The 72,089-nt window shown below is 32.8% G+C and overlaps 2 protein-coding genes across 9 annotated transcripts in view; both read right to left on the bottom strand.

The window, feature by feature from the left end:
• Positions 1-1,441, bottom strand: part of LOC143245418 (methionine adenosyltransferase 2 subunit beta-like) — an 11,067-nt gene extending 9,626 nt beyond the window's left edge. The window contains exon 1 of one of the 3 annotated variants that reach the window (XM_076491751.1): positions 1,276-1,441. The gene's annotated coding sequence lies outside the window, so the exon portion shown is untranslated. Of the gene's footprint in view, positions 1-507; positions 661-1,090; positions 1,240-1,275 lie in introns of those variants that run through there. The other 2 variants (XM_076491752.1, XM_076491754.1) reach the window with 2 other exon arrangements.
• An 11,123-nt stretch (positions 1,442-12,564) lies between these two features.
• Positions 12,565-64,910, bottom strand: LOC143245414 (electron transfer flavoprotein-ubiquinone oxidoreductase, mitochondrial-like). Of its 6 annotated transcripts, none has more exons than XM_076491741.1 (14): positions 64,824-64,910; positions 59,136-59,246; positions 58,029-58,181; positions 56,323-56,399; positions 50,963-51,044; positions 50,671-50,789; positions 43,848-43,925; positions 37,978-38,190; positions 35,179-35,397; positions 30,580-30,748; positions 28,628-28,810; positions 28,278-28,496; positions 18,043-18,224; positions 12,565-15,194 (listed from the first exon to the last, which is right to left on the bottom strand). In XM_076491741.1, the coding sequence occupies exons 1-13, from the start codon at positions 64,849-64,851 to the stop codon at positions 18,061-18,063; spliced, it is 1,815 nt and encodes a 604-aa protein (XP_076347856.1). In that variant the 5' UTR covers positions 64,852-64,910; the 3' UTR covers positions 12,565-15,194; positions 18,043-18,060. The 6 variants fall into 6 exon arrangements, with proteins under 6 accessions (XP_076347856.1, XP_076347857.1, XP_076347859.1 ...); XM_076491742.1 differs by having other exon boundaries at positions 12,565-14,534; XM_076491744.1 differs by lacking the exon at positions 18,043-18,224 and having other exon boundaries at positions 14,663-15,194.
• Positions 64,911-72,089: the final 7,179 nt, after the last annotated feature.

The following is a 72,089-nucleotide window of genomic DNA, read 5'->3' as shown; positions in this document are numbered from 1 at the left end:
TGCCCCCACTTCCACAAACAGTGAAAATAATATAATGTGGTAAACAAAGTGCAAGTGAAAAGCAATATTTAAAAACCATTAACTATATTAATAATAACAAACATAACTACAACACATCCACTTACATGCAACACTTGAAGTAGAAACATAAACACAATAGCCCATATAACACAATGACTGCAACACACTGTTTACCAAAAGAAAAAAACTGAACGAAGTATAATGGCACTATATTTACTGATATATCATTTTGGATATATTTACAATAATTTCTTCTCTCTGCTCTATAGATGCAATTTTGGCTTTGGCAAGCCATTATTTCTTATAACTTTGGTGTTTGTTGTATAATTCCAGTACTAAATATATTAGTAAGAAAGTTTTGTGCTAAACAAAACACAAAGTGTCATGATTTCTTACATACAGATTTACACACTTGGAATATCAAACTTATATTTAAGTTTAAAAAAATGTATAATCATTATAAAAGAGAAATACAGCAGTTCTCACTCATATTTCAAATCCAGATGCATTTGATTACAGGGTTATGTTTTTATTATGCACTGGCTCCTTCAGTAGAAGACATTGGTAAAATAGCCATCCCTACCCTCGTCTATAATAACTCATAGTACTTTTACTGTATTCTATAAATGATTGCCTATATATAGTATTTGCTGGGCCTCAGAATCTAGCCCCTAGAAGCCCTGAATAAATCCAGTCTTATAAAATAATGAAAAATATGAGTGTAAAACGTGGTATGAAACTTTTGACTTTTTCTGTTACAACATACAAAAAATATTAATTCATAATTTACTAACCAGTGGACGATAAATATTAAATATTTTACAACTATTATAAAAACTTTATTCATTTCCAATAACACCTCACACAAAATTTTCCACAGCAATCATAATGTAATTAATTACATCACGAGAGAATAGAAAATATTCAAATATTTAAAAGCGCGACCCTAAAACTCAGAAAAAAAAAAAAAAGCCACGGCTGGAAATTTAATAGAAGATTGTTGTCCACAATATAATAGAAATATTTTATTTCAAACTCTACTATCAAAAGCAACAGAAACTGTCCAAACCTAAATTCAATGATCAATCCATGTGGTTAATCGATTACAGGCAAATAAAACTAAACATTAAACTAAAAGCCATCGAAGTTTTAACGACGGAAACAGCTCCTACTATATTATTTGTAAACTTAAGTTATATTTTTCAAATATCAAACTAAGATGCAAGAATTAACAAAATATATTTATCAACATACCCAAGAACAGCAAAACGAAGAAGCCGAATAAGAAACTTGACAGTTTGATTGATAACACCTAGATTATATTTGACTCGCCTCAAAATTTATTAATAATAATATTATTTATATGCAGTCTTTATCATCGAACAATGATCGAACAAAATCCAAAAACTGCATATTAGTTACCTATATCATACTATAATGTAATAACAAAATAATATAAATTTATGTTACTTTTATTTAAAATATTTGCTGAACATTGGGAATTGAAGAAGTTCGAAAGAAAAATATAAAAAGAATAGTCAAGCATAAGCATAAGTATTAGTTATAATTACAGCTTTATTATTTTGAGTATAAACCTTTATTATAAACAGTTAAACATAATTCCATCTCTTTAACAAATTAGATGACATTTAGGCCCGGCATGGCCTGGTGAGTTAAGACGTTCGACTCGTAATCTGAGGGTCGCGGGTTCAAATCCTTGTCACACCAAACATGTTCGCCTTCCATCTAGTGTTACACTGCTAAATTAGGGACGGCTAGCACGGATAGCCCTTGAGTAGCTTTGCACGAAATTCAAAACTAACAAATTACATGGCATTTACTGAACTCATACACAGTTTAAAATTCAAAAAGAACCTAAGGAGTCGTTATTGTGTTTCATTAGCGTAATGCTACAAAATGGAATATCTGCTGACTGTCCAACGCAAGGATTCGAACCCTAGGCTTCACCAGTTAAATTTTTTTATTGCTGATCCACTGAGGATCAAAAAAGGAGAGAGAATTAATAAATTGCTTGCCACTTGTTTTTAACGGAGAGTCTTTCGTGGCAGGATTGACGTAGTATCGACATTTCGGTGCAAAAATGAAAGAACTTCAAGCAATAAATAATTGCTTCTGCTCTTTTTTCTTTCTTTCTTTTTTCTGTCCGAAGTGTCCTTGAAATTAGATATTACAAACATAATATAACTGTAAATATATCCATAAAACTACAGGCGCTTTTACCTAACAGCTTTTTGTGGTATTCTTAGTTAAACTGATTTACCAACAAATTCTAGAAAAACAAATCTGCAGATAACACTAGATCCGTAAGGAATTAAAATGAGAAGGATTTCTGTGTCAGGTAACTGGACTGAATTCTTTTTACGTATAAAATACAAAATCTAAATGATTTCTAAAAAGTGAGCACAATCTTTATTGTACAAATGAAACAGGAATAGTAAGTAATACGCATATTTACACGCACACCAGAACCGTTCTTTTTACTGCAGAGAATCAGAACTTTCCTTTTCTCGAGGCTGATTTTTGAAGAATCATAGATGCTAACTTCCAAACATACAGGTTCTACTTGTGAAATATTCAAGCAGAAAACTACTCTATAAACATGCTCAAATTTTGTATGTAAATTCATTTCCTTCATCCAGTGTACGGTATCATCTCGTGTTCTTTGTTCCCTGACAGCTTTTCAGCTGTTATTTACAATCAGTATCGTAATAGACCAACAAAAGGTAATCCAATACTATTCTATCTAACCAAGGTGCTCCATACAACTGAAATATTTTTGCATTTGGGAAAAAAAAATGAAGCAAGTAGAATAAGATAACCTTGGTGACTGTTTGGAGTACGTGATACCGGTGGGAGAGTTTGAAAACTAAGTAGCAGAAAATGTTTAAACATTCTTAAATCATAACAAAATTCAGCAAACACATGATATGTCTATATGTCATATTTCCATAATTCTTTGTGTTGATTTGCATTAAAACATGTATAAACACCATAATATAACATGTATTAATTTAAATTTTTACATAGAGTTGTGATATTCAGGTATATAATATGTTTTTACCTTCTTTAATGACTTATATAATTTTTAGTCTCTTTAATTGTTTAATTTTTATGCAGTTGTAGTTTTAACATAAACACATGGTCCAAAATTTTCTTGAGATTGCCATTTTCTAATTTTGTTATTTGTCTTCTATGCTTTCGTCAGTAAAGCTGCAAGGAGTTGCTCGTTTGTTTGTAAATGGGACCTGTGTTTTCATCTTCTGTGTACATTTAATAAAAGTGACTTACTTAATGATTGATTACTTGCAGCACTCATGGGATGCATTTTCTAACTTTTTCAAATTACAAATGTATATACACTGTAACTGACGCTTTTCGTCCTGAAAATAGTTTAAGACAGCCTAAGTATTAATGTATTCTTACTGATCTTAGCTTGAGATAATTTACATTAAAATTCTAACTTTCAAAATAAGAAGTAATTCTCAGGCTGTGTTTATAATTACTGCTTATTTACTAGTTTTTCAAAACTGGCTCAACTTATAAAGGAAATGGCTTACAATGCACAATTGTTTTCATTTCATCTTCCAATGCAATACTAGTTTTTGTTATCTAGTGAGATCTTAATTCACATAATTCCGATGAAGAAAAAGCCAACATATATTTGAAACACACACGACTTCAAAAATATCCATGTTGTCCACAAACCTTAGTTATGATTGCAAACATTCCATCTGTTTAGTTAAAAACCCAGGTTTATGAATGAATATCGCACTTGAAAATCAGATGTTTCGGTTCTGCAGAATTCAATTGTGAAAGAGCAATATGGTGGGACTAACCACTTTCTATTAGTTTTACCTGTGATTTTGTGTGCACAAGTATATGTGCTACATTTTATTTTTGTCTATAGTGTAACAAAGATTTTGTTCATTCTTTGCTACATTTATTCAGTCTCGTTATTTCGCATACACCAGGAAAACGCATTGTCACATTCAAAATTACTCACCTTATTTTGTGAGTGAATCTGTTATTATAAACGGGAATAGCTATGTGATACTTGTTGGAAAACTTATTTTTGCCTAAAAATACCATGAGTAGACAAAAATAGAAATTTGAATGTGTTGGCATAGGATTTATGGTATAGTCTATGAAACCATAATATGAATATTAGTTCACACTTTACTTCTTCAAAAGTACTCTTGGGTTAAAAAAAGAATTCAAAGAAATTTTTACTGAAAAAATGGCATATTCTGGATGTAGAAATATTCGCGTCAAAGAGAGAGATTTTTATCAGAGGAGAGAGGTGATTGTAGAGGAGAGATGTCAAGTCTGAAGTCCTCCCCTGAATACAGGACTTATGCCATTGCTGCAAAAGTCTATGACATCAAGCAGAATACAATAATCCGCTTAAGGAGACTTGCTATACATGCCACTGTTGAATGGTTTCCATCCGTCAGAATATGAAGACTGAGAATCAGATGATAAATCAGGTCGAGTTCAATATTAGAAAGAGGATCAGCAATGAGTTTTGCTGTTTGGAAAGATGTCCTGGTCAATAAGTGCAATGAGGAACGTCCCAATGAGTGTATGCAACTGCACATGCGAGTGACAACAATCATTACTTACATGGAAGCACTGTCCAGTATTACATGATTTGAAGTGGTCACGTCAAATTAGCCATCAGAGAGAAAGAAGCATGAAGAGGCATCTGTATGGTTATTCCAAAAGAAGAGGATGTGACCCAAGCCATTCCAACACACTGGGCTACAACTAATTGGAGGATACATGACACTTAAGATCTTCTTGTAAACTACATGGCACAACAATGACCAATGCTTCTGCATAAACATCATTCAGATGTGGAAGAGCCTGCTGCATGATAGAAGAGTGAAACATTGGTAGAGGAATTCCTATACTTTTTTGTACAGCCAAGATGGCAGAGTTACTAGTTTTAGAGAATCTCACCAGATGGCAGCCAATCCACTACATTAGCAGATTGAGGATGACCAATAACAAATAGTAGATGCTGTGAACCATACTTGACCAACAATAAATGGTATATGCTGTGTCAAATCTCCCAAAAATGATGAAGCCCAAGTCAAGCTTGACCACCAGCTTGGAGGGAGAAAGACACAATGAACATCTTTCACCAAAGAATTTAGTCAGCAGTAAAACTCTGCCAAGATGGATGGAGCTTCATATCTCTTTATAAGGATACAAAGATGAGAGGTTGAGTCACTGGTAGACATAAGAACATCAAGGACCCTAGTGAACCTTAAAACTTTTTAAATGAGACCACCATTAGGATCAGTGAATATAGACTTCATCCAGGTGAATGGTGATGAAACACTTCTACTTTCAGAGTTAAGTTATTGATGAGTATACTTCTAACTTAATATTGTTATCCTTCTTTACTTACAAGAAGAACATACACAAGAGCTACACCACTATGATTTTTGCTAACAGGCAAAACACCAAGCACTTGCTTTAATTAAGACTGGCACCCAGATGGCTCGGAAACAATAACATGAAGTGAGATGCATATCCACTCCCTCAATAAAAAGAAAGGCACCATTGTATCTCAGGACGGCTGGCATGGGTATTAACGCTTTTACTAATAAAGTTTTCTCTGCTTTATTATTAAAAATGTTAATACCCACACCAGCCGTCCTGAGATACATTTGTACTTGATGTGGGTTTCTCGTTATCACAAAAGGCACCATTGATGAATGAAGTTTGCCTCACAATTAAAGTCATTTTATTTGCCAGTGAAATAAAAATAAGACTTTATGCATAATCGAAGCCCTTTCTGAGAGGTCAATGAGTAGAGGTAGCAATCCAGTTAGGATGGTTACAAAATAAACAACTAAAATAGAATTGAGCACCCTTGCTTTCCAAGTACTTGTAAACAGTTGTTTGAATTGGATCCTAATAACTTAAAGGGCGTCTCCTCTGGCACCTCATTCACCTTTAAAGAAAAGATTGTTTTCCTTAGCGGAGTAGCAGAAGTTTGTCCAAACAAACCAAGGGGTCCTCTTGCTGTGAATGTTATGCCTCCATGTTGTGCCTGAATTTTGGTTTCTCATTGGCGTGTTAACGTCCAAAGTAGTAGCAGCAGAATGAAAACATTTAGTACTAACGTGAATTTGGTTGAATAGCAGTTTCGATAAATTACGTCAGCAAGGGTTATCAGATCTCAGAAAGCTCTGTTAAGTCTCACCACTCACAGATGCTCATGTCACCAGACTATAGCTATTGGATTTAAGTAATCTCGTATACATACGCTTGTGGCACTCCCTATTAACTGCCAAAAGTTTTAAGAGTTTTACTATATTACTTGTAATTGCAAAGGAAATATTCCTTGTTCTATATATAGTGGAGTTCATAAATATCTACAATTTTCAAGCTGTGGCATTTCCTATCTTGTATTATAATGTTTGTGTGAAAATCACTTAAAACCACGTGAACTAATAAAGACTGTAGACAGTGTCATAGTAATGAAGCCAGAAAATTCATTTGTTCTCCTTTTTGTGTCATTAAATAAATCCACTTGTTCTCATTCACGATCTTTTGGCCTCTTGTTATGCACAACCTTTATTTCTATGGTAGGTGAATGTACCCAAGCAGATCAAACCAATGGCTGAGCTTAAAACTCAAATTTTGACTTTTTTTTATAAAGGCTTTCAGTGGTTGCATGTAATTAATAAATACTTTCATATATACAAGTAATTTCTTTTGCTGCATGTAAACGTTGATTTAGTTCCAAAAGACGTATTTAGTTTTCTACAATCTCGAAATGGCATCACAACATTATGCATTATAATTCTCAAACCTCTCTATGCACATAATTCTCAGGAAATCTTCAAATGACTTTCTTTTATTTCAAATGTCATTATAATGTCACTTGTCAGGAGGATTTTTCACAATAACATACATGTAGTTGAAAGATGTGTACCTTTCTTTAACTTTCAATGACACTTTTAGTAATATCCTCGTTGAGGCCACATCGTCATTTTCAAAACTAAGCAATTTGATGAAGTTTTAACAGCCAAGTACTTTGAAACTTATCTACGGCTAATTCAGCTCTTTAGTAAAAGTTCCTCTAGACTATCTCAACTACTCAAACAGTATACTAGACTTTACATACTTTCCAGCTGGAGAAAGCTGTCTTTTATTATTAAGAGTATCCCTTTCCGGCACTTTCAATACATTCAAGTCCTACTTCGAGTGCTTTGCGGCTAGTTAAGGGAAAAATTCTATCCTTTACCAAGGATGAATGTGAAGCTTTTGCTCGTTATCACACAAACTAGGATGATTTCCCAACATTCCTCTCATATAAAAATCACTAGAAATTTGTCAAGGTGAATTGTAAGAGTACCAATCTCTATGACAGTTTATTTCCTCTTTCAATAAGAATATTACTTTGGAAAAGATTCTGCAAATTATTCTATGCTTTTAAAAAACAAGTGGCAAACAATTTATTAATTCTCTCTCCTTTTTTGATCCTCAGTAAATCAGCAATAAAAGAATTTAACTGGTGAAGCCTAGGGTTCGAATCCTTGCGTTGGACAATCAGCAGATATTCCATTTTGTAGCATTACGCTAACGAAAAACAACGACGACTTCTTAGGTTCTTTTTGAATTTTAAACTATGTATGAGTTCAGTAAATGCCATCTAATGTGTTAGTTTTGAATTTCGTGCAAAGCTACTCAAGGGCTATCCGCACTAGACGTCCCTAATTTAGCAGTGTAACACTAGAGGGAAGGCAGCTAGTCATCACCACCACTACTAACTCTTGGCCTACTCTATTACACACGACTAGTGGGATTGACCGTCACATTACAATGCCCCCACGGCTGAAAGGGCGAGCATGTTTGGTGCAACCTGGATTCGAACCCGCAACCCTCTTAACACACTTGGCCATGCCGGGCTCAGCAAGTTGAAAACTGTGTTTGTTAACCTGAGGATGAGCTGGTAAAGTTAAAATGTTCTCTGCTTGTCAGTAAAGGTGTTAAGACCCATACCAGTCATTCTGAGATACAGTTGTTAGACTTCAAGACTACTTCTGTAGTCTCTGTCTCTTGTATTTCTATATAGATTACAGGAACTTTCTTCATCGACTTACATATACTTATTTTAAGTTTACATGGTTTCTCATGGTTTATTCTAAGTTTACGTGGTTCCTCGCTCATAACTTACCACCAAGACCAGAAGAGCCTCAATTTTTCACCAGTGCCATTACATCCTTCCAGTTCAGCTACCATACTTCAATAACTTATTACATTCCTCCACCATATTTACTTCACAATAGATGTACATAACTTTCAATAGTGTATCATGTTACTTTACCTTGTTTACTTCAAAATAGATGTACAAAACTTTCAATAGGTTATGTTACTTTACCTTGTTTACTTCACAATAGATGTACATAACTTTCAATAGTGTATCATGTTACTTTACCTTGTTTACTTCACAATAGGTGTACATAACTTTCAATAGTGTATCATGTTACTTTACCTTGTTTACTTCAAAATAGATGTACAAAACTTTCAATAGGTTATGTTACTTTACCTTGTTTACTTCACAATAGATGTACATAACTTTCAATAGTGTATCATGTTACTTTACCTTGTTTACTTCACAATAGGTGTACATAACTTTCAATAGTGTATCATGTTACTTTACCTTGTTTACTTCACAATAGATGTACATAACTTTCAATAGTGTATCATGTTACTTTACCTTGTTTACTTCAAAATAGATGTACAAAACTTTCAATAGGTTATGTTACTTTACCTTGTTTACTTCACAATAGATGTACATAACTTTCAATAGTGTATCATGTTACTTTACCTTGTTTACTTCACAATAGGTGTACATAACTTTCAATAGTGTATCATGTTACTTTACCTTGTTTACTTCACAATAGATGTACATAACTTTCAATAGTGTATCATGTTACTTTACCTTGTTTACTTCACAATAGGTGTACATAACTTTCAATAGTGTATCATGTTACTTTACCTTGTTTACTTCACAATAGGTGTACATAACTTTCAATAGTGTATCATGTTACTTTACCTTGTTTACTTCACAATAGATGTACATAACTTTCAATGGTGTATCATGTTACTTTACCTTGTTTACTTCACAATGGGTGTACATAACTTTCAATAGTGTATCATGTTACTTTACCTTGTTTACTTCACAATAGATGTACATAACTTTCAATAGTGTATCATGTTACTTTACCTTGTTTACTTCACAATAGGTGTACATAACTTTCAATAGTGTATCATGTTACTTTACGTTGTTTACTTCACAAAAGATGCACAAAACTTTCAATAGGTTATGTTACTTTACCTTGTTTACTTCACAATAGGTGTACATAACTTTCAATAGTGTATCATGTTACTTTACCTTGTTTACTTCAAAAAAGATGTACATAACTTTCAATAGTGTATCATGTTACTTTACCTTGTTTACTTCACAATAGATGTACATAACTTTCAATAGTGTATCATGTTACTTTACCTTGTTTACTTCACAATAGATGTACATAACTTTCAATAGTGTATCATGTTACTTTACCTTGTTTACTTCACAATAGGTGTGCATAACTTTCAATAGTGTATCATGTTACTTTACCTTGTTTACTTCACAATAGATGTACATAATTTTCATGCTACTTTACCTTGTTTACTTCACAATAGATGTACATAACTTTCAATAGTGTATCATGTTACTTTACCTTGTTTACTTCACAATAGGTGTGCATAACTTTCAATAGTGTATCATGTTACTTTACCTTGTTTACTTCACAATAGATGTACATAATTTTCATGCTACTTTACCTTGTTTACTTCACAATAGATGTACATAACTTTCAATAGTGTATCATGTTACTTTACTTTGTTTACTTCACAATAGATGTACAGTACATAACTTTCAATAGTGTATCATATTACTTCACCTTGCTTACTTACAATACATAAGATCTTCAATCTTGGTTGTGGTGGCCAAACAGTTTGATACTGAACATTTAATTCCTAGGCAATTTGCTACCACTCAGCTTGCAACAAACCTTTTCATCACTTGGATATTTCATTACCAGGACATTTTGCTACCTGTTCCAGCTGTGTATAAAAGACTCTTTATAGCTCAACAACTATTCAAGGCAGTTGTTGTACAACTATTTAAGTAAATGATGTATAGTAAATAATTGATTGTAAGTGTTCTGAGTCTTGCCAGAAAGCAAAGCAAACAATTGTGGAATGATAATGAAGTTGTGTTGAATGTGCAGTGTACAGTTGATAATATATGTTTGGGCTGGACTTAAAAGTACCATCTGTAGCCCACCTCTTTACCTCCTTAATGTCATTAAGACCTGTGTGTCTTGTAAATATTAAAATTTGTTTGGTATCATCCTCTATGCTATGATACTGTAGAAACAGTATTGACAAGTAATGGCACAACAATGTCGTACTTGAAAATAGCAGGAGAACAATCTCCCGCCTGTATCTAAAGTCTGACAGCAACTCTGCCAATTTGTTTTACTGTATACAGTAGTTTAAAGATCAGATTTCTTTTTGATTTTACTTAAACCCAATCTTGACTTCACTCTTCCAGCTGTAGAAGTGTGATTACATTCACCAGTGGTTTTAATGATGTTCTTTATTGTTGTATAAGCATATGCTAGGCCTTATGTGATTAATTTTCACACATCCAATATTGCTTTGAACCATCTCCAATCTGCTTCTGTTTATCCTAAATGTTGTTTAGGTCATCCAGTAACTAACTTCCATTTCTTCTTGAAGTAATGCATGCTTAATAACAAACAAACAAAAAAATGTTATGACTACACTTGTGGAAGGGTTGGAAAATTGTAGCCCCCTTGACGTTACTTCACACAGGATGCCATTTCCTCACATAGTTGACAAGCCACTGCCTCGAACAGTTGTCTAGCATTAGTAGTAGATGGAATAGGTAGTGTAATGACCTGTTAGTGAAATATTCTAGTAATGAAAAGACCAGAAGCAAGCTGACCAGTAATGAAATTTTTGGGAACGAAGTGTTCAATAGCAAACCTTTGGTGATTCCATAACATGAACATTGATTATATCACTATCAGTTTAAACTGGGATAAATGTATTCTGGAGAATGTTTGTCGAGACTCCAGATGAAGTGTCGTATACAAATATGGGTTAATTAATTTATAATTTGGTCACACTATATCCATCTTTGATGCATGATCATTGGGAATACCTACATCATGATGTACGAATTTTCTATACTGAACTTACTACCATTCCTCTTTCTTAGTAGTGAATGACAAGAGATTAGACATTCTTTTATTTTAATTTTTTTAATCTAAAAGTAGTCTACAACCTTTATTGTGTTATCTCTCTGGATCAGCATTAGGTTGGAGATAATGGTTTATTCACACTCCCTTAGAAACAAAATATGTTTCATACCTGACATTCATAGTACATGATTTGATGTCTCTAGATCAGCATTAGGTTGGAGATAATGGTTTATTCACACTCTCTTAGAAACAAAACATGTTTCATACCTGACATTCATAGTACATGATTTGATGTTATATTCACTCATCCTCATCTCAACAACTATCATTTCAATTATTCCTCGAATAAACTGGGTATTAGCAAATCTATCTTATGTTGTATAATACAGAATCTAAAACTATGTAACATGCTCTTATTACATGCTTTATCTATTCTACTGTATAAATCTGTGACAGCTTATACTATCTTCTTCCTGACTAGACCATACATTAAACAGTAATATCCTGATTGGACCACACATAAAATATTCATATCATGATTACACCATACATTAAATACTCATATCCTGACTGGACCATAACATTAAACAGTAATATTCTGATTGACCCACACATACAATATTCATATCCTGACTGGACCATAACATTAAACAGTAATATTCTGATTGGACCATACATTAAATAGTCATATCCTGATTGGACCATACATTAAATAGTCATATTCTGAGTGGACCATACATTAAATAGTCATATCCTGATTGGACCATACATTAAATAGTCATATCCTGACTGGACCATACATTAAATTGTAATATCCTGACTGGACTATACATTAAATAGTAATATCCTGAGTGGACCATACATTAAATAGTAATATCCTGAGTGGACCATACATTAAATAGTAATATCCTGACTGGACCATATATTAAATAGTAATATCCTGACTGGTCCATAAATTAAATAGTATTATCCTGTCTCATCCTGGAAGGATATTGTGTACAACTATATATGGTGTAAAACTTTGGACAATAGTATCCTTTGCCAGTTCTTCAGGTAATATTTCCACCTATACTGTCATGAAATTATCCAGTCATGTAATAGCACTAACTACTTTGCATAACTATGAGGTATCTTGCTTGTTAAAGAATATTACTTGGTGAGCAGGTCTGGAAGTCATTTTGAGAGATAGACCAAAAGATAATCTTGGAAAACTCAGTCAGAATGATCATTTGTACTGTTTATTCAAAAAATTATACACAGAGTTAATTACAATTTGTGTTTCGTCTCTTTACTTCTTTATATATTGACACATGTAGTTAGAGATTTAGTATTACCTCTTAATATGAGCAAATCTTCTGTATCTAGCAACTTATCTAATACAGTTTTAAAGTGAATTCATTTTTATCTAGATACACCATAACAGTAAAGTTAAAAGTCAGTAATAATTGGACAGAAGCTCAGGAACATTTTAACCAGTGTGTGCGGTGATTTGTCCTGATGGGGAAGCAAAGCATAAAAGCTGGATTATAAAATAAAAACATACATACAGGACAGCCATTAAAGATAAAATTAATTACTTGTAGTTATTGATCATACTTAAGATTAAATACTTCCAATTAAAGATAAAAACACATTCAGCTGCTTCAATTAATTCCATTGTCCTTCATACTACAATGATTAATGTTTTAAAATGTATCTACACCTTTTCATTATGCACTTGCACATTTATTTTATGTTAACTATTTAGTTAGAAGTTAATCTGTGATCTTCCAAATCTAACTAGGCCTAGAGTTGAAAATATGACTGGAGGAATTTTCATATCTTTTAATTGCCTTATGCATATTACATAATTCACCATATTCACTTGAGTTCCCAAATTCACTGTTAAATAATAAACACAACCAGCAGAAAATCTTCTGCAAGTTAGGACAAGCAGTTAACAAAGATATCCTGTCATATTGGTTTACAATGAATTTTCGAATGCACTGCTTTGTTCTTTCAGTAAGGCTTAGAGCTGACATCGAGACACCATTTCTGAAAATGCTTTCTTTATCACTAACACTCTTTGTACCAAATTTGTTTACTAGTAAACTTTCAATAATACAGTTACAAATTTTCCTATTATCTTTTGAATCCACGTTAAAATCTGAAGGGTAAAACTTCACAAAAATTTATGCATATAAAAAATAACAGTATCATTTAATACAAAGCCCGAAGCACCTGTATATCATGTGACACGAGAGGGGTAACAAACAGCCACGATTGCGAGGTACAGGTTACGAAAAAACAAAAGTTTACATATATCACAAGGAAATTAACTATAATTTTTTTCTTACACCCTTGTGCAAATTAATTGAAACAAATGGTCATTTTACAATATTTTCAACATGGCGGCCGGTGTAGGCTCGCTGGACCCGCTGATTTCCTTTAATAGTCATTTTTTCACACAGATGGCATCATTAACTGTGTTTTGCAATACAGTCGATTTATTTTTGGGATATATGATGAAATTTTGAGGAATATTACGTCATTTGAAATTGAGTTAGAAGGGCAAGGAGACCAGTCAAAAAACAACTTCTTACCAACTCAATGAAGAAAAAACGGTATCAATGGGGTCTGAAATACAAGAACTGAATGCAAGAACAATGGAGGAAGGTGTTATTCAGTGATGAGATTCATTTCTTCGTACAGGGTCAAAGAAGTCTGCATGTTCGCAGATTTCCAGGTGAGAAACTTCGAGAATCTCACATCAATCAGTTCATAAAACATCCCTTGAAGAAGATCTTTTGGGGCTTTTTCAGCTACTATGGCATCAGAGGCTTATATATCGTAGAAGGTATGATGCGAGGATCACAGTACATCGAAGTTTTGCAGAGAAGAGTCGTTCCAGAATTGAAAAAGAGATTTCCAGATGGATCTGGCATTTTTCAGCAAGATCTGGCTCTGAGCCACACATCGAAACTTGTGAAGAATTTTACGACTACAACACAAATAAAGGTGCTAGACTGGCCTGGAAACTCTCCAAACTTAAATCCTATTGAAAATCTTTGGGCAATTTGTAAGGAAAGACTTCGGGGAAAAGACTGTACTACGAAAGATTAGCTAATTGAAGTGTGGTACCACGATCCAAAAATTAGTAGAGATTGCAGTCAACTTGTGGACTTGATGCCAAAGCGGAGTAATGATCTTCTGAAAAATAAAGGCTGTCATATCATGTATTAATCTGCAAGTAATTTTTGGATTTTCTGAAATAAAACGCAAAAAAATTGAAAAAATCGTAATTTTCTGTCTTCTTTCAATTAATTTGTACAAGGGTGTATATTTGATTTGTTTATTGTATATTTTAATTTACAAAACAGAAATTGTGAAAACACTAACTTATCTATAAACTGTTTATTTCACTTAAATTGTTTAGTAATTTAAGTCATTTAATATAGACTATAAATTGTCAATAAGTTTCAATTTTGCATGTATTTTGAAGTAATATGAAATGGTAATTGCTTCCTTCATGCTATAGAAGAGGCCAATGTAACATTCAAGATTCTATTTTTTTTTTTTTTAAATATAAGTATGAATTTGAACTTTTATATTCAGAAAATCATTCATTAAGGCTTTTATAGTTTAAAGAATATATTATGTAACAAAAATGTTTTTAGTTAGAAATAAAGCCTTTTCTAGTAGGAAAAGAACTAAAATTAACCTAAAAAAGGAAACATTTTGATAGTTGTAGTCCAGATTCTTCCATACAAGGTGATTACTGGTTATGTACGTTATAGTAAAATGTTTCCGTAGGAATCAATTGCAAGTTCATAACGTCATATTCAGCTTCCGTGGACTGCACAATTTTGACTGTAACATCAGTAAAAAGAAAACAAATCATTTTGTTGATATATAAGTAAAACATAAAGCATGTAATGTACTGAGCTGAAACTGTAATCCATGAAATAAAATGTGTTAATTATTCAGCATCTGTGTGCACATGCTATAGTTTTTGCACCTAAAAATATCAAAAAAGGATAACAAGTTTTGCAGGCCCTAACCTCTTGAATACATGCTATTCTAAGGATCAGGTTTTGGTCACTAAGCTAAAGAAACTAACAATTCATAAATTGAACACGTCAACATTACTAAAGAGAAAAATAAAGTGTCATTTCAGTGCTTATAGAACTTTTGTTAAACTTTGAAATTTAAATTACAAAATAATCAAAAAGTAAACAAGTGGTTAAATTTTTACACAAACTGTAGTTTAAAAACTGCAGAAGCATAAAAATAACATTCCTTTTAGATTTGTGATGATTTTCACATGTTCAATTTGTTTAAAGGTTATCTTCTGAAGACAGTAGCTGAATCTTGAGATAGAGCGTAACATTAGAGCATATATTTCAATTGGTGGTGTTTTGGTTTTTCAAGAAATGATTCCAAGTAAGAAAGAGCAATAAGTATTATTAGAAGATGCATTAGCTTTATAAGTTTTTATTTTGTCATTAAAATATAGTGGAAAATTTGCTGAAAAAATAAAACTTCATTTTAAGCAAAAAACAAGAGTAAAAATAAAAGTCTATAGATAAAAGATGAATTAAAATAGTAATGGATAATTAATCAATCAGAAATCCTTAGAATATGTTCATCTAGAAAAATTCACTTTTTAGACTTAATGAATCTGCTAAAAAACCTTAAGACATTGAGACTAAAAGACTCACTTCTTGGGTCTTTCTCATGGTCAAAAATAGCAATTACACAAAAATATGATTCTTAGAAACTTGAGTTTTTTAAACAGAGTTCAACCTATTAAATTTAAAGTGGTGAAAATGGACACCCTTCTCTATGTGTGCTATATTTTAAAGGAAAATATTCATTCAAACTGTAAATATAACCAAAAACTAATTATTTTATTGGTTTAACTTGAATGGCTGTTTCCAATAATGCAATATTCAGAAAGAATAAAACTAAATGTACATCAATGTTTCTAAAATGTAATAATGTCAGTGTTATAAGAATATAAAACTGAAGGTACATCAATGTTTCTAAGATGTAATAATGTCAGTGTTACAAGAATATAAAACTGAAGGTACATCAATGTTTCTAAGATGTAATAATGTCAGTGTTATAAGAATATAAAACTGAAGGTACATCAATGTTTCTAAGATGTAATAATGTCAGTGTTATAAGAATATAAAACTGAAGGTACACCCACACTTATAGAAGATTTCCTATTATGTTGATCCCTTACTCTTACATGTTTCTACACTTATAGCACCAGATAAACATTAAACATGCATTAAGTACTGACTAAAGTGTTTCATTTAACATGCAACAACTACTGACTGAAGTGTTTCATTTAACATGCAACAAGTACTGACTGAAGTGTTTCATTTAACATGCAACAAGTACTGACTGAAGTGTTTCATTTAACATGCAACAAGTACTGACTGAAGTGTTTCATTTAACAAGTAACAAGTACTGACTGAAGTGTTTCATTTAACATGCAACAAGTACTGACTGAAGTGTTTCATTTAACATGCAACAAGTACTGACTGAAGTGTTTCATTTAACATGCAACAAGTACTGACTGAAGTGTTTCATTTAACATGCAACAAGTACTGACTGAAGTGTTTCATTTAACATGCAACAAGTACTGACTGAAGTGTTTCATTTAACATGCAACAAGTACTGACTGAAGTGTTTCATTTAACATGCAACAAGTACTGACTGAAGTGTTTCATTTAACATGCAACAAGTACTGACTGAAGTGTTTCATTTAACATGCAACAAGTACTGACTGAAGTGTTTCATTTAACATGCAACAAGTACTGACTGAAGTGTTTCATTTAACATGCAACAAGTACTGACTGAAGTGTTTCATTTAACATGCAACAAGTACTGACTGAAGTGTTTCATTTAACATGCAACAAGTACTGACTGAAGTGTTTCATTTAACATGCAACAAGTACTGACTGAAGTGTTTCATTTAACATGCAACAAGTACTGACTGAAGTGTTTCATTTAACATGCAACAAGTACTGACTCAAGTGTTTCATTTACAGAAAGTATTGGGTGTAACATTCCATGTGCAGGATATGATGGGTGAAACTTTGTACAGGTGCAGGAAGCACTGAGTGTACTAGGTATAAAACAGTTTGATTTTCTGTTTGAACATTCAATGCTTTTTTTCAATACATTAGTTTCATGTTCACTTACTGATTTACTTACACCAGTTTACAAATTCATTTTTAAACAATATTATTAACTTTTATTTATATATATAACAAATACTATTCAATTTTATTATCTGCCAATAACTGTTTCACATTTTACAATCAATTCAAAGTTAATTTCTAAGTTCAAGAAATTAACCTATCTGATAAGAAGTAATGTCTCTGTAGCAATGAGACAGAGGAAACCTGAATCAAAGAGGGTGTATAAGGTAAGTGACAAAAAACTACAAATAGAAAATAAAACAAAAACTGTTTTCTTTAGAACGTATCAGTTTCTAGTAAAGAACTGAATACAATCATGAATTACACATGCCCACAATATTCATACCAATTTGGATCATTAAAAACATTTAGCTGTAAAAATATGTCATAGATTCAAACATCTAAGCTACAGTTCAACAGACACTGCAGAAAATAACTGAGCATAGCCAATCCTGCTTTCTACATCTGGAGTTCTGCTGTTCTCAGACAAACGACATTACCTAGACACTTCTATCTTTTCACATTCCATTATAAGCAGGTCCACCACTTCCTTCTGGGGCTACCCAGTTAATGTTCTGACTTGGGTCTTTTATATCACACGTCTTGCAGTGGATACAGTTCTGAGAATTGATCTGAAATCTCACTCCTTTTCCATCTTCAGTTGGTACGTATTCATAGACTCCTGGAAGAAAACAGAATTTTATTTCTTTCTAAACAGAAGTAGTAGAAGCAACCTATCACAAAGTTTAAAAATAATAAATGAGTAATTGTAAAATACTGCAATATTTATAAGGAGAAGTAGGTCCATCATCTCTTTACGATGTTTGGAGTAGATGTAACTATAGAATGTTAACTGGATGACCAAGAGATGGTTCATTAATCTGCATACAAAGTTTGGAGTAGATGTAAGTATAAAATATTAACTGGATGACCAACAGATGGTCCACTCATGTGCATACAAAGTTTCGAGTAGATGTAAATATAAAACTTTAAGTGGATGACCAAGAGATGCTCCATTAATCTGCACACAAAGACTGGAGTAGATGTAAGAATAAAATGTTAACTGGATGACCAACAGATGGTTCATTAATCTGCATACAAAGTTTGGAGTAGATGTAAGTATAGAATGTTAACTGGATGTCCAAGGGATGGTTCATTAATCTGCATACAAAGTTTGGAGTTGATGTAAGTATAAAATGTTAACTGGATGACCAATGGATAGTCCATTCATTTCCATACAAAGTTTGGAGTAGATGTAAGTATAAAATGTTAACTCAATGACCAACAGATGGTCCATTAACCTGCATACAATGTTTGGAGTAGACCTAAGTATAACATGTTAACTGGATGACCAAGAAATGCTCTATTCATTTCCATAGAAAGTTTGGAGTAGATGTAAGAATAAAATGTTAACTGGATGACCAATGGATAGTCCATTCATTTCCATACAAAGTTTGGAGTAGATGTAAGTATAAAATGTTAACAGACCAACAGATGGTCCATTAATCTGCATACAAAGTTTGGAGTAGATGCAAAAATAAAATATTAACTGGATTACCAACAGGTTGTCTATTTAATCTTACACAACTTGTATATATATATATATATATTATAGTTAAATAATTACATCCAAATGAAGCCAAATAAGTGAAAAACAATCACTAGGAAGCACTGTATTAAAAACAGAAAACCCCATCCTCTGATTATTTATAACCATTAAATTTTTAAGCCATGAAGAAAACACATTAATATTAAACAAAGTACTCTTGCTTATTTTTTAAAAGATCCTAGGGCACAATTTACAACATGGGATTATAAAATGTATCTTAGGTTTTGGAGGTGACTTAGGAAGTAGGACCCACATTGCAGTGAGGATAGATCATCTATGTCAGTGGTTCCTTTTTTATGCCCCACACCCCTAAAAAATTTTAATATGTTCTCACACCCCTCACAGTAATTATTTATTTAAGAATAAAGGTGAAGGTGACCAAAACAAATTTTTATAATTAGTTTTAATGATGTATAAACAAAAACGAAACATTTGGGAAAGAAAAAGTCCATGTCTATGTCTTAACCTCCAAATCACCAGTCTCACATAAGAAGAGTAGGACTTTAGAAATTAGAAGAGCAAGATGTGGGTGCTCAAGCCCACAACGTCCCATATCTATATTACCCTTTACTGTCTACAGACAGTTGTGGGAAGGTGACTGCTCTCTCAAGTTAAAATAAGAATAAGATAAATATAAAAGGATGAAAAAAATGAAAATAAAAAATAAGGTACTACCATTTGAAGGTAAGTAAGATAAAACATCTTGAAGTTACATTCCTGCCCCAAGTATGGTGGAGGCACTAATTAACTTATCATCAGTAAAGTGATAGTTTAGTGTGACTGTTGTGCTGCATATTTTTTTTAAATTACTGATATGGTTCATTGTAGTGTTAATTAGTGTCTTTACCATACTGGGGGCAGGAATTTAACTTCAAAAGGTAAGCTTTATTTTACTTACCCTAAAATAATTGTACCTTATTTTCCTTATATTTATTTCATCTTTTTATATTTATCTTATATATAGATGTAGGACATTGTGGGCTTGAGCATCTACATTTTTTCTTGTAATTTCTAATCTTCTTATGTGAGACTGGCGATTTGGAGGTTAAGACTGATAGGCAGTGCATCCCCACTGCAGTATGGGTCCTACTTCTATCTCCTCCAAAACCTAGGATAAATATTATAATCTCACATTGTAACTTGTACCCTAGGATCTTTTTAAAAATATGCAGCACATTTTGTTTAATTTTAATGTGTTTTGTTTATGGTTTAAAAATTTATGGTTGTAAATATATAATATGTATATATGTGTGTGTGTTACAAAACTTTCTATTTACAGACCTGTAGATTGACAGCAATCTTGAATCTAGGAAAGTATATGATGATTTGGATATGTGTATTAACATGTTTTAGCAAACATCATTCTACATTAAGCCTAATCCATTACAAATAAACTTTGTGAAACAAAATTATTTATATAGATTATTTAGACTTATTATTTATATAGATTATTTAGACTTAAGTGCAACAAATCATCTTATAAATATAAGATTTATATGTGTAATTTGCACGACTGATAGATACAACGTATTCATTATAGAAAAAATTAATGGAAAGTATTTTCACATATGAAACATCAGAAAATGCAGAGGTGATACAAATTAATTGTAGAAGCTAAAACTAGTATCAGTACATTAAACAGACAGAATCATGAAAAAACACAATCAAATGTCTCATTTAGTATTGATATAAATGAAACACTAGATGTGATAAAATTTTTTGTTTGTTTTTTTAATTTTGTGCAAAGCTACACAAGGGCTATCTGCACTAACCATCCCTAATTTTGCAGTGTAAGACTAGAGGGAAGGCAACTAGTCATCACCACCCACTGCCAACTCTTGGGCTACTCGTTTATTAATGAATAGTGGGAGAGACCATCACATTATAATGCCCCAGATTATGAGTTGAATGCCTTAACCACCTGGCCATACAGGGCATTAAAAATCTTCGAGGACAGATAATCATATAAATAATTGGCTGTGACATAACGGATCATATGTATGACAAAATCTGACACATGTAACAGTGCTATCATAGTTGTATCTTTAATGTGCTGGTTTTACTTGTAACATTTTATTTAATGACAATCACGTATTAAGACATCTTGCAATGAGTTTGTTGTCCTACTAAACTATCCACCTGTAGTAACTATGTTCATCTATAGTAAATATATCCATCTATAGTAACACTATTCAACTACAGTAACTGTATCCACCTGTAGTAAATATATCCACTAAAAGTAACTATATCCATCAGTAGTAACTTTATCTACCTATAGTAGCTATATCTATCTGTATTAACACTATTCACCTATAATAACTGTATCCACCTATAGTAACTATATCTATCTGTATTAACACTATTCACCTATAATAACTATATCTACCTATAGTAACTATATCTATCTGTATTAACACTATTCACCTATAATAACTATATCTACCTATAGTAACCATATCTATCTGTATTAACACTATTCACCTATAATAACTATATCCACCTATAGTAACTATATCTATCTGTATTAACACTATTCACCTATAATAACTATAATCTACCTGTGGCCATTGGCACTATTCACCTATAATAACTATATCTGCCTATAGTAACTATATCTGTCTGTATTGACACTATTCACCTATAATAACTATATCTGCCTATAGTAACTATATCTGTCTGTGGCTGACACTATTCACCTATAATAACTATATCCACCTACAGTAACTATATCTGTCTGTATAACACTATTCACCTGTAATAACTATATCCACCTACAGTGACTATATCTGTCTGTATTAACACTGTTCACCTATAATAACTATATCCACCTACGGTGACTGTATCTATCTGTATTAACACTATTCACCTATAATAACTGTATCCACCTGCAGTAACTATATCTGTCTGTATTGACACTATTCACCTATAATGTAACTATATCTCATCTGTATTGGCACTATTCACCTATAATAACTATATCCACCTATAGTAACTATATCTGTCTTATTTGACACTGTTCACCTATAATGACTATAATCACCTACAGTGGTGACTATATCTGTCTGTATTGGCACTATTCGCCTATAATAACTATATCCACCTGCAGTGACTGTATCTATCTCTACATAACACTGTTCACCTATAATAACTGTAATCCACCTATAGTAACTATATCTATCTGTATTAACACTGTTCACCTATAATAACTGTATCCACCTATAGTGACTATATCATCTATCTGTATTGACACTGTTCACCTATAATAACTATATCTACCTATAGTGACTGTATCTGTCTGTATTGAACACTGTTCACCTATAATAACTATATCTACCTATGGTGACTGTAATCTGTCTGTATTGACACTATTCACCTATAATAACTATATCTACCTATAGTAACTATATCTATCTGTATTAACACTATTCACCTATAATAACTATATCTACCTATAGTAACTATATCTATCTGTATTAACACTATTCACCTATAATAACTATATCTACCTATAGTAACTATATTCTGTCTGTATTGACACTATTCACCTATATAACTATATCCACCTATAGTAACTATATCTGTATCTGTGTTAACACTGTTCACCTATAATAACTATATCTGTCTTGACATTGGCACTATTCACCTATATTGACTGTATCTACCTATAGTGACTGTATCTGTCTTGTATTGGCACTGTTCACCTATAATAACTATAATCCACCTATAGGTGACTGTATCTGTCTCTGTATTGTTGGCACTGTTCACCTATAATAACTATATCTACCTATAGGTAACTGTAATCTATCTGTGATTGGCACTATTCACCTATAATAACTATAATCTACCTATAGTGACTATATCTGTCTTGTATTGGCACTGTTCACCTATAATAACTATATCCACCTATAGTGACTGTATCTGTCTGTATTGGCACTATTCACCTATAATAACTATATCTACCTATAGTGACTATATCTGTCTGTATTGACACTATTCACCTATAATAACTATATCCACCTATAGTAACTATATCTATCTGTATTAACACTATTCACCTATAATAACTATATCTACCTATAGTAACTATATCTATCTGTATAACACTATTCACCTATATTGACTATAATCTACCTATAGTAACTATATAATCTGTCTGTATTGACACTATTCACCTATAATAACTATATCTGTCTGTATTAACACTATTCCCTATAATAACTATATCCACCTATAGTCTGTATCTGTCTGTATTGGCACTATTCACCTATAATAACTATATCACCTATAGTAACTATATCTATCTGTATTGACACTATTCACCTATAATAACTATATCTACCTATAGTAACTGTATCTATCTGTATTAACACTATTCACCTATAATAACTATATCTACCTATAGTGACTATATCTATCTGTATTAACACTATTCACCTATAATAACTATATCTACCTATAGTAACTATATCTATCTGTATTAACACTATTCACCTATAATAACTATATCTACCTATAGTAACTATATCTATCTGTATTGACACTATTCACCTATAATAACTATATCCACCTATAGTAACTATATCTATCTGTATTAACACTATTCACCTATAATAACTATATCTATCTGTGTGGCACTATTCACCTATAATAACTATATCTACCTATAGTAACTATATCTATCTGTATTAACACTATTCACTGTTCACTATAATAACTATATCCACCTATAGTAACTATATCTGTCTGTATTAACACTATTCACCTATAATAACTATATCTACCTATAGTAACTATATCTATCTGTATTAACACTATTCACCTATAATAACTATATCTACCTATAGTAACTATATCTATCTGTATTAACACTATTCACCTATAATAACTATATCCACCTATAGTAACTATATCTATCTGTATTAACACTATTCACCTATAATAACTATATCTACCTATAGTAACTATATCTATCTTATTAACACTATTCACCTATAATAACTATATCCACCTATAGTAACTATATCTATCTGTATTAACACTATTCACCTATAATAACTATATCTACCTATAGTAACTATATCTATCTGTATTAACACTATTCACCTATAATAACTATATCTACCTAATAGTAACTATATCTATCTGTATTAACACTATTCACCTATAATAACTATATCTATCTGTGGCTAACACTGTTCACCTATAATAACTATATCTATCTGTATTAACACTATTCACCTATAATAACTATATCCACCTATAGTAACTATATCTATCTGTATTAACACTATTCACCTATAATAACTATATCCACCTATAGTAACTATATCTATCTGTATTAACACTATTCACCTATAATAACTATATCTATCTGTATTAACACTATTCACCTATAATAACTATATCCACCTATAGTAACTATATCTATCTGTATTAACACTATTCACCTATAATAACTATATCCACCTATAGTAACTATATCTATCTGTATTAACACTATTCACCTATAATAACTATATCCACCTATAGTAACTATATCTATCTGTATTAACACTATTCACCTATAATAACTATATCCACCTATACCAGTGGTTCTCAACATTTTCTGACTTGCACTCTATGACAATCTGAAAATTTTTGCATCACACCTGGAAAGCCTTAACAATTTTTTTAGGTACACGTTATATGGGAAGCATTAAAAGCCTTAGAATGAAAACCAAGGCCCAAGCAAGTGATATTAATGTCATCTGCACCTTGACAATACTATCGCTTGCTTTGGCCATGAGTGTCGTTCTAAGGCTTTCTAACGATTTTGTGGTATAGCATAAAAATCAAAACTATTTATTTTTACATATGTTTTAAATGTGACACTTGTGCCTGCTTCCGAGAGCAAATCAAACTGAAGCGAGGCTCTAACGTAGACAAACAAGCTCACATTTCATCATCAACTGTAAGAAGCCTCTCTCTCTTTTTGGCTTTAATTTCAGTCAATGCTGAAAATCCAATTTTGCAAAACCTTGAAGATGCAAATGAAAGCAAAACTTCAACTGCTTTTGAGCTGATTGCAGGATATGAATTTTTAATGGAGATCCAAAACTTATCCAAGCTCTTTTTGGGAAACAATGACTGATAAAATTTGTCGGTTCGTAAATCAATGAGCTGTTCTTCCTCCTCAGTTGTAAGATTTGTTGTCTTGTTGATTCCGAATTGATAGGTCACCCAGTTATATTCATCGACAGCAAGTGACGGGAAGTAATGTTTTAGTGCGGACTGTAGATCGCTTAATGTATTCAAAATTTGAGGGACGGACATTCGTTAGCAGAAGGAAAACAATCAAGGACTCCTTTCGAGATCTTATTCTTCCACAGCGTCACCTTTTCATTGAAGACCTTCAGTTTGGACGTTGCAGTAATAATGTTTTGAGATGGTCTTTGGAGACCTAAGTTCAGAAAATTTAATTTGTCAAACAAGTCAGAGAGAAATTGAACCTTCAGCCACCAGATCTGATCATGAAAAGAAAATTCAAAACCTGCTTCCTCAACCTCCAAGAAAAAAATTACTTCAGTTTTTAGTTGGACAAGACGCTTTAACACCTTTCCTTTTGAAAGCCATCAAACTTCAATGTGATAAGTAGCTTTTTGTAGTCTGAATCCATCGCTTCACAGAGAAGAGAGAAAAGTTGAGATCGAAATGGTCGAGACTTGATGAAATTCACCACTTGAATAACTTTATTCATGACAGACTGCAAATCTTTCGGCAAAGATTTGGAGGCAAGCGCCTCTCTGTGAATCATGCAGTGAACAATCCTAATGTTTGGATTTTGTTGGTGCACCAGAGTGACGAATCCCTTCTTTTTTCCTTGCATTAAAGGACAGCCATTGGTGCAAATGCTGACACAGTTATTCCAGTGTAATTTGAAGAGCAAAATGTTTTTATTCACCAACTCGAAAATGTCTTGGCACTTAGCTGGCCTTTTAAATCTTTACCAAATAAGTATTCATTTACAATTTTTCCATCTTTTATGAATCAAACAAAAGCCAGAACTTGAGCTTTTCCACTAATGTCAGTAGATTCATCAACTTGAAGAGACCATATCAGAGACAATTCATCTTCAGGCTCTTCGAAGTGTTCACAAACTTGATCCTTCAAATCCAATGACATGTCTACAATTCTGCACAAAATTGTGTCCTTGGACAGTGAAACTTGCTTAACCTTTTTGGCGGCATCTGTTCCAAAAATAGCTTCAACGATGATTGCTAACGCTGGTGCATTGACTGATTCGGCCTCTGTATGCACTTTCTTGCATTTTGCCAACAATTGAGCAACCTTATAACTTGCAATCAATCCTTTTTCGGGCAGCTTCGTGTGGTTCACGAGCTTCCTTGATTGTTCATGTTGTTGAGCCTTGAGATTCTCGAAGTAGTCTTTTGGTTTATCCTTCACAGCTGAATGTTTTGTTTCCAAGTGTCTCTTCAGTTTGCTAGGAACAAGCGCTTCGTTCGATAAAGTTGCATTGAAGAGTAGGCAGAATGGTAATTGAGAATGTTCCAATTCCAAAGCGATAAAACCGTAATCGATGTATTCGTTTTTGTACTTTCGTTTGATTCCTTGCTTTTGATTCAACACCTTCTCCTTTGCAGCACCAAACGTACTTAAATATTTTTTCATGGATAAATGATAAAGCTAATTCATACACGATAAGCACAAAGTTCTGCAGTTGATATAAAATTCCTACCTACAGCGTAGTAGCTGTAGCTTACTGCAGAATGAGAATGTGTTGCAGAAAGCAGTTTGATTGTTTGATGCATCATTTGTGACGTACAAAGCGCTTGTTGCTCCACAATTAAACTAACAGTCAAACTGTTGCAGTCAAGAATGAAATTTAAGTATGAACTTCTCAGTCCTCAAGTTCAATGAAAACCATCAAATGTTTTGGAAGGTTTCAGAGTGTCTCTATAATAGCTTTTATTAACTGATGTGTTCGACATGCTTGTAAAATCCCAAGAAAGTTGAATGTGTTTCAAAAATACTGCAGCACACCTGCCAATCTCTCACAGCACACAGGTTAAGAATCACTGATCTATAGTAACTTTATCTACTTATAGTAACTATATCTATCTATATTAACAATATTCACCTGTAATAACTATATCCACCTATAGTAACATTATTCACCTATAAAAACACTGTATGCATTTGTAAAACACCCACAATATATAAAAATATAATGCTGATAAGACTAAAATATCAAATTTAATTTTTTACTTAAAGTGAAACAGATAAATAAAACTTTTCAGTACAAGTCTCACGGTTAGGGTACTTGACTTGCAATCTGAGGGTTGTAAGTACAAATATCCATCTGACCAAACATGCTCACCCTTTCAGTCATGGTAGCATTATAATGTTATCTTCAATCCCACTATTCATTGGTAAAAAATAGTCGAAAAGTTAGGGGTGGGTGGTAATGATTAGATGCCTTCCTTCTAGTCTTTCAGTGCAAGACATTTAAAACAACACTGGTAATTCTAAACACAATGTTTTGGAAATGACATTACATTATTAATGTTAGAACTCTCACTGTTAGTATAAATTTAATGTCACACTGTTACCCTCTGGTGGTTTACTTATGAACTATCTGCATAATTGTCACACCAACAGACCTTATGATGGCAGAATAGTTCTGCCAATCAAGTGTCATGAAGACATGACTAGGTTTGCCTGTCATGGAGACAAACCCATCTTCTAGTGAGTAGCACTAAAAGTACAGGTGTTTTGCATACTATGTAACAGTTACATAACGTTCACTCTTGTGTATTATGTAATATACAATCACCAGGCAGTAACCTTTAACCTCCACTCATTTGGCAACACCCACTGAGGCAGCATCCCCTGGGAAATGAAATTTTGGGGTGACTACTCCAGAAGTTCAGCTAAAGGAGTTTCTAACTTGTATAAATCTTGACTACGTTTTACTGAAATCAAAATACTTCATTCACAGCTGTAAGATAAGCCTAATTTACTGCTTAAAAATCTAAGAACAGAACATATGGTAGAAACAACTAGGAAATTAATTCTATAATGAAAGGCCTTCAACGTCCTTTTCATAAATTGAGTAAAATCAAATACCTGCAGGGCAGAATTGCTGTTCTGGTCCATTAAAGATGGCATGGTTCTTTTTCACTGGAACTGTATCATCCTTTAGAGTCAGATGAGGAGGTTGGTCTTCATGGTTGGTCCCAGTCAGAGCCACAGAAGATAACAGATCAAAGGTAATTACTCCATCAGGCTTAGGGTATTCAATGGGTTTACACTCTGATGCTGGTTTTAGTCTTTGATAATCAGGTCCTGAAAATAAACAAGATGAAAGATACAAACACAATCAAGATAACATTGTCTTATGAATTAATTAAGATTAAAATTCATATTTCCATCCATCTCCATAATTTAATAGAAATCAACTGTGTCATATTACACACCACCGTGAGTGAGTGTCCAAGGTTCTTTGCCTCGAAACAGTACGTAGAAGATAGCACCATATGCTAAAGTTCCGTATATTCCAAGTGGAGAGTGGAAAGATGGACGGATATTTCGAACTGACTTAATTTCCTTCCATACCCAACTATTGCGAATTTTATCTTCATACACTTTGGGGTCAACACCTACAAAGCAAAAAAAATAACAGTTCTTAATCCAATATTTCAACATCACTGTCTTAATCCAGCATTTAAACATTACTATGTCTAGCCAATGAAAGGTGTTCAACCTAAAAATTAAAATTTTACAAAATCTGAATAATATTCATTATTGTTAAATTAGAATAAAACTCCATATTAAAATTAAGATTAATATCTATCATTGGCAAAATATTTATCTATCAACACGATTTTAATTCAACCACTGAACGTGACATAAGTGCTCTCATTTATGCCAATTAAAGTTCAACATTTTCTTACTTTGTAAATTCATTTCTGATACGTTCTTACCTACTCTCACGTGCAGAGCTATTTCAACCTACTTTTTCCCCATTAGTACTGGTAAAATATTAACATTCCCTACACCAGTCTGTATACCTCACAAATTATGTACCAATTTTGAGCATGTATGTATTATGTGACCACCCTCTACCAACTATATTGCACAACCTACATTGGCATAGCTAGCTCCATCCGAGGCTCTCAATCAACCTTTAGTTTTGAGATCTGGCAGGACCTAAAATTAATATCACTAACAGTGGGAAGTGTATGAGAGGAGGTAACTACCTATGAGAAATACACTTTCAGTGTTTGTAAGAAAATGTTAATTTCAATATGATTTAACCTCCTTTTACACAAAGCTAGAAACTCGCACTGAAAAGTCAAATCAGTGTGGGAACCCAACAATAAGACTGCCTAAAAATAATTAATATGCTCAGTGACAAAACTAAACCACTACATTACTTCTGTAACAAATATGCTCTTCATTCTGTAAAGAGGAACTGAATCTCAGATGGGTAGAAATAAAAATGTGCATAAGCTTTATTCATTCTGAGAAGTGAAATCCATACATTTTGGATTATTCTCCACTGCACAAACAAGACAGGAAAACACCACATCTCACAGATGAAGAATTGCTCCATACAACAAAAACTTGAACTTGATACCTACACGACAACAAATGGCAAGGTTAGTGACAAAATACAATGATAGAGAAAAACAACTAATGTTTGCTAGATATCTAACGAATCTCAACTTGAAAGATGAGGTTCCCCAATTTGTTCCCAGCATTTAAATGTTGAGGATCACACAAATAAAAATAAAATTAGAGTAGCATAAATAATGTGATTAAGGCATGTGGACTGTGTAATATAAATATACCAACCATAAGTAAACTGTGATCCAGTATCCAGGAGAAATGGATGAGAAAGAGAAATGGGCCAGTTTTGAGTATCAACGGGAACAGAGTAAGAACTAATGTGAAGAGATTCTAATGCCAACAGAGAGCTAAGTAAGTCAATATAAATAGTACAATCCATATACTGCATAACCTCTATATGATCAAGGGCAAGAGAAATGGCACACAATTAGGCAGTGAACAAAGAAATTGTAGAGAAGATCCTGTGTGCAACCACCAAATCACAACAAACCATGGCAGAGCCCACAGAGTCACCTGATTTTGAACCATCAGTATAAACGGGAATGGAAGTATGGTTCAAAAGACGTTTGACATATAGAAGATGGCACTTCCAATTGGGAGTATTTGCTTTCCTCAGATGACTCAAAGAAAGGTCACATTTGGGAATGGTAATAATGGCAAGTAATACAACAAGGACTAATGATGTCTGAAGATTCTTATCAACATTAGAGATGACTGAGAGTCATTATACTGTACTGTAGAGTCATGAGACAAGTAAAAAAACAAAGAATAAAAAATGACTTTTGACAATTCTTACCAGTAGTTGGAGATGACTGAGTGTCATCATAAATAGTTTCAAAAACACTTTCAGCAGCTAACATAGCACTTTTCATTGCATTATGAGTTCCTTTGATCTTGGGTACATTCATAAATCCAGGACTGCAACCAACCAGACAGCCCCCAGGAAAAGTAAGTTTTGGAATGCTCTGTAGAATGAAAGACATTTGCTTACCAGAATTATGCCACATCTAAGCTAATCTTCATAATCCTTATGAATTTCAGAACTCACAGCAATGTTAATTTTCTTTTTAACAGTAATGCAAATAAATTAATACAAGTTTTTCACATATTCTAGTATCTCAGACAAACCAAATTTAGTGTAAACTCACAAATCTTCCAAAAGCAACAGAATGCAAAACAAAACATAAGAGATGAATGTGAATATTTTTCTGTCTGTCCATCTCAAACACATCTTGAGATTAGTTACAATAATAACTATATCTTAAAATAATCAAAGAGTTGGATCAATGAAAAATTGTTTGAAAATCTAGAATAAAAAATAATTTTATAATCAAGATTTATATTAATATTTATTAATTCTACAGAGTATCCTGTATTAACAAATTAATTGATCAATTCTGTCAGATTCCATAACACATTAACTGGTCAACTCTATCAGAGTATCCTGCATTAATAAATTAAGTAATCAACTCTATCAGAGTATCCTGCATTAATAAATTAAGTAATCAACTCTCTCAGGGTATCCTGTATTAACAAATTAACTGGTCAACTCTCTCAGGGTATCCTGCATTAATAAATTAAGTAATCAACTCTCTCAGGGTATCCTGTATTAACAAATTAACTGGTCAACTCTGTCAGGGTATCCTGTATTAACAAATTAACTGGTCAACTCTGTCAGGGTATTCTGTATTAACAAATCAACTGCTCAACTCTAAGAAAGTATCTTGTATTAAAAGATTATCTGGTCAACTTTATCAGAGTATCCTGTATTAATAAATTAACTTATCAGCTCCATCAGAGTATCCTGTATTGATAAATTAGCTGATCAACTTTACCAGAGTATTTTTACAACAAATTAACTGGTCAACTCTGTCAGAGTATCCTGATTAACAAATTAACTGGTCAAATCTTCCAGAGTATCTTGTATTAAAAGATTAACTGGTCAACTCTATCAGAGTATCCTGTATTAACACATTAACTGGTCAACTCTATCAAAGTGTCCTGTATTAATAAATTAGCTGATCAACTTTACCAGAGTATTTTGTACAACAAATTAACTGGTTAATTCTGTCAAGGTTTCCTGTTTTAACAAATGATCTGGTCAAATCTATCAGAGTATCCTGCATTAATAAATTAAGTGATCAACTCTCTCAGGGTATCCTGTATTAACAAATTAACTGGTCAACTCTCTCAGGGTATCCTGTATTAACAAATTAACTGGTCAACTCTCTCAGGGTATCCTGTATTAACAAATTAACTGGTCAACTCTGTCAGGGTATTCTGTATTAACAAATCAACTGCTCAACTCTAAGAAAGTATCTTGTATTAAAAGATTATCTGGTCAACTCTATCAGAGTATCCTGCATTAATAAATTAAGTAATCAACTCTCTCAGGGTATCCTGCATTAATAAATTAAGTAATCAACTCTCTCAGGGTATCCTGTATTAACAAATTAACTGGTCAACTCTGTCAGGGTATTCTGTATTAACAAATCAACTGCTCAACTCTAAGAAAGTATCTTGTATTAAAAGATTACCTGGTCAACTCTATCAGAGTATCCTGTATTAATAAATTAACTTATCAGCTCCATCAGCGTATCCTGTATTGATAAATTAGCTGATCAACTTTACCAGAGTATTTTTACAACAAATTAACTGGTCAACTCTGCCAGAGTATCCTGATTAACAAATTAACTGGTCAAATCTTCCAGAGTATCCTGATTAACAAATTAACTGGTCAAATCTTCCAGAGTATCCTGATTAACAAATTAACTAGTCAACTCCAGGAGAGTATCCTGTATTAAATATTAACTGGTCAACTCTGTCAGGGTATCTTGTGTTAATAAATTAACCACTCAACTCTGTTAGGGTATCCTGTATTAACAAATTAACTGGTCAACACTGTAAGAGTATCCTGTATTGATAAATTAACTGATCAGCTCCATCAGAGTATCCTGTATTAATAAATTAACTGATCAACTTTACCAGAGTATTTTGTACAACAAATTAACTGGTCAACTCTGTCAGACTATCCTGCATTAACAAATTAACTGGTTATTCTGTCAAGGTTTCCTATTTTAACAAATGATCTGGTCAACTCTATCAGAGTATTCTGTATTAACAAATCAACTGGTCAACTCTGTTGGGATGTTCTGTATTAATAAATCAACTGGTCAACTCTATCAGGGTATCTTGTATTAACAAATTAACTGGTCAACTCTGTCAGGGTATCCTGTATTACCAAAGTAACTGGTCCACTCTGTCAGAGTATCCTGTATTGATAAATTAACTGATCAGCTGCATCAGAGTATCCTGTATTAATAAATTAGCTGATTAACTGTACCAGAGTATTTTGTACAACAAATTAACTGGTCAACTCTATCAGAGTATTCTGTATTAAAAACTTAACTGGTCAACTCTATCAGAGTATCCTGTATTAACAAATTAAATGGTCAACTCTATCAGAGTATCCTGTATTAACAAATTAAATGGTCAACTCTGTCAGAGTATCCTGTATTAACACATTAACTGGTCAACTCTGTCAGAGTATCCTGTATTGATAAATTAACTGATCAGCTCCATCAGAGTATCCTGTATTAATAAATTAACTGATCAACTTTACCAGAGTATTTTGTACAACAAATTAACTGGTCAACTCTGTCAGACTATCCTGCATTAACAAATTAACTGGTTATTCTGTCAAGGTTTCCTATTTTAACAAATGATCTGGTCAACTCTATCAGAGTATTCTGTATTAACAAATCAACTGGTCAACTCTGTTGGGATGTTCTGTATTAATAAATCAACTGGTCAACTCTATCAGGGTATCTTGTATTAACAAATTAACTGGTCAACTCTGTCAGGGTATCCTGTATTACCAAAGTAACTGGTCCACTCTGTCAGAGTATCCTGTATTGATAAATTAACTGATCAGCTGCATCAGAGTATCCTGTATTAATAAATTAGCTGATTAACTGTACCAGAGTATTTTGTACAACAAATTAACTGGTCAACTCTATCAGAGTATTCTGTATTAAAAACTTAACTGGTCAACTCTATCAGAGTATCCTGTATTAACAAATTAAATGGTCAACTCTATCAGAGTATCCTGTATTAACAAATTAAATGGTCAACTCTGTCAGAGTATCCTGTATTAACACATTAACTGGTCAACTCTGTCAGAGTATCCTGTATTGATAAATTAACTGATCAGCTGCATCAGAGTATCCTGTATTAATAAATTAGCTGATTAACTGTACCAGAGTATTTTGTACAACAAATTAACTGGTCAACTCTGTCAGAGTATCCTGTATTGATAAATTAACTGATCAGCTGCATCAGAGTATCCTGTGTTAATAAATTAGCTGATTAACTGTACCAGAGTATTTTGTACAACAAATTAACTGGTCAACTCTGTCAGAGTATCCTGTATTGAGAAATTAACTGATCAGCTGCATCAGAGTATCCTGTATTAATAAATTAGCTGATTAATTGTACCAGAGTATTTTGTACAACAAATTATCTGGTCAACACTGTCAGGGTATTTTGTATTTATAAGGTAACAGATCAATTTTACCAGAGTATTCAGTATTAACACATTAACTGATCAACTCTGGCAGAGAATTTTGTACACCAAATTAACTGGTAAACCTGTCAGACAATCCTGCATTAACAAATTAACTGGTCAACTCTGTCAGAGTATTTATTGTGTATAAAGTCGTTAACTGTTGAACTCTGTTAAAGTATCTGGAATTAACAAATTAACATGCGAACTCTTTCAGGGTATCCTGTATTAACAAATTAACAGGTCAACTTTGTTAGAGTATTCTGTATTACCAAATTAAATAAGCATCTTTGTCATATTATCCTGCATTTATATACTATCTGCTTATCACTATTAATCTAATCTAATCAGCTCTGTGAGACTATCCTTCATTAACAGACTTTCCCCTATCACCAATATGCTCTGATGACCTGCTAGATTATTCTGCATTACCCAGCTTATTTTATCATCATTAATCTGCTCTGTTAGGTTACCACATATTAAGAAACTAATTCTATTATCATGATTAATCTGAAAAAACTGAGCAGAGTGAAACAATAGACTAACAGTAGTTGAAAAGCCATTGGTAAGAAAGTGACAGGTGCAAGAAGAATGAGATTTTACTTTCTTATTTATGATAGACAGAAGAATCATGGCTTGCTTTATATAGATACCATGAAACTTGATGATCTATGAGTAACTACATAACATTTTACTCTACTACTATCGCTGTTAACCGAGAGAAAATCAAAATGATGGTTTACTGTGACAAAATATTTTACTTGTCAGTAAGGTATTATAAATCTTAATGTACTTTATTACAAACCTTTTAAGACAGAGCAAATATCTTACTTGGAACCCTCCTTCATTTAGTGCTCGTGCACCATAGCCAATTCTTTTTCCACCTTCTAGTATTGCTCGAATATGTGGATGAAGTTTAAACCTTTGAAATTCTTTAAATGGACTAAGGTAGGGGTTTTGGTAATCTAAACCAATCACAAAGCCTATTGATACTAGTGGCTGTCCTTCATCTATATGGTAAATAAAGGATCCTCCATATGCAGTTCTTTCCTTCAGTAAAGTGAACAATATCAAAGAAGTTACTAACTTGAACAAATAACAGGGGGTTGGATAGAGGAGAAGAAAAGAAATAGTTACATAAAATTTGAAATAGCATTTACTTTTAATGTGAGACAGAAATAGAAAACATAAGACATAAATAAATATTCCTGACCCAAACTGTTACAATATGACAAAAGGATATCCTAATGTATTATACTGATCATACATGGTTACAATTATATTAGATCTGGGAAATTCTGATTTATAATTATTTTTAATCAGTATCACATTGGTTGATTTGGCTATAATTATTTTTAATTTCTATGATACTGGTTGATCAGACAACAATTACACTATGTAACAAAATTTTTACTTTTTCTTGTTCCTGGGTAGAAAGTGTTATTTCCCAGTTGCTTATGCCTAAAGTAAATGGAAAAGACCTATTTTTCTCTTTAAACTTTGCTTTTGTGACCTGGGAACGTATAACAAAAACATGATGGGAAACTATATTTGGGGACTGATACGTGAAAGTGATTTACATTACAGTTCTAAATCTCGAAAAACTACTCACTTCTAAATATTTTTGTATAATTTTAGTATAAATACATGTAAATCTCGATTCATATGTTGTTTTATTCAGACTTTATGTAAATGAATTGTGCAAATTTGCCCGTTTTTACATAGAAAATAGGTTATTTTCTACATTTCACTATCCAGGTCACAAAAGCAACGTTTGAAAGGAATAACGGCCATTTTCAGTACTTTTACAACATAAGCAATTAAGAAATAACACATACTGTCCAGGAACAAAATTTGTGTTACATAGTGTTATTATAGATCTCTGTCATATTGATTGATCTAGCAATTATTATAGATCTGATAGAGAGTTCACAGATCTGATTAAAATTACTCTATGTCTGGAATATGCCAGGCAGATCTGGCTAAAATAACTCTTAAATGAGGAATATACAGTCGGTGAAAAAGTTAGGACATCCTATGAAAGCCTGTGCATTTTTGTAACATTTTTAGATATATAGATATTTAATCTCAATTTTAACAATACTGAGAGATTATAGGAATATAACTAAACAATTAAAACTGAAGAAAAGACATTTCAAGATCTTCTGTAAATGTAATTCTACAAAAATGCATATTCTAACTGAGGAAAAAGCATTTTGAATGAGGCTTGCCCTATTTAAACCTCAGACATTTAGTTTGGTGTGCTCCTGACTGTTGAAGTGAGAGTGAGCACCATGGTGAGAGCAAAAGAGCTGTCTGAGGCCTTCAGAAAGAAAATTGTAGCAGCTTATGAGTCTAGTAAGGGATTTAAAAAGATCACAAAAGATTTTGAAATCAGCCATTCCACTGTCTGTAAAATAGTCAACAAGTGGAGGGCTTTCAAAACAACTACCAACATGCCCAGGTCTGGTCGTCCAAGCAAGTTAACCCCAAGAGGTCTCCAAACACCCTAACATGTCATCATGGGACCTACAGCAGGCTCTGGCTACTGTTGATGTGAAAGTGTGTGCCTCTACAATCAGAAAGAGACTGCACAAGTTTAACTTGCATGGGAGGTATGCAAGGAGAAAATCTTTGCTCTCTAAGAGAAACATCAAGGCCAGACTGAAGTTTGCTAGAGAGAATGTAGAAAAATACCAGGACCTCTGGAATAATGTTCTTTGGACAGATGAGCCCAAAATTGAATTATTTGGACAACAGAACAGAGGACATGTTTGGCATAAACTAAATACAGCATTCCAGGAAAAGTACCTCATACCAACTGTGAAGCATGGAGGTGGAAATGTCATGGTTTGGGGCTGCTTTGCTGCAGCAGGACCTGGAGAGCTCACAATCATAGAATCCACCATGAATTCCACTGTGTATCAGAGGGTGCTTGAGGTTCATGTGAGACCATCTGTATGAAAATTAAAGCTGAAGCAGAACTGGACCCTGCAACACGACAATGACCCAAAACATACCAGTAAGTCCACCAAGGACTGGCTGAAAACTAAGAAATGGAGAAGAATGGCTGAGTCAAAGCCCAGATCTTAATCCCATTGAGATGCTGTGGGATGACTAGAAATGGGCTGTACATGCAAAAAACCCCTCAAACATCTCACAGCTGACAGAATTCTGCATTGAGGAGTGGGGCAAACTTTCTTCAGACTGATGTCAGAGACTGTTAGATGGCTACAAGAAGCGTCTCACTGCAGTTATTTCAGCCAAAGGGGGTAACACTAGCTATTAGGGGTAGGCTGTCTTAACCTTTTCCTCAGTTAGAATATGCATTTTTGTAGAATTACATTTACAGTAGATCTTGAAAAGACTTTTCTTCAGTTTTAATTGTTTAGTTATATTCCTATAATCTCTCAGTGTTGTTGAAATTGAGATTAAATATCTATATATCCAAAAATGTTACACAAATACTCAGGCTTTCATAGGGTGTCCTAACTTTTTCACATGACTGTACTTGTTAAACATGGTTAAAATTATTCTATGTCTTTGCACATATGAATATTAAATTGAATAACATCACTATTTACATGTTCTTCTAACTGATATCCTCTTTTATGAGTCAAAGTTTCTTACAAGTGGCCAACCAACTGTGTGTTCCACTCGCCCAGGATGATGATTGGCCGGATCAACTTCCCAGAGCTCCTTTAAACCAATTGCATATGTTTGTGGGTCACAATTTTCTCTTAAGTTGAATTTTTTATATAGTTGTTTTGCTAAATGTCCATGACAACCCTCAGCAAAAACTGTGCACTTGGCATGGAACTCCATCCCTCTTTCAAACGTGTCCTGAAATTTACCAAATTATGTTGACAGATATTTTATAAAAGCAACTAAAAGAAATTATGCAGACACACATCATTTTATAAAAACAACTAAAACAAATTAAGTAGACAGATATTGTTTTACAAAAAACAACTAAAACAAATTAAGTAGACAGATATTGTTTTACAAAAACAACTAAAACAAATTAAGTAGACAGATATTGTTTTACAAAAAACAACTAAAACAAATTAAGTAGACAGATATTGTTTTACAAAAACAACTAAAACAAATTAAGTAGACAGATATTGTTTTACAAAAACAACTAAAACAAATTAAGTAGACAGACATAATTTTATAAATACTACTAAAACAATAAACTAAAACCATTGTACTATGATGAATTTAATACCTATGATGTCTTATTTTTTTATACTTCAAATAATTATCTGAATTTTGAAAAATATCAATTATACACTTTCATGTTAACATTATACTAAAATAGTATATACTAATAGTCTATCATAATGGAACATACATCTGACATACATCATCAAATGCAACTGTCAGTCAAGTGCTTTAAACAAACTTCTGTCATAGTGGTTTGCACCCCTCACATGTCATGAACTTTAGTAAATTCTATTAAGCAATAGTCTGTCAGGGAGGGACTGTACCCCCACATACATTATCAAGTTTAGCAAAATGTATTAAACAATATTCTGTCATGGTTGGCAGTACCACTCACATACATCATAAAGAGCAATTGTAGTAAAGTTTATCAATGTTCTGTCAGGGAGGGACTGTACCCCTCACATACATTATCAAGTTTAGCAAAATGTATTAAACAATATTCTGTCATGGTTGGCAGTACCACTCACATACATCATAAAGAGCAATTGTAGTAAAGTTTATCAATGTTCTGTCAGGGAGGGACTGTACCCCTCACATGAGTCATCAAGTGCAGTTATGGTAAAATGTATTAAACAATATTCTGTCATGGTTGGCAGTACCACTCACATACATCATAAAGAGCAATTGTAGTAAAGTTTATCAATGTTCTGTCAGGGAGGGACTGTACCCCTCACATGAGTCATCAAGTGCAGTTATGGTAAAATGTATTAAACAATATTCTGTCATGGTTGGCAGTACCACTCACATACATCATAAGAGCAATTGTAGTAAAGTTTATCAATGTTCTGTCAGGGAGGGACTGTACCCCTCACATGAGTCATCAAGTGCAGTTATGGTAAAATGTATTAAACAATATTCTGTCATGGTTGGCAGTACCACTCACATACATCATAAAGAACAATTGTAGTAAAGTTTATCAATGTTCTGTCAGGGAGGGACTGTACCCCTCACATGAGTCATCAAGTGCAGTTATGGTAAAATGTATTAAGCAATATTCTATGAAAATGTAATATACCCCTTACACATATCATAAAGAACAGCTGTCAGTAAAAGTAAGCAATTACATTATCAGAGTGGACTATATCCCTGACCTAAGTTGTTAAGAGCAGTTGTCAGTAATGTGTATTAAGTAATATTACAACATGGTGTACTTTAGTGTACTTCACCTCTGACATAATGTATCAAGTAAAATCAGTACAGATATAAAATCTATTAACTCTCTCAACACAGGCTCAGTCTATTTCACCTATCATGTGACCTCTTTGTACTTGTTCAAATTCTTTGTAGATTTAATAATTCTAGCTTTCAAACTTTCACAAAAATTTGGCAGTATTTCAATTAACATTATGAATCTTTCACAAAAGAAAATCACATTTTTAGTGAAGTATTTTTAATAAACTAAAATACAGATTTTTCCATGAATACGTGGAATATTTGTTTTATCTAGTCTAGTAACTTTCACATTAAGATTAAAAATACTTTTCCTTATCTCAAAAATCTCAAGTTTCCTTAGTGTAATCCCTAATGCTTAAATACATTTCAAATGTTTATCTGCAGTGAAACTTTGTATTTTATCTCTTATTTTCTCTTCCCTAACTCAAAACAGGATTGATCAATTTGACTGATCTTGAAACCACCAAAAAAAACAAAAACAAAATAAATAACAATATTTTCTTTCTAGAATGACTTCAACTTGTAAATGACACTACTATGGTTTATCATCAGTAGCTTTAAACTCATAACAGTATACATCTATTTATAATTAAATTTTATTGTTGTATTGCCCTTTGAACCACATTTAATTACCTTCCACACCATTATAGGTTGCAAATCACTTGGATAATGTGCAGCTCACATTATGCTGTTATCTACGAGCTACTATGAGCTGCTTGTATGTGTCACATGTTTTACCTAATCTTCTTTTAACTAACATAGTTTTAAAATTTGTTACTTTTTTAACAGGCCCAGCATGGCCAGGTGGTTAAGGCACTTGACTCGTAATCCGAGGGTCGCGAGATTGAATCTCCATTACATCAAACATGCTCACCCTTTCAGCTGAGGGGCATTGCAGTGTGACAGTCATTCCCACTATTCATTGGTAAAAGAGTAGCCCAAGAGTTGGTGGTGAGTGGTGATGACTAGCTGCTTTCCCTCTAGTATTACACTACTAAATTAGGGACAGCTAGCACACATACCTCTTGTATAGTTTTGTGCAAAGTTTAAAACCAAACCAAAACTTTTATAACAACAAATAAAGAATAAACATAGAAAACAAGAAATAAAATACTCTTCCAATCTTCTTTTGTTTTTCTGTGGATCATCAAGGACATTTAAGTCCACATATTGTATACTAATGGAAGTAACGAACTAAATAATGAACCCAAAAAACATTGACTAATAAAGTGAAAAAGCAGACAGTTCTTTCTAACATTCACAATTTTCGTGGCTTTCAAATTGGAAAGAACTGTAACAAATTCATCTAAACTGATGTTGTTAGTATTTTAGTCAGTATATTAGGGCAAACCTTAATTAACACACTGATAATGGCATTGAAGGAAACATTAGTCAGTAGTATGGAGCAAACCTTATTTAACACAGAATATATAGCATTGAAGATACCATTAGTCAATAGTATAGAGCAAACCTTATTTAACACAGAATATATAGCACTGAAGGTACCATTAGTCAATAGTATGGGGCAAACCTTATTTAATACAGAGACTATGGCATTGAAGGTAACATTAGTCAGTAGTGTGGGGCAAACCTGAATTAACACACTGATAATGGCATTGAAGATACCATTAGTCATTAGTATGGGGCAAACCTTATTTAACACAGAGACTATGGCATTGAAGGTAACATTAGTCATTAGTATTGGGCAAACATTATTTAACACAGAATATATAGCATTGAAGGTACCATTAGTCATTGGTATATGGTAAACCTTATTCAACACCCAAATACAACATTGAAGGGTACATTGGTCAGTAGTATTTGATAAACCTAATTTAACACTTTAGAATACAACATTGAAAGGTATGTTACTCAGTAGTATACGGTAAACCTTATTTAACACCAGAATACAACATTGATAAGTACATTACTGAATAGTATATGGTATACCTTATTTAACACCAGAATACAACATTGATAAGTACATTACTGAATAGTATACGGTAAACATTTAACCGTACATTGATAAGTACATTACTGAATAGTATACGGTAAACCTTATTTAACACCAGAATACAACATTGATAAGTACATTACTGAATAGTATAAGGTAAACCTTATTTAACACCAGAATACAACATTGATAAGTACATTACTGACATAGTACATTACTGAATAGTAAAAACCTTATTTAACACCAGAATACAACATTGATAAGTACATTACTGAATAGTATATGGTATACCTTATTTAACACCAGTACAACATTGATAAGTACATTACTTTAACAAACATTTACAATACAACATTGATAAGTACATTACTGAATAGTATAATACAAACCTTATTTAACACCATAATACAACATTGATAAGTACATTACTGAATAGTATACGGTAAACCTTATTTAACACCAGAATACAACATTGATAAGTACATTACTGAATAGTATACTGTAACCCTTATTTAACACCAGAATACAACATTGATAAGTACATTACTGAATAGTATACGGTAAACCTTATTTAACACCAGAATACAACATTGATAAGTACATTACTGAATAGTATACGGTAAATCTTATTTAACACCAGAATACAACATTGATAAGTACATTACTGAGTAGTATAAGGTAAACCTTATTTAACACCAGAATACAACATTGATAAGCACATTACTGAATAGTATATAAACCTTATTTAACACCAATAGTATACTGTAACCCTTATTTAACACCAGAATACAACATTGATTAGTACATTACTGAATAGTATACGGTAAACCTTATTTAACACCAGAATACAACATTGATTAGTACATTACTGAATAGTATACGGTAAACCTTATTTAACACCAGAATACAACATTGATAAGTACATTACTGAATAGTATACGGTAAACATTTAACCGTACATTGATAAGTACATTACTGAATAGTATACGGTAAACCTTATTTAACACCAGAATACAACATTGATAAGTACATTACTGAATAGTATAAGGTAAACCTTATTTAACACCACAATACAACATTGATAAGTACATTACTGAATAGTATACGGTAAATCTTATTTAACACCAGAATACAACATTGATAAGTACATTACTGAATAGTATATGGTAAACCTTATTTAACACCAGAATACAACATTGATAAGTACATTACTGAATAGTATATGGTAAACCTTATTTAACACCAGAATACAACATTGATAAGTACTCTACACCAGCTTGTTGTTACAACGTTCTATAATAAATCTATAAACTTACTGTAATGTTGCCAGTATGTACTCTACAGCAGTTTGTTGTTACAGTACGTTCTATAATAAATCTATAAACTGACTGTTATGTTGCCAGTCTGTACTCTACAGCAGCTTGTTGTTACGCTATGTTCTTCAATAAATCTTTAAACTGACTGTAATGTTCCCAGTATGTACTCTACAGCAGCTTGTTGTTACAGTACGTTCTATAATAAATCTTTAAACTGACTGTAATGTTCCCAGTATGTACTCTATAGCAGCTTGTTGTTACAGTACGTTCTATAATAAATCTTTAAACTGACTGTAATGTTCCCAGTATGTTCTCTACAGCCGTTTGTTGTTACAAGGTGTTCTATTAAAAATCTTCAAACTGACTCTATGTTACAAGTCTGTACTTTAGAGCAGCTTGTTGTTACAGTACATTCTATAATAAATCTTTAAACTGACTGTAATGTTCCCAGTATGTAATCTACAGCAGTTTGTTGTTACAAGGTGTTCTATTAAAAATCTTCAAACTGACTCTATGTTACAAGTCTGTATAATAAATCTATTGACTGTAGAGCAGCTTGTTGTTACAGTATGTTCTATAATAAATCTTTAAACTGACTGTAATGTTCCCAGTATGTACTCTACAGCAGTTTGTTGTTACAAGGTGTTCTATTAAAAATCTTCAAACTGATTCCATGTTACAAGTCTGTACTTTAGAGCAGCTTGTTGTTATAGTATGTTCTATAATAAATCTATAAACTGACTGTAATGTTGCCAGTCTGTACTCTACAGCAGTTTGCCATTACAACATGTTCCATAATAAATTCTTAAACACATTATAATGTACTCTACCTTTGGTGAGCCATCTTTTGCAATTCCAACATCATTGGTAGCAATTCCTTTGACACTTCCATTTTCATGAAATAATATCTAAGAAATAAAAATGAGTTTAAGCAATGTAATTATAATAACTTCTACATGAAAGTAAAGTAGAATGTATAATAATAATATATGTACAACATTAAACACAGAACTCCAGGTTCATTAGGACAGCTGCAATATGAGAGATGTATCTAGCTTCATACACGACTTACATCATTTGTTTTAATAACAAATGTTTTGGATGATGTTGATGTAAAGTTTATCAATTTGATTTTAGTTAGTAACAATGTACATTTAGTTATACATAATGATTTTAACAAGACTGTTCTTGTTGGTAACAATGTACATTTAGTTATACAGACAGATTTTAACAAGACTTCTAGTTAGTAACAATGTACATTTAGTTATACATAATGATTTTAACAAGACTGTTCTTGTTGGTAACAATGTACATTTAGTTATACAGACAGATTTTAACAAGACTTCTAGTTAGTAACAATGTACATTTAGTTATACAGAATGATTTTAACAAGACTGTTCTTGTTGGTAACAATGTACATTTAGTTATACAGACAGATTTTAACAAGACTTCTAGTTAGTAACAATGTACATTTAGTTATACAGAATGATTTTAACAAGACTGTTCTTGTTGGTAACAATGTACATTTAGTTATACAGACAGATTTTAACAAGACTTCTAGTTAGTAACAATGTACATTTAGTTATACAGAATGATTTTAACAAGACTTCTAGTTAGTAACAATGTACATTTAGTTATACAGACAGATTTTAACAAGACTTCTAGTTAGTAACAATGTACATTTAGTTATGCATAATGATTTTAACAAGACTGTTCTTGTTGGTAACAATGTACATTTAGTTATACAGACAGATTTTAACAAGACTTCTAGTTAGTAACAATGTACATTTAGTTATACAGAATGATTTTAACAAGACTGTTCCAGTTGGTAACAATGTACATTTAGTTATACAGACAGATTTTAACAAGACTGTTCTAGTTAGTAACAATGTACATTTAGTTATACAAACAGATTTTAACAAGACTGTTCCAGTTGGTAACAATGTACATTTAGTTATACAGACAGATTTTAACAAGACTTCTAGTTAGTAACAATGTACATTTAGTTATACAGAATGATTTTAACAAGACTGTTCTAGTTAGTAACAATGTACATTTAGTTATACAGACAGATTTTAACAAGACTGTTCTAGTTAGTAACAATGTACATTTAGTTATACAGACAGATTTTAACAAGACTGTTCTAGTTAGTAACAATGTACATTTAGTTATACAGAGTGATTTTAACAAGACTGTTCCAGTTAGTAACAATGTACATTTAGTTATACAGAGTGATTTTAACAAGACTGTTCCAGTTAGTAACAATGTACATTTAGTTATACAGAATGATTTTAACAAGACTGTTCTAGTTAGTAACAATGTACATTTAGTTATACAGAATGATTTTAACAAGACTGTTCCAGTTGGTAACAATGTACATTTAGTTATACAGAATGATTTTAACAAGACTGTTCTAGTTAGTAACAATGTACATTTAGTTATACAGAATGATTTTAACAAGACTGTTCCAGTTGGTAACAATGTACATTTAGTTATACAGACAGATTTTAACAAGACTGTTCTAGTTAGTAACAATGTACATTTAGTTATACAGAATGATTTTAACAAGACTGTTCCAGTTGGTAACAATGTACATTTAGTTGTACAAAAATAATTGAACAAGACTGTTCTAGTTAGTAACAATGTACATTTAGTTATACAGACAGATTTTAACAAGACTGTTCTAGTTAGTAACAATGTACATTTAGTTATACAGACAGATTTTAACAAGACTGTTCTAGTTAGTAACAATGTACATTTAGTTATACAGAATGATTTTAACAAGACTGTTCTAGTTAGTAACAATGTACATTTAGTTATACAGACAGAATTTAACAAGACTGTTCTAGTTAGTAACAATGTACATTTAGTTATACAGACAGATTTTAACAAGACTGTTCTAGTTAGTGACAATGTTCATTTAGTTATACAGAAAGATTTTAACAAGACTGTTCTAGTTAGTAACAATGTACATTTAGTTATACAGACAGATTTTAACAAGACTGTTCTAGTTAGTGACAATGTTCATTTAGTTATACAGAAAGATTTTAACAAGACTGTTCTAGTTAGTAACAATGTATATTTAGTTATACAGAAAGATTTTAACAAGACTGTTCTAGTTAGTAACAATGTACATTTAGTTATACAGAAAGATTTTAACAAGACTGTTCGAGTTAGTGACAATGTTCATTTAGTTATACAGAGAAATTTTAACAAGACTTCTAGTTAGTAACAATGTACATTTAGTTACAAAGAAAGATTTTAACAAGACTGTTCTAGTTAGTAACAATGTAATTTAGTTATACAGAAAGATTTTAACAAAACTGTTCTAGGTAGGTAGGTATTTCATGTTTATTGGCACAAAGTTACTGGGTTATCTGTGCCAATTAAGATGTAGTACACTATAATGGTATAAGGAAATTAAGGTAAAAATACATAAATTACGTAAAATTAAGACTTGCCAGGACGACTGAAGCATTAAGTTCAAACTTGCTGTCAGTAACCTGAAGTTGGCCTTTCTAGTCCTGGGTTCAGGTCAAAATAAAATTAAAATGTGTGAAAGAAATCATGCTAAAATAGTGTATAGTCCAATAAAAACCTTAAGTTGAAAAGGCCAATGGCTCTTAAAAATGTAAAAACATGAGTGAGGTGACCAGTATCACCTACGATATTGGCTAATGTCAAGGACAAACCTACCTTAAAAATATGTTCAAAATGGTCGTCGTTCTTGGTTGTAACAAAGGCATGATAACAAAATATGTACGATTGTGACCTGAGTGCCACACAGACCACACATTGGTGCATCAGTACCAGATAAAAGGAAGTGGTGGGTTAAAAATCTGTAACCAATGCATAGCCTAGCCGCAGCCCCAGATGGTGGATAGGATCCAGCATTTTCATTGCTGAGGTTCTGGCAGAACCATAAACCATAGACACATGGTCAAGTATGGATCGAATAAAGACATGATAAATTTTAAACATGGAGTATTGATCTGCTCAATCAAGAGGTGGAAAAGAGAACACAGAAGATGTTCAGTGCTCTTACACATTTGACACAAAGTTGCTTGATATGGGAAATGAAGTTTAATTTACAGTCAAATATAAGACCTAATAACTTTGCCTCAGGGATGACAGGAAGTACAGCATCATCAATACAAAGTTCTGGATCTGGATGAATTCCCCATTGGAGGCAGAAATGTACAAAAACAGTTTTGGAGAGAGAAAGTTGAAAACCATTTGCTGTGGTCCACATAAGTATATGATTGATTGCAGTTTGTAGCTGCCACCCAATAAACTTCATGTTTGATGACTGGTATGAGATATGAAAGTCATCAACAAAAAGACCATTTGCAACTGAAGGGGCAGCTGTTCAATGATGGCATTTATCTTTATAATGAAAAGTGTGAGACTCAGAACACAGCCCGAGGGGCTCCAAGTTCCTGTGGGAAAAACAGGAAAGTGTTGAGCCCACATGGAGCTGGAATTAGCAGTTCATTAAAAATGCTTAATAAAAAGTGGCAAACTGCTATGCAATCCATATGAGTGAAGGTCTCACAAGATGCCATATCTTCATTTTGTATCATAAGCTTTCTCTAAATCAAAAAAATAGAAATAAGATGTTTTCACTTCAAAAATGCTTCTCTAACTGATGTTTCAAAGCACATTAAATGGTCTATAATGGAGCGTTGTCTTTGGAACCCACACTGAGCAAGTGAGAGAAGGTTGTTTGATTCAAGGAACCAAACTAGACAAGCATTAATCATCCTCTCTAAGGTCTTATTGAGACAATTCATCAAAGCAATGGGACGGTAATTCAAAGGAATCTTTGGATCAATCCAAGGTTTATGAATAGGGAATACAATAGTTTGGCACCTAGCACCAGGAAAGACATTCTCTTGCCATATCCAGTTAAAGACAGCCAGGAGAATAGTAAGAGAGACAGTAGAAAGGTGGCATAGCATCTCATAATGTATATCATCAGGTCCAACTGATGTATTGCCAGACCAATGAAGTGCAAGTGTGAGTTCACCAGTGTAAGAGGGCAATTGTAGTTATAGGGATGATCAGTCAAAAAGAAAAGAGGCAGATGTTCAACTCGTGTTTTAATAGCTAAGAAGGAAGGGAATAGGTTTGAAGGGCTAGATACATGATAAAAACATTTATCAAAAGTACTGGCAATGCTCTGAGCATCAGCAACTTCATGGACATTGAATATTAAGATAGAGAGGGGGCATAAGTATACTGTCCACTCACCTTCTGGATCTTGTCCCATGTGACTTTTGAACTGGTGGTTGAAGAAATGCTCAAGGTATTATCAATCCAAAATTCCTTCTGGCTTTGACATCTAATTCACGAGCCTGTGCATGGGCTTGCTGAAATTCAATGCGGTTTCAAAGTGTGGGATAGTTACGAACTTTATCCCAAGCATATTTCTGAGTTTTTTGTGTTATAGAACAAGCAGTATCCTACCTAGGGTGGGGATGCTGTGGGAAAAATGTTGAGGTTTTGGGGATGCACTGAGCAGCTGCTTGGACAATACAGTTAGTTACTGCTGTTACACAATCATCTATAGATGACAGGATTAAGTTCCAAGAGAGCAGTGAAAGACAGCCAGTTGGCCTGGTCCAATTTCCACTGAGGCACATGGGTGAGGTGGCTCTGACCATGGCCAATCTCTCTAATATGATAGGAAAATGATCATTCTGTGGATTGTTGTCAACCTCCCAAGAAAAGTAAGTGAAAAGCAAAGGGGAGCAGATAGAAAGATCTATAGCAGTGAATGACTGACTGGGTGCATGAAAATACGTGCAAGAGCCAGTATTGAAGAGAGACAGGTTGGAATTCAGGAGCATATGCTCTATAGTACAACCCCTCACATCAATACTAGAACCACCCCAGAGGGGATTATCCCCATTATGATCCCCCAAAATTAAAAAGAAGGTTGGCAGTTGCTCAATGAGGGCATAAAGGTTTGAGGAATGATAATTTTTTCCAAGGGTAAGGTACAGAAAGCAAAGAGTGATGGTACAACCCAAGGAGATATAAATGGCTACAGCCTCCAAGGGCTTATTCAATGACAAGGACCAGGTGGGCACATGTTGATCAACCAGCAGTGCTACTCCCCATGTCCTTGTCCCACACATGACCTGTCATTTCAGTATAAGGAGTATTGGTCGAATTGTGACTGTATTAGTAGGTTTCAAAAATGTTTCCTGTAAAGAAAGACATTTGGGATGATAAAGTCAATCAAATCCTTGATGTCATTCACATTTGATTGAAAACCTTGACAGTTCCATTTGATTAGTATGGCTATTTTTCTTTATTTTGGAGGAGAATATGACACGGAGACCTTCTGCTTGCAACCATGCTTTTTTTTTTTTTTTTACCTGTGAACCTGACGATGACCGAAGAAGGTCGAAACGTTGTTCGCTCTTCTATGTAAAATATTTTCTCAACCCAAATGAGCCGTTTTTGCATATAAAGAACATTTGTCAGCTCCATAATCCCATCTCTACGAGTAAAACTTCGGCACACAGCTGTAACGCGTTGGCTGGTGAAACCTGTGAGGATCTCTGACACTGGAATGACACTCTCAACTTTAACTCCTCTGGAAGAATTCAAAGTAGAATGAGGAGTAACCTCAATGGGTATGTCCCCAATGGCCTTCAACTTCAAGAGGAGTTTGGAACATTGTGATGAAGATATGTCGACTAAAATATTACCAGACTGTAATTTTTTACTGATTTAGGTGAGCCAGCAAGCCCTTCTAAACTCTTCTGAATAAAAGATGGAGAAATCTGCCCTAAGGGATTTTCAGTTAAAGAATGTATCAATAAAAACTGCAGGACAGATTCAAGTTGTGAGTTTAACCGTACAGTCATCAATGTGCAGTCATTTGCCGGTAGTCAGATTTTTCTCTATGCTGTCATGCTTGTGTATTTTTTTAGGGGTATCCATAATAAAAAAAGACTACTTTGGTGCCCACCCACCATGGAACCTTATGATGGGACGCACTACAGTGCCATATAAGGTCACTGCAGTGATGCCAGGGTTTCATGAGCACTATACCTGAACACCAGTATCAGACATAATGCCCATTACACTTGTTTAGGCCACCTGTCTACAGGAATCCAAGGCCAAAGTGGTGTGTTGGAGTTAGACCCCTCAACCACCACGATCTCTCCTCCCCTTCACGGGTCACCACACACAGTAAACACGCAGGTGGCTGTTTAGATCCCACATAAGCTAAACTGAAATAACAAAACCTTCTCTGGGAGGTCCTCTCACCATGTACTAGAATCCACATCGAGGGGTAGTTATAGAGAAATATTTTAAGAATGTTCGAGTTAGTAACAATGTACATTTAGTTATACAAAAAGATTTTTACAAGACTGTTCTAGTTAGTAACAATGTACATTTGATTATACGGAAAGATTTTAACAAGACTGTCCCAGTTAGTAACAATGCATATTTATTTATTCATCCAAAATAATCTCCATATTCTTGATTTCACTTAAGAACCAGAGGAAAGTGTTGTTATTGTAATATATTTCATTGTTTGAAGAGAACATAAGATATCCACTTTACAATATCAATGATCTTAAACAACAGTGCCTGCAAGATTACATTACTATAATGTAGTCTACAACATACCTCACTAGCAGCATAGCCTGGGTATATTTCAACACCCAACTCTTCAGCTTGTTCACCAAGCCAACGAACAACGTTACCTAATCGGACTAAGTAGTTACCATGGTTATACATCGGAAGACCTGATGGGTAGTAGTTCAAAATCAATACAATTGTTATACACTATAATACTCACAAAATATTATAGACGATGTTAGTTATGTTATATATATGTTGCCTTTTAAAACTGAAATTGGTGATGTGTGTTCAAAAGTGTGTTTTACAGAAAACATTCAAAGTCAATATTCTATCTTACCTTTAAAAATTGGAATAGGTATTCTGTGTGTCTTTGTTAGAAGCCCAAACATATCTTCCTTCACTGGAGTGTTGAGTGGAGCCTGGAATATACTAAGTGTTTGATTTTCAAAACCACTCACTTTGTTATATATTTAGGTATGTTTCAACTCACAGACACGTTCTTATAAGGATGCGAGTTGTTTATTTAATCTAGTGATATAGTTATAAATCAGTCTTCAGCATATAAAACACAGCAGAGCTAAAACAACATTAATAATGCTTGATTATGGTAGAAACAAGTACTTTATTCTAAAACACAATAAAATGTTAATTCTTTTTCTTGTTTCTTTACCCTCAGCCACCAAGGTGTGTCATATTTATTGTGTTAAACTGACTTCTTGAACTCGTGCATTCCCAAATATAATATTCATGATGACACTAACACAACTTGGATTACAACATAGATGCTACTACCATTTGGATTACTTGTACTAGTAGAATTTGGATTACTACAAAGATATTAGTACTACTTGGGTTACCACAAAAGGTACTAGTACTACCTGGGTTACTACAAAGATACTAGTACAACTTGGGTTACTACAAAGATACTAGTACTACCTGAGTTACTACAGAGATACTAGTACAACTTGGATTACATCAAAGGTGCTAGTACAACTTGGATTACATCAAAGGTGCTACTACTACTTGAATTACTACAAAGATACTAGTACTACTTGGGTTACTACAAAGATACTAGTACTACTTGGGCTTCATGGTAGATAAATTACGGACTGAAGTAAGACATGAATACAACAAAGAGGAAAAGATGTCAGAAACCTATGTCACATGTTTTGAGGAATGACTAAATTTCAGAAATGAAGAATCAGATTTGTGTGAGTTTGCTGCTCAATGCATCAAGCATTAGACTGAGGAACCAGTACCATACATCAAGGTAAAATTCTCTGTCATTCCTCTTGAGTGTGTTACTGCAGAAGAAGAATTACAAGCTGTTGAAAATTAATTGGATAAACATAATCTTGTACACTGGCACTATTTTCAAATAAGCTTCTTAGAACAAAACAGCCAGCATGACCAGTGGACAAAATCAATTAGCACAGAAAACTGGTCATTTAATTAATTTGAATATCTACTGCAAACAGGTTAAACATAAGTGATCTGTGCATAGATCCTACAGTTTCAGTACCTTCATACAGTACCTAGTGACAGAAGGTGTACAGGACTAGCTCCTACAGTTTCAGTACCTCCATACAGTACCTAGTGGCAGAAGGTGTGCTGGACCAGATGCTACAGTTTCAGTACCTTCATACAGTATCTAGTGACAGAAGGTGTACAGGACTAGCTCCTACAGTTTCAGTACCTTCATACAGTAGTGACAAAAGGTGTGCTGGACCAGATCCTATAGTTTCAGTACCTTCATACAGAATGTAGTGACAAAAGGTTTAAAGAACCAGATCCTACAGTTTCAGTACCTCCATACAATATCTAGTGACAGAAGGTGTACAGGACTAGCTCCTACAGTTTAAGTACCTTCATACAATGAGGTAGGTGGCTAGCTCCATTGTTTATTTAGCTGATGTAGTGAAGGACTGTAAATGTGTTGTGTTGCACTTTGAGGATGTTGGTACAGAAAGTGCTTCTGTAGTTCCAGAAGGTTAGTGTTTATATGGTACATTTTCTTTTAGATTTTTTTTTTTGAATTTCACACAAAGCTACTCGAGAGCTATCTGTGCATTTAGTTTATTTAGTGCAGTTATGAAGTTGTTCTTTTTGTTTCAATACCACTATATGTTTTCTTGTACTAATATATTATATGTGTAAGATACTGTATCAGTTTATTGTGAGAAAAAAAAAACAGTTATTAGAACTCTTCTCTGGATGGCATTTTTACAGAATTGCAAAGATATTAAGCACAAAAAAAACAACTTGGTGTAAGATGGTATTAGCTAATGAACAACAATGCCAGTAACAACTTGGTGGAAGATGGTGAACATTAGCTAATGAACAATGATGGCAGTAACAACTTGGTGGAAGATGGTGAGCATTAGCTAATGAACAATGCTGCCAGTAACAACTTGGTCGAAGATGGTGAACATTAGCTAATGAACAATGATGCCAGTAACAACTTGGTGGAAGATGGTGAGCATTAGCTAATGAACAATGATGGCAGTAACAACTTGGTGGAAGATGGTGAGCATTAGCTAATGAACAATGCTGCCAGTAACAACTTGGTCGAAGATGGTAAACATTAGCTAATGAACAATGATGCCAGTAACAACTTGGTGGAAGATGGTGAGCATTAGCTAATGAACAATGCTACTATTAACAACTTGGTGGAAGATGGTGAACATCAGCTAATGAACAATGCTGCCAGTAACAACTTGGTTGAAGATGGTGAATATTAGCTAATGAACAATGCTACCAGTAACAACTTGGTTGAAGATGGTGAGTATTAGCTAATAAACAATGCTACTAGTAACAACTTGGTCAAAGATGGTGAGTATTAGCTAATAAACAATGCTACTAGTAACAACTTGGTCAAAGATGGTGAGTATAAACTAATGAACAGTGCTACTAGTAACAATTTGGTCAAAGATGGTGAGTATAAACTAATGAACAGTGCTACTAGTAACAACTTGGTCAAAGATGGTGAGTATAAACTAATGAACAGTGCTACCAGTAACAACTTGGTTGAAGATGGTGAGTATAAACTAATAAACAATGCTACCAGTAACAACTTGGTTGAAGATGGTGAGTATAAACTAATGAACAGTGCTACCAGTAACAACTTGGTTGAAGATGGTGAGTATAAACTAATGAACAATGCTACTAGTAACAACTTGGTGGAAGATGGTGAGTATAAACTAATAAACAATGCTACCAGTAACAACTTGGTTGAAGATGGTGAGTATAAACTAATGAACAGTGCTACCAGTAACAACTTGGTTGAAGATGGTGAGTATAAACTAATGAACAGTGATACTAGTAACAACTTGGTTGAAGATGGTGAGTATAAACTAACGAACAGTGCTACTAGTAACAACTTGGTGGAAGATGGTGAGTATAAACTAATGAACAGTGCTACTAGTAACAACTTGGTTGAAGATGGTGAGTATAAACTAATGAACAGTGATACCAGTAACAACTTGGTTGAAGATGGTGAGTATAAACTAATAAACAATGCTACCAGTAACAACTTGGTTGAAGATGGTGAGTATAAACTAATAAACAATACTACTAGTAACAACTTGGTTGAAGATGGTGAGTATAAACTAACGAACAGTGCTACCAGTAACAACTTGGTTGAAGATGGTGAGTATAAACTAATGAACAATGCTTCCAGTAACAACTTGGTTGAAGATGGTGAGTATAAACTAATGAACAGTGCTACTAGTAACAACTTGGTTGAAGATGGTGAGTATAAACTAATGAACAATGCTACCAGTAACAACTTGGTTGAAGATGGTGAGTATAAACTAATAAACAATACTACTAGTAACAACTTGGTTGAAGATGGTGAGTATAAACTAATGAACAATGCTTCCAGTAACAACTTGGTTGAAGATGGTGAGTATAAACTAATAAACAATGCTACTAGTAACAACTTGGTGGAAGATGGTGAGTATAAACTAATGAACAGTGCTACTAGTAACAACTTGGTTGAAGATGGTGAGTATAAACTAATGAACAGTGCTACTAGTAACAACTTGGTTGAAGATGGTGAGTATAAACTAATGAACAGTGCTACCAGTAACAACTTGGTGGAAGATGGTGAGTATAAACTAATGAACAATGCTACCAGTAACAACTTGGTCAAAGATGGTGAGTATAAACTAATGAACAATGCTACCAGTAACAACTTGGTCAAAGATGGTGAGTATTAGCTAATGAACAATGCTACCAGTAACAACTTGGTCAAAGATGGTGAGTATAAACTAATGAACAGTGCTACCAGTAACAACTTGGTTGAAGATGGTGAGTATAAACTAACGAACAGTGCTACCAGTAACAACTTGGTTGAAGATGGTGAGTATAAACTAATGAACAGTGCTACCAGTAACAACTTGGTGGAAGATGGTGAGCATTAGCTAATGAACAATGCTGCCAGTAACAACTTGGTCGAAGATGGTGAACATTAGCTAATGAACAATGATGCCAGTAACAACTTGGTTGAAGATGGTGAGTATAAACTAATGAACAGTGCTACTAGTAACAACTTGGTTGAAGATGGTGAGTATAAACTAATGAACAATGCTACCAGTAACAACTTGGTTGAAGATGGTGAGTATAAACTAATAAACAATGCTACCAGTAACAACTTGGTGGAAGATGGTGAGTATAAACTAATGAACAATGCTACTAGTAACAACTTGGTTGAAGATGGTGAGTATAAACTAATGAACAGTGCTACTAGTAACAACTTGGTTGAAGATGGTGAGTATAAACTAATGAACAGTGCTACTAGTAACAACTTGGTTGAAGATGGTGAGTATAAACTAATGAACAGTGCTACTAGTAACAACTTGGTTGAAGATGGTGAGTATAAACTAATGAACAGTGATACCAGTAACAACTCGGTTGAAGATGGTGAGTATAAACTAATGAACATTGCTACTAGTAACAACTTGGTTGAAGATGGTGAGTATAAACTAATGAACAATGCTACCAGTAACAACTTGGTTGAAGATGGTGAGTATAAACTAATGAACAGTGCTACCAGTATTGACAGGTATTCTACAGTTTCTCACACTGTTATCTGGTCAACAGAGAATTTTCTTGCATGTGTGGCGTGAATTAAAATTTATTGGGAATGGAATGAATTTCAGTGAACCTTTGAATAGTTCTATCTAACAAAAAGTGATTTCTTTGGGAGCTCGTATTCTACATCAGTGTTTGTTGAGGAGGAGGATTTACCTTGATGAATCTCTTTAAAGCAAAGTGAGATCATCAGTTGAAGTAGTTTGAAAGACTTGATGATTATTAGTGTGAATGGACCATCACTGGAAGATGCTTGTAAAGTTGTAGATTGTTTGTATTTCAGTTAGAAAACCTCTACACACGTGCATGGCCACAAAAGGTGTTTTAAGAAATAGATGGATTGAGTATTACATACTTAAGTTTAATATGTAATAAAGTTTATTAGTGAACCCTTTTTATTGTGTAAAACTCTATGTTTCATACAAATAACTCCAAATATATTCCATAGCTTTTCTATATTAGACCTGGCTTGTAAGTTTATGGGCTGGTTTCTAGATCTTAAAATATTTGTTAAGGCCTGTCTTCTTTCTGCTTCAAGCATGATCTTGAAAGGGAATTATTTGTACTTAAACTTTTAAAGTTTTAGTAGCTAAATCAGTTTACCCCTTTCTCCTTCCAGTCTGGAATCAGTTCATCCAGAGCATGAGGTTCAAGACAAGCTCCAGACAAAATGTGACCACCTACATAATATAAGAAAATTTTAAGATATTTGTAAATAATATAATTTAACATTATAAGTAACACATTTTTATCATTAATAATAAATATAGTTTGATCATAAGTAATGTAGTGTGTTCATTATAAGTAATATTTTATTTTGATCATTACAAGTAATGAAGTTCAATCAATACAAGTAACTAGTAAATGTATCCAGTTTTGTTCAGACTATTAGGTTTATAGTGTGTGTATTCTGAACCCATTTTAACATAAAAGCATAATTCACATACTTTTGTTGCTAAGCAACATGATATAAAAGCCATTGTTAAAACACACTATTACAAAATGCACTGGCTTTTCTATGTATTAGAAGTTGTTACATAAGGAAACACATCTCTTTTACATGGTTTTCTACTATTTTGTCGAATTCAAAAAATGTGCATGTGTGCGACTCACATGGATAATACTCAGGTGCATACCCTCGGGGCCTGCTTAGTACGGGTGCAAAATTTCAGGTTTCTAGGTTCTTTCTTCTTGGAGCAATTGTGGTCACATTTCTTTACGATATTAATTCTTTTGCTAACTTGCAATAATATCCAGTTTGGGGCTATGTTGGTCACACCTGCACAGACACGTGTCTTTCTGTCTGTCTGTTATTTCTATATATGATAATAAAAGACAATGTTTGTAGATCTGTCTCTGATCAATATAACTCCAAGAAGAAAGAACCCAGAAATATGAAGTTCTGCACCCTTACTAAGAGGACGCTGTGGGTGTGCACCTGGGAATTGTTATTTATCTATGTGCATGTGAATATTTGTATTAAGGCAAGCTACAAAAGAATCACATAGATAGGAAGTGGTTTCTTGTATTACAAAATATTAAGTGGACCCTGAGGGTGTACACCTGGGCATTATATTACTTATCCACAACTGTGTGAGCATATTTTAATGGGGCAAACTATCAAACAAAATCACACTTCATATCTGTGTTTTATATTTCTGGTAAAATGTTTAAAATGCTTTTGACTCTTTTTCTTTTTAGGTTAAATTAGTTTCAGAATATACAGATTGACAGTCATCCAGAATATATCAAGCTGATAACCCAAGAAAAACCAGGCAATTTTGCTTTAAAGTAATATAGTTCAACCAGTGTATGTACTATAGTTTGATCATTTAATAAATATAGTTTAATCACTGTAAATAATACGTTTTGATCTTTACAAATAGCATACTTTGATCATTACAAGTAATATAGTTCCATAATTATAAGTAAGATAGTTTGATAAATAGAAGTAGTATAGTTTGATCATTAAATGTAATATAGTTCAATAACTATAAGGAATATAGTTTGATCATTAAATGTAATATAGTTCAATAACTATAAGGAATATAGTTTGGTCATTGTAAGTAGTATGGTTTCAATATTATATTTAATTAATTATCTCTGGTCAGTGCTAGGTACATATATGATTAATTCTGACCAGACTAGATGTTAAATCAATTTAATATTTAAAAATCTACTGTTAAAAACTTTAAACAATATTTTCAATTGATCAATAACAACACAGTATTCATACTCCTTAACAGAGTTGCAAGATGCATTATATGATGTCCAGGAAAACATTTAACCCTTCTCCTGATGATTCTTACCTATTTCAGCTGCCTTTTCAACAAGACACACTCGAAAATCTTTACCGTGTTCATTAGCAAGTTGTTTGAACCTAATAGCTGCAGATATTCCAGCTGGACCTCCTCCAACAATTATTACATCAGTCTCATCTGCAAATCGTTCCATCTTTATACCTACCATATAAATGATAACAAACCTGGATTATTTGATTACAATTTACACGTTTTACAAAAAAAAATTTTAGTACTTAAGTAAAAATTTAAAAATTATTTAAAGTCTGTTGGAGTTATTCTTTCATGTAACTACCAATTCATGTGAATATTATATATTATTTATGTATGGCTAAACAGAACAAAAACAATATAGAAAGAATGAATATCAAAAACTATAGAATATTTTATACAAGATATTAGCATAAGTTCAGGAATTTATGTGAAATTAATCATTAAACACATATTAAGATGTGCTTGAGTAATTATTAATTTCATCATTGTTGGTTTTATTGATAATGCTTCTCTGTTTTATCTTTTGTTGTAGTGTCAAGTTCATTTTGTAGTACTGTGAAGTTCTACTTGGAAACACCATATTTATGTGTTCATGGACTAAGGAAAGGAGGCCATGGTGTTCTTTTAACCTGATATTCAAATGATATTCTATTTCCCCAGTTTTCATAAGGAGTTTAATATTCACTCCAAAATACAATTATGGTATCCAAACTGTTCCTTCTATATACCTATCATACAGGTGCTAACAAAATTCAATTATGGTATCCAAAGTGTTCCACCTACATATCTAACATACAGGTGATAACAAAACTCAGTTATGTTATCCAAACTGTTCCAACTACATATCTAACATACAGGTGGTAACAAAATTGAGTTAGGGTATCTAAACTGTTCCATCTCTACACCAAACAAACAGGTAACAAAACTGAGGTGTGACATCCAAAGTGTTCCATCTTTATATATAATATACAAGTGATAACAAAACTAACAGAATCTAGAATACACTAAACACAAATTTCTTATTAAAGTACAATATTTTCTGCTAAAAGTATCTAGAATACACTGAACACACACTTGTTATTAAATTACAATATGTTTTACTAAAAGTGTGTAAAGCCTCACCTTTCCATCTTTCATCTGTTTCTCTTGGAACTATTGAATAGTGAGTTGTTATTTTGGGGTATGACTGTTCTGTTGAACACCATCTTCTAATTAAGAAGACTATGTTTTGACCTTTAAAAAGAAGAAAAGCAGTAAGTAAACATAAAAAGTCATCCCACCTAAGAACAAAGTTACATTAGACACAACATAAAAGTCATCCCACTTTAGGACAAAGTTACATGTAGACACAACATAAAAAGTCATCCTACCTTAAAACAAAGTTACATGTAGACACAACATAAAAAGTCATCCTGCCTTAGAACAAAGTTACATGTAGACACAACATAAAAAGTCATCCTGCCTTAGAACAAAGTTACATGTAGACACAACATAAAAAGTCATCCCACTTTAGAACAAAGTTACATGTAGACACAACATAAAAAGTCATCCTACCTTAGAACAAAGTTACATGTAGACACAACATAAAAAGTCATCCTGCCTTAGAACAAAGTTACATGTAGACACAACATAAAAAGTCATCCTGCCTTAAAACAAAGTTACATGTAGACACAACATAAAAGTCATCCTGCCTTAGAACAAAGTTACATGTAGACACAACATAAAAAGTCATCCTGCCTTAGAACAAAGTTACATGTAGACACAACATAAAAAGTCATCCTGCCTTAGAACAAAGTTACATGTAGACACAACATAAAAAGTCATCCTGCCTTAGAACAAAGTTACATGTAGACACAACATAAAAAGTCATTTCATCTTAGAACAAAGTTACATGTAGACACAACATAAAAAGTCATCCTACCTTAGAACAAAGTTACATGTAGACACAACATAAAAGTCATCCTACCTTAGAACAAAGTTACATGTAGACACAACATAAAAAGTCATTTCATCTTAGAACAAAGTTACATGTAGACACAACATAAAAAGTCATCCCACCTTAGAACAAAGTTACATTAGACACAACATAAAAAGTCATCCCACCTTAGAACAAAGTTACATTAGACACAACATAAAAACTCATCCCACCTTAGAACAAAGTTACATTAGACACAACATAAAAAGTCATCCTACCTTAGAACAAAGTTACATTAGACACAACATAAAAAGTCATGCCACCTTAGAACAAAGTTACAAAAGTTAAAAAAGTCATTCCAAATCAATGAACACACTTATAAAGAAACACAAAAAATAGAAGAAAATCATCTGCAGATAATAATATTTCAATACAAATTTTTAGACCTATTAATTTATGTTGCTTTGAAGGATTATGGAATTGTACTTTTCAAGAAAGAATCCTTTTATCTCTAATCACCTCGGCAAACTTTCATGTTACAGTGTAGAACAAACTTTCAGGAATTATACTGGATATTTTTAGATCTTCTGTTTCAAAAGTACCAAACTTTGTTCCTCTTATCTGGTCTCAATCAATCAATTCTAATTCTACTCTCATATCGATAAATGCTAAGCTGGTCTAAAACTCAACTAGTTGCAAACATATCTATCAAGAATTGAAGTTTAGTGATAAACTGTAAATCAATAGTTAACACTTGAAGTATAGTAACAACCAGTTATTTTTTTAATGTTTCAGAATGCAAATATCTTCAGGAAGCTATACCGATCTATAGTATAGTATAATATTATACAATATATCAAATATTATACTGATCTAGATAACATTTAAAAATATATAATATAATATTATATAATAATAAAATATTATAGTGATATATATAAAATATACAAAATATAGTAAAGTTATGGTATTACTTAAAGTTCATTATTAAATAAAAAAGTACAGAATAATGTGACAACTGTAACAATCTTATTGAGAGCAGTTTAACAGTAGTGAAGTTATGGTATTAGAGTTAATTACTTAAGAAAAAAACAGAATAATGTGACAACTATAACAATCTTATTGAGAACAGTTTAACAATAGAAGTTATGGTATTACTTAAAGTTCATTATTAAAAAAAAAGAACAGGATAATGAAACAACTGTAATTACCTTATTCAGAACAGTTTAACAGTAGTGAAGTTATGGTATTATTTAACTTTAATTGTTTAAAAAATATATAGTATAATGAAACAACTGTAACAATCTTATCCTGGATATTTAGAACACTATGAAGTTGTGGTGTTAAAGTTTATTTATATCACATACATGTTCTTTAAATGTCCAGTATCTGATGATACAGGTGAGATGATATTTGTAATCAAGACAGTGGTTAGTGTCTTCACTAGCTGTTCAAAGTATCGAGTCTGGTACACCTAATAATGGTTAGTGTCTTCATTAGGTGTTCAAAGTATCGAGTCTGGTACACCTAATAATGGTTAGTGTCTTCACAAGGTGTTCAAAGTATCGAGTCTGGTACACCTAATAATGGTTAGTGTCTTCACTAGGTGTTCAAAGTATCGAGTCTGGTACACCTAATAATGGTTAGTGTCTTCACAAGGTGTTCAAAGTATCGAGTCTGGTACACCTAATAATGGTTAGTGTCTTCACTAGCTGTTCAAAGTATCGAGTCTGGTACACCTAATAATGCTTTTTCACAAATTGTTCTTGATGTTTTTATATACTTGTAGTTTTATCAATGTATGTGGCATTACAGACAACACATGCATTTATATATAATCCTTAAACACATATGTGAAGTTAAGCATTCTACCATTTATCAACTACCTGCATTTCAAAATTATACAAATACATCTAGTCAAACATATTCAATTTTATATTTTCTAAAATTACTGTATCAAAGTAGAATATTTGAAAATTTGGTAATTTTACTATTATTTTAAATTTGTTTTATATAATATATGGATAACCAAAGACTATTATTGTACTAAAACTACAATAAAACACTCAAAACCAGCCCATATTAACCAAGTCTTCACTTGAAATCTCTGTTGTGAAGGTAGTAAATTTAAATGAGTTTAAGAAAAAGTGTGGTAACTCTATGAATGGTTGGCTTTAAGATTTTTATATTATCTATTTATTCTAATTTAGTTATTTCATAGTTTCAGTTCAGAGGCCTGTACAGCAAAGATGGACAAATAAATCATTCTGTTATGTATGTTACATTAAGTATATCCACCATATCTGAAGGGACATATGTATAATAAAAAGAAAGCTGTTTCAGTTGAAAATGGTTCCTACCCTAACAAAAATTATATTTCTCTTGTCTGGTCTTACAACTCTTGGTTCTTATGATTAAATAAAGAAAAGTATGATGCATTATTACTACTGATTCTTTAACAGCACTAAACACTTCAAACTGTTACTGACCCTTCAAGACAAAACAATTTCAGTGATCTCAACCCATTCGTTACAGCTGTCATGTGTACTAGGTGGATAGTTTTCATTGTACACTGTTGCTGTGCCATATATGGGACCTCATTTTTAAAATTCCTACAATAGTTACTGTTGAGGCACAAAACCACAAGTCAATCATATTTTGATCTTTCTTGTTAGTACCCTTCACGATGTCAATCAAATCTCATATACTTCATAGTTACTGTGAACAGAATTAAAAGTCCAACCTGTATATGTGACATCTGCAGTGAATGGGTTAGCCTATCCTCATTCAACAACTTTAGGTCCTAAATATCACCCTAGTAGTTCAGAACCCTTTTAAAAAATTCAATTCCATTACTAAATTAAGGAGTCCAGAACTGATACACTGTTCTAAACAAGGCCTAATCAGTGACACAAAACAACATTATAACCTCTTTAGACTTGTATTCAATATTTCTGTAGGTACAACTTAATAAGCTATTTGTCCTACCATTAACAATAAAATAATACTATCAGAAAACTTGAAGTTCTTTGTTGTTGTTTTTTTTAAATGCAAAAGTATGGATTTTGTGACCAGATAAATGTTTTTCAAACTGCTTTAAAATCTGAGAAGCATGGGAAGTTGTTCTTGAAAATTAGAAAATTTAGAAATTACTTTCTTTTTGTAAGAGAAATGTACTGATATTGATGAAAAGCAAAAATACAGATTCCACTATGATTGTCTAACCCTCAATTTTCTTCTCACTTTATTTTGGTTCTCTGTGCAGGAATTTTGGACTTCTGTGCCAGGAAGTTACATTAAGCTAGTACAAGATTCTAATGATACATATTTAAGGACATTTGTGCAGGATTAGTATCCTTATGAACATCAACAGGCTACTAGAAAGAAACACAAGTTTAGTAGTTTAAAAAAGTTTGAAACAATTTCTTTTACTTCTAAATAACTAGAATAATTTCTATCTAAAGTCATATCAGTTGTATGACTTGTATTTAAAATGTTTGAATACTTTAACTTTTATCACATCTCTTTAAAATTCCATATTATTTATATGAATTCTACAACACTATTTACTATCCTGGATCACACCATGTGAATGACTACTATTTTATATCCTGGATCACGTCACCTGTATGATTACTATTTAATATCCTGGTTCATACCACCTGTATGACTACCATCTAATATCCTAGATTATACCATCTCTATGACTATTTAATATACTGGATCATACAACCTGTATGACTACTACCTTATATCCTGGATCACATCATCTGTATAACTACTATCTAATATCCTAGATCACACCATATGTATGACTACTATTTAATATTTTAGATAATACCACCTGTATGGCTACTATTTAATATCCTGGATCATACCATCTGTATGACTACCAACTAATATCCTAGATCATACCACCTGTATGACTACTACCTTATACCCTGGATCACATCACCTGTATGACTACTATCTAATATCCTGGACCATATAACCTGTATGACTACTATTTAATATCCTGGACCATATAACCTGTATGACTACTATTTAATATCCTGGACCATATAACCTGTATGACTACTATTTAATATCCTGGACCATATAACCTGTATGACAATCTAAGATCTTGGATCATACTATCTGTATGACTACTATCTAATATCCTGAATCACATCACCTGTATGACTATCTAATAAATTGGATCATACCACCTGTAGACTACTATCTAATATCCTGGATCATACCACCCATATGATTACTATCTAACATATTAGTTCACAACACCTTTACTGGATCATATCACTTTAGCTAAAATATTTTAATGTATGGAGTAACTTACTTGATAATATGATCTGTGATGATAAATGAACTAAACGACTTTGCCATATGTCAGCGTGTATGATTTTTGCAATAAACTTAAAATAATCACACTGCTTGACTGATTAGGTATTTGAAACGAATGAAACTATCATCATTGTCGTGGTTTAAAACTAACGTTATTGGTATTACTGGTGCTTCACGTTAATATCACAGTACACCTTACACTCAACGAGAGGACTGTAGCACACAGTTATCCCCGAATTACTTTAGAGTATTTTCATACAAGTCTGTCCCACAATAAATTACAGCAAATCTAAGACACAATCAGGTAAAGATTCACTACATATTATTATTAATATTATTAACTATGATATACAGCTTGGAATGAGCAGCTAGGTTAAAATTAAACATATAATAAATTATGGTCCAGCATTCACCAGCGACATCACAATTTATACGTCGATATTAAAGCATTAAACCTATTTCCACCTGTTAACCGATCCTAATACAATGTATTCAAAGTCCTTGAAAAAATGAATATTCAATATTAAAATCATGTGATTATTAACAACTCCAACCTCGAAGTTTCCTCATCAAAATCGCCATGTTAACACGACAGAAAACACGAAGCCATCTAGTAGCATATACATGCAATTTATGGTAAAAGAAAGATTCGTTAATTTTTTTATCACATCATGCAGCGTTGGTGTGTGTTTCTTACAGCAAACCCACATCAGGTTATCAGATTTACCCCCGCTAGTACAACAGTATGTCTACGGATTTACAACGCTAAAATCAGGGGTTCGATTCCCCTTGGTGGGCTCAGCAGATAGCTCGATATGGCTTTGCTATAAGAAAACACACACACACATGCTATCTGATTTTAGAGTTGTAAATTCATAAACTTACCGCTGTCCCAGCAGGGGACCACATCATGCAGACTACCGATTTTTTGAGTTCAAGTTTCACCAGGATATGAGTTAATACCAAGTGCTGAAATATTTATTAAAGCATATAATTATAGTCACTAACTATCTTATACACTAATATCTGTATATCTTCAGAAGTAGTAATTTTGTATACAATTATTTTCAGATTTCAGTGTAACTCTTATTATACCTATGGTACCTGATCACTTTGTTAAGGGCCCAGCATGGCCAGGTGGTTAAGGTACTCGACCCTTAATCTGAGGGTCGCGTGGGAACGTTATGATTTGCGGTCTATCCCACTATAAGTTGGTATCAGAGTAGTCCAAGAATTGGCAGTGGGTGGTAATGACTAGCTGCCTTCCCTATAGTCTTATATGGCTAAATTAGGGATGGCTAGCGCAGATAGCCCTCGAGTAATTTTGCGCGAAATTAAAACCAAACCAAACCACTGTGTTAAAATCTTACACGTAACGAGGTAATTTAATACTCATTTTCAAATGGTAAAAAATTACAGAGTTATCATTAACATATTATCTATAGCAATTATAGTCTTATTTATTCAAGAAATTATCTACTCTCCTCTTCCTTAGCACCAAAATAAAATATACTCTAGTAAGCTATGTGTTCAAATGTTTAATTAGTTGTTAACTAGAGAGCGCTTCATGTTAAAGCAGGCCTAGTGTCAGTTTTTTTTTTTTTTTTTAAGGATCAAAGTCTTTACTTTAGATGCCTCTGAGTTGTTGGCGATAAATTCCAACAATAAACAAACAGAACACAGTCTACTTGTCCTGAAATGATATACTGAAGGAAGTCAAATGCTATACAAATGTTTGTTACACAGTTGTATCGAGAGCTTAAAATAATCGTTCCTTTTCGTTAAAGTCCACACAGTTTGGTTCGGTTACTGGCACGACCCCCCCGCTAGTACAGCGGTATTCTCCTGATTTACAACGCTAAAATCAGGGGTTCGATTCCCCTCGGTGGGCTGAGCAGATAGCCCGATGTGGCTTTGCTATAAGAAATACACACACATACACATACAAATTGAAAGAAGACTATGAAGTAAAGAGAGGAATTTTAAGAGAAAAGTTATCAGAAAATGACACACTAGTAAAAATAAACCTGTTTGATCTTAAGAATGATGAAATTATGTTAGAGATCAACAGAAAGCTTAGAGCAATAACACTGAAAAGTACAGAAAGGCTAAAAGTTTCAAGTTGAAGAAATACAGAAAGACATAGATGAAGTTAACAAGAACGTATAAAACGACATGAATAAAGTAAAGAAAGTCAGTGAAGTAGAAAATAAACACCAGTCACAGAATAAACCATCGAAAAAAAAAGATTAATATAAGAATGAAAACAGTTACACGTATTTCAACATTAACTTAAGGGTTCCAACTAAATCGCCATCTACTACAGAATGTAAAATATGAGAACTTATTTAATTGATACCTACCTCAACTGCTTTGGCATGAGTTAATAACGAAGGACCTTCCTAGACTGCTCAAACAATAGCACTACTAAGTTAAGTTCTAATGTTTAACTGGCCAATTTAACATTGGCCAACTAAGAAACCAAAGGACTTTGACGGGAAGGTATCATGAAAAATATATAAGAAGTATGCTCAGTTTAAAATCAAATATATAAGGAGTAGGCTCAGTTTAAAATCATTTATAGGATGAAGGAGTAAGTTAGTGAATAGCAAGAACATAACCTTTCAGCTGAGAGCCATAACAATTATTAAATGTTAGTAGATGCCTTATCCATCAAGTTTGGAGTGACGGAACTAAAGAGAGGAAAGATATAAAATGAAGAAGAAATTCTAAGCAGAAAATTCAGAAAGATTTGCTCAATAATCTCATTTCAGTGCTCCTAGTGTAACGGTGGATTCATTGGCAAGTGTCTATTCTATATAAACTATAACAGAGAAGGCTGTGAAATTTAGGTTGAAGCGAAGCAGGTGCAGATCACAAATGAAAGTTCTGCAGTTTACAATGAAATTAAAATCCATTATACTTGTAGATAAACAGCTAAGGACCCCATTTCAAAGTCACAAAACTGTCAGACTGAGTAGTATTGTTACTTTAACTTCTGTTTACATGAGTCTAGAGAAAGTAATAGAATTAGTTTGATAACTTGTTATGCAGAATCAAGTAAAAAGCCACAAAACAATAAATGTTATAATGTAGTTCTTTTGATAGGTGATTTCTTATGAATTATTTGATGAAAATAAGTTCAGTCCGTATAATTATAAGTAAACTTAATTTTTCTTTTAACGTATATACAAGGTATTTTAACTTGTTTTACACTGTTGCAAATTGTGACTGCATACTCTGTTTAAGACTCTCTGAGTGAATGTTTTCTGGATGGAAGCAAAAAGAGGTCGATTGGCGCTTTAGGTTCTCTCTCAAACATTAGTGATGATGGTGTATTGCCTGTTGTTCCATGTAACTCTACACCAGTGGTTCTTAACCTTTTTCAGTGTTTGCACCCCTTTCAAATCAGTAATCATTTCTCGCACCCCCTGGAGAAATATAAAGCATACTCTTATGTAAAAATATAGATTTGCTTTAATTATTCATGGGCATCCTCGCACCCCTTGGGAATCATCTTCGCACCTCCTAGGGGTGCGGACACCCCTGGTTAAGAACCCCTGCTCTACACATTAACTGATCAATAACAGTGAAATATAGCAAATTGTGAAACAACGATCTGTAAGCATTTCATTATGCCCATAAATCGTTATTTATTATATTAACATAATGTGCTTCCATACACAAGATCATGATCTCATGTTCATCCACATAATTGGCTAATTGATTTAGCAGTGTGCAGTTGTACCATTCTATCATATCCTTTGAAAACTGATAAAGGGCTGTTGACCTAGACTTTTTTATTTCTAGGGATTTGACACATTTATGCAAACAAGACTGATTCATAGATCCATCTCTGATCTGGATGAAGTTTCATGGACATACGAAATATTGAAACAAATTCGTTAACGAGTTTTTTATCACTATAGTTTGTGCTTCCTTGTTAGGAACAACATTTGCTTCTAGCAATTTGGCAAAATAGATAATCACAATCATAATGTATTTATTTTCACAGTTTTAATGCGGTATAAGACCAAGCAAATCTACAGCAACTCTTTCAAATGGTGCTCTGAAAGTAATTGCTAATACATTTTCTTCCATGGACCTTTTCATTCATAGCATAGTTGACACATTTTTCACCAATACTCTACAGATTCCTGGCTCCAATGCACTATAAACACAGTTTTATTCACTCCAATGTATTCTTAATTCTCAATAGAATGTTGTGCAGATAACAGAATGCTCTGGAATGCGAAGATATTTAAGTATCAGCTATAATCATTGCTTCTGTCAGCTGTTATTTTTCCATCAAAGGGACAATTTATTTTGTATTCATAAGAAATCCAAACCATCTTTATCTCTGGACTGCATGGAATGACTGTTTGCAACAAGCTTCTTTCTGCACTATTTTTAAGTCATTGGTTTCAAACAGTATATTTTACCCAAACATATTTCTGGTGAGTGTTGTACTGTACTAGTTTCTTATGATCACTTGAGGATGTCGCATCTTGGATAATGTTATGTTGTATTTGAGAGAGGCAGGTTTCATTGTCTTTTGCTTTCCCTTTTTCCGGTATCTTTTGTGAGCAGTAGTTAGTCCTAACAGGCTTAGGTCTACAATTCGAGGTAATATGCCCTTTGAAATTACATTTTATTGTGTTATACATTTTTCTTTATAATTTCAAGTTAAATATTTGCTAGGGGTGTATGATGCTATTCTTATATTATCTAGAATGTTTTATATAGCCTTAAGAATATCTGGTAACTTCAAAGAATACTAAAAGTAAGACCATAGTTTTGAGTTAAGAGAAAGAAGTAGGTGCTATATAAAGTATTAGTTATGAGTTAAGAGAAAGAAGTAGGTGTTATATGAAGTATTCGTTATGAGTTAAGAGAAAGAAGTAGGTGTTATATGAAGTATTCGTTATGAGTTAAGAGAAAGAAGTAGGTGTATATGAAGTATTCGTTATGAGTTAAGAGAAAGAAGAAGGTGTTATATGAAGTATTCGTTATGAGTTAAGAGAAAGTAGGTGTTATATGAAGTATTCGTTATGAGTTAAGAGAAAAAGAAATAGGTGTATATAGAAGTATTCGTTATGAGTTAAGAAAAAAGTAGGTGTTATATGAAGTATTCGTTATGAGTTAAGAAAGAAAAGTAGGTGTATATAAAGTATTCGTTATGAGTTAAGAAAAAAGTAGGTGTTATATAAAGTATTCGTTATGAGTTAAGAAAGTAGGTGTTATATAAGTATTCGTTATGAGTTAAGAAGAAAAGAAATAGGAAGTGTATATAGAAGTATTCGTTATGAGTTAAGAAAGAAAAGAAGGTGTTATATGAAGTATTCGTTATGAGTTAAGAAAAGTAGGTGTTATATGAAGTATTCGTTATGAGTTAAGAAAAAAAGTAGGTGTATATGAAGTATTCGTTATGAGTTAAGAAAAAAAGTAGGTGTTATATGAAGTATTCGTTATGAGTTAAGAGAAAAAGTAGGTGTGTATATGAAGTATTCGTTATGAGTTAAGAAAAAAGTAAGGTGTGTTATATAAAGTATTCGTTATGAGTTAAGAAAAGAAGTAGGTGTTATATAAGAAGTATTCGTTATGAGTTAAGAGAAAAAGTAGGTGTTATATGAAGTATTCGTTATGAGTTAAGAAAAAAGTAGGTGTTATATAAAGAAGTATTCGTTATGAGTTAAGAAGAAAAAAGAATGAGGTGTATATGAAGTATTCGTTATGAGTTAAGAGAAAAGTAGGTGCTATATAAAGTATTCGTTATGAGTTAAGAAAGAAAAAAGTAGGTGTTATATGAAGTATTCGTTATGAGTTAAGAAGAAAAAAGTAGGTGTTATATATAGAAGTATTCGTTATGAGTTAAGAAAAGTAGGTGTTATATAAAGTATTCGTTATGAGTTAAGAAAAAGTAATTATGTTATATAGAAGTATTCGTTATGAGTTAAGAAAGAAAAGAAGTAGGTGTTATATGAAGTATTCGTTATGAGTTAAGAGAAAGAAATAGAGTGTATATGAAGTATTCGTTATGAGTTAAGAGAAAGAAGTGGAGTGTTATATAAGTATTCGTTATGAGTTAAGAGAAAAGAAGTAGGTGTTATATGAAGTATTCGTTATGAGTTAAGAAAAGAAAAGTAGGTGTTATATGAAGTATTCGTTATGAGTTAAGAAAGTAAGTAGTGTTATATGAAGTATTCGTTATGAGTTAAGAGAAAAGAAGTAGGTGTTATATGAAGTATTCGTTATGAGTTAAGAGAAAGAAGTAGGTGTTATATGAAGTATTCGTTATGAGTTAAGAGAAAGAAGTAGGTGTTATATGAAGTATTCGTTATGAGTTAAGAGAAAGAAGTAGGTGTTATATGAAGTATTCAAGGTGTGATTACCGAGTGTTGTTGATCAAATACTGGTCTTTCGAGTGTTAGAATTATTGTTATTGTTAATTATCGTGTATATTTGATTGATTAGCTATAAAACTGAACAAGTAAGTGTATTAATTTTTATCTTGCTTCCGTAGCTGAGATATTTTTGTTTGAACGTCATTTGTAAAGTTAATCCTACAACTTAGAACAAGTTGCAACAGTGTATAACAAGTGAAAGAGGCTTATAGAAATATTAGATTAAAATACATTGGTCACACTTTATTTTCACCAAATAATTTCATGTAACATATCTAACCAAAGAACAATTCTACTGTGAGAAGTAGGATTATTTTAGTGAAAATAAAATATAGCATCGAGTAAATTTTAAGTTTCGAGATGACCTCATGAGGCAATATCGTAGATTTATTGGGGTTAATGAAACAGTTAAAAGAAAAATCAACAAAAAAGGAGCAGACAATTTAAAGAGGACAGAAAATCAGGAGAAAGAGGCTAAAAATAAGAGAATATCCAGATGATATATAGTTTTCTTCTTCTCAGAATAGTTTTCTATCAAGCTAAAAACGTTTTAATCTTAACGTATATCCTTACTCGAAGAACTCTAGATAGAACTGAGAAAGTTTGTTTTAATTCAATGGATAAGTTTGGTTTCTTTGTCCAATCAACAGCATCATCTTCTGACCTTTGTTTCCTCATGCTGTTGGTTGACTGTAACATTTAGACAATGCCAACTAGGGAAATTATTAAAGCCGACAACCCTTTCAACACATATAGTGTATGTTTCTGCAAATATCACTTGGACAGAATAGACATAATTTAACGTGAAAAGAGACAAACAAAGTAAATAGAATACGTTGATCTAAACGACTTTCTGAACCACTTATTTATACTAAAATATCGTAGAAATTAAATAATAAGGTTTAAACTCTTCTATTCAAACAAAGAAAGTTGATGTACCCGAATATCAAAGCCATAGCTACACTATTAACGAGATCATAAATCTAACCACTGAACATAAAATCATATTGTTTAGACAGAAGCACGAGCAGTGTATTAACAAAAACTAAGAACCGTTTAAATGAATGCTTTGTTTGGTGGGTGTATCGTCAGAAGTGAAACTAATGTGATATAAAATGTCAAACTGGATAAAAAGTGAGAAGCAACTAGGACTAGTGTTACATCAATATTGATTGTACCAGAACTACCTGTGATGATAAAGTAACCAGTACTAGTGTTACATCAATATTGATTGTACCAGAACTACCTGTGATGATGAAGCAACTAGGACTAGTGTTACATCAATACTGATTGTACCAGAGCTACCTGTGACGATGAAGTAACTAGGACCAGTGTTACATCAATATTGATTGTACTAGAACTACCTGTGACGATGAAGCAACTAGGACTAGTGTTACATGAACATTGATTGCACCA

Source organism: Tachypleus tridentatus, chromosome 2, assembly GCF_004210375.1.
Source record: "Tachypleus tridentatus isolate NWPU-2018 chromosome 2, ASM421037v1, whole genome shotgun sequence".
NCBI classification, from domain to species: Eukaryota; Metazoa; Arthropoda; class Merostomata; order Xiphosura; family Limulidae; genus Tachypleus; species Tachypleus tridentatus.
The sequence above is the reverse complement of the archived record's forward strand: the minus strand, read 5'-3'. Positions and strand labels throughout refer to the sequence as shown.

Coding starts and splice junctions, on each gene's coding strand:
- LOC143245414 (XM_076491741.1), bottom strand. CDS start 64,851: ATGGCGATTTTGATGAGGAAACTTCGAG. Junction 58,182..59,135: donor AACAGATGAAAGATGGAAAG/GTGAGGCTTTAC, acceptor TTTATATGGTAG/GTATAAAGATGGAACGATTT. Junction 56,400..58,028: donor TGAAAAGGCAGCTGAAATAG/GTAAGAATCATC, acceptor TATATTATGTAG/GTGGTCACATTTTGTCTGGA.